The sequence below is a fragment of the Cannabis sativa genome, chromosome X (assembly GCF_029168945.1).
Source record: "Cannabis sativa cultivar Pink pepper isolate KNU-18-1 chromosome X, ASM2916894v1, whole genome shotgun sequence".
Taxonomy (NCBI): domain Eukaryota; kingdom Viridiplantae; phylum Streptophyta; class Magnoliopsida; order Rosales; family Cannabaceae; genus Cannabis; species Cannabis sativa.
In genome coordinates, this window is record NC_083610.1 from 20,258,197 (window position 1) to 20,322,799 (window position 64,603).

Sequence of the window (64,603 nt, forward strand, 5' to 3'; positions counted from 1 at the left end):
ACAGATGCCAAAACAAAGAGGAAGGCTTCATTCTCAAGACCCACTGTCAGAACCACCAGAGCAACACTAAAACAGCCAAAAAACAACTATTAATTCAATCAGATTCAAGGCAAGGTTAGTTGCCAAAGGGTTCACTCAGAAGGAAGGCGTCGATTACAATAAAAATTTCTCTCCAATGGTCAAGCAAGCTTCAATTAGAGCCATGATGGCAAAGGCAGCAAGCATGGACGTAGAGATTGAACAGATGGATGTAAGGATAACTTTCGAACATGGGGAATTAGAAGAGGAAATCTATATGCAACAGCCTGAGGGCTTTGGCAATGGGAACCTAGAAGAGGTATGCCTACTCAAAAAGTCTATTTATAGCCTCAAGCAGGCACCTACGCAATGGAACTTGAGGTTTGACACCTACATGCAGAATATTAGATACACTAAAAGCAAGTATGACTCATGTGTATATTTTAATAATTAAACCTACTTGCTACTCTATGTTGATGGCATACTGATCTTTAGCAAAGCAAGGTCAGAGATTGACAAGCTGAAAAGGAAACTCAATGATGAGTTTAAGATGAAAGATCTGGGCAAAGCAAAGAGAATTCTTGGGATAGACATAAAGAGACCTAAGCCTCGCATGATAATACTTTCTCAAGTTGCCTACCTACAGAAAGTATTGAACAAGTTTGGCATGGTCAAGTGCAAACCAGTTGAAACACCACTTGCTTAACACTTTAAGTTGTCTGCATCTCAGTCACCAAAAATAGATGCAGAAAGAGCCAAGATGAGCAAGGTTCCCTATGCAAGTTGTGTTGGGAGTCTCATGTACTCCATGGTGTGTTCTAAATCTGACTTAGCTCATGCTATGAGTGTGGTCAGCAGGTACATTTCAGACCCTAGCACTATATATTGGGAAGCACTGAAATTGACAATGAGGTACCTGAAAGGTACTGTGGACACCAGTATTATGTTCAGTAAAGAGAACCAGTTCAATGAAGAAATCACTGGTTTTGTGGACTCAAATTTTGTAGCAAACCTAGACATTAGAAGGAGCCTAACAGGGTTTGTGTTCACCGCTCTTGCGGGCTGCATCAGCTATAAATCTAACCTACAAAATGTAGTAGCCTTGTCATCAACAGAAACTGAATACATGATTGCTACAAAAGCCATCAGAGAGGTTATATGTAGGTTGACAGAGAAGTTAGGTTTCAAATCTGAGAATATCATAGTTTACTGTGACAATCAAAGTGCTTTGCATCTCATGAAAAATCTAATGTTTCATGTGAGGTCAAGCAGGTGGAAGTGAAGAAAATAATCACATATGATAACCCTACAGATATTTTCACTAAAAGTGTAACTAGAGACAAGTTTAGGCATTGTCTAAACTTATTGAGTATTCAAGACATAAACTGTCCTCACTCATTTCTTTTGGATAAGAGATCAAGTGGGTTTAACCAGGTAGAATTGTTGGGAATAAATCCACTTAATCTGTCAAACTCAGTAGGTCTATCTATTCACTCATCAGATGAATTTGAAGAAAGTTGCTATTAGTTTTAACAATTAGCTTTAATACAAAAGGGGAACCCACTAATAACTATAAATAGGAATATCTCTACTCTTTCAAGAGAATTCTGATCTCCAATCTCCCAAACTCATACTTTAGATTCAGAGACAAGTTTAGAGAGAGAGTCCAAGATCATAGTGGGTGTGTGTGGAGGGATGTAATAGGAGTATCACTCTTGAAGTGATTTTCCTCAATATGAGATATTTCTTTGTATTCATTCACTGTGTTGAGTTTTATTCGTGGACATAGTCTATTGTGTACTAGTGACTAATCAAGCAATAAAGATCCACGATTCATTCATTTTGAAGCTAAGTTTATTCTTATCTAATTCAATTAAGTTCTAGTTTTAATTTTATAATTTGTTCTAGTTTGAATTGCATTTTCTTAAACATTGTTAATGCTGTAACATTCATATTTTGAGGGTGATCATGCACCACAAATAATAATTAAAAAAAAAATACATCTTTTAATGAATAATTCCTAGAATATATTTAATCCGAGAGTGTAACAAGGATTGCGGCAATCAAGAAAACTTTTGTAATAATTTATAAAGCATGGGATGAAGTGAACCACAAAATGATTGACTATGTTATGATAGAGTAGAAATAGATAGATATGCATTATCCATGGCATGTTTGTCTCCTATTCTCATTCATTCCAAGTATTTACTTATTCAACTACACTCACCATGCTTGATGCTCAAATCAATGTGACTCAATTGCAAATATATCACTCTTTTTTTCTTTATTATTATTTTTTCTAAAATTCTAGTAGACTAATGCAATGTGACGCCAAAAAAAAAAAAAAAAAAAAAAAAAACTCTTTCTACAATTCTACGTACTTTGTCCCTTTTTTCTAATCTTTTTCTTCTTTTTTGTGCATGGGGTCAAATATGTATTCAAATATCTAAATGCTTTCCAAAAAAGGGACCCAAAAAAAAATTAAAAAAAAAATTGGAAAGGTGTAACTGTGTTGATTTTCCTTTAGTTTTTGGCCAATTGTTTGTGCTGCAGAAATGAAAACTTTATCTTAGTGAATAGTTTATCATAATTTCTTTACAAAAAAAAAATAGTAATTTAATTATGAAAGGCTACTTACATGAAACTGAGAGACGCAAACGACTACATTTACTATGGACCTCAACAAGCCCACAATTTATCCGGATTCCAAGTTTAGGCCCAACAACTAAGCCCAACAACAAATGTTCTTTGGGTTTCAGTTTCTTTTTTCAATTTTTATTTTTGATACTTATTTGAGGAAATTTCAATTTTTTAGGGTTTTTATTCAATCTTTTCAAAAATATGCTTTTTTTTTCAAAAAATTATTATATAGGGAAAATTTTAGAGAAAGTTTAAAAATATGTGGAAAATAGATTAAAGTAACCTAAGGGGGTAACGTAACCAGGAAATTATACTGTTTTCTCATATTTTTTAACTTTTGTTTTAAAAAAAAAATCCACCCAATAACTTCTTTGAAAAAAGTTATATTTTTGCAAACTTTTACCTTAAAATCCATAAAATAAAAAGAATTTTTAGCAGTTTACCCTCTAAACTCAAATTTTGGTGGATAAAATATTTAAATGTCGTTTGAGAACACTTTTATTTCTTAATTTTTTAATCACAAAATAAAAATAAATTTTTGTTTATTTGTTTGGTTTGCATACCACTAGAGAGAAAATGAGGAAGTGGAGAGGATATATGGCTATGAAGTAGGAAAGATGGAGATGGTGAAAGGAGAAAAGAAAGAAAAGGAAGAGAGTGGAAAGTGAGAATGGGATTAAATAACCTCATCTTCTCAACTAAGTAAGTAGTGGTAGTAGAACTAGTGCTTCTCTGCTTGGTTGGCGCACTACTCATTTAGATTTGTAAGTCAAACGTTGACTGACTGGTGTGGAGCTCAATGGCCTTTACTTACTCTTCTTCCTATGCTACTAATCACAAATAGTGGAAGTTATACTTATACATAGTGGTTAATGGTTATGCTATTACACAAGAGTTTCTCAATTCACATTTTAAGCTATTTTAGTTACATTTTTGGGATTTCTTTTCTTCATACTAATTACTAGCTACGAAAAGTTTTATACTAGGGGTACTATTTGAAACAAATCTTTACTTTTTTGTGTTTGAAGAAATTATATCTTGAACAATTTTATGTCTATATTATAATTATAAGATACAATCTACCAATTTTTAGAAATTTTGAATAATGGATAATGTCAAAAATATACTTCAAGTATCAATGCACTTATGCATATCATTTTTGTTAACCCCTAAAATTGATTATTTTAAACATTATTTTCGAAATCACGATTGATTTAGAATTTTTGAAAAACAAATAGAATGTGTGCTATAATTATAACTAGAGTTGAAAGTTAGGCAGGTTTGCCGAATTTTAGGTTGAAGTGTTTAAAAAATAGTATCCCACCCATTACGAGTTTGCAAATTCGCAGGTTGACCTGGTCAACCCGATCAACTCTTCTTTTCTTAACCCAAATTTTATATGCTTATTTTTTTTTCCGTTTTATTTATTTATGAAATTGAACACATAACACCTTAGTCTATATTCTTTAGAGAAAAATAAAATATTAATTCCAAATCCAAAGTACAAAAGGCAATCCAAAACCAAATAAGTCATTTATTAAACTTTATATTTATGATAGTAAAAACTAAAAAGTTTTAAAATAAAATGTGAACAAAAATTCAAAATCTATAATCCATAGTCTATACTACATATATAATGTAATATATATCTATATATATATATATATATATAATTTCACTGAGTTTGCGGGCAGGCCTGAATCCAACCGGAAACCCCATCACCTAAAAATCAAATACAAAACCCGCCCGAAAGGTCTACTAGGTTGAACTCGACCCGTTTGCACTTAACAGGTTTTTTAATTTTTGTGTTGGGTTAGGTCCATGCGAGTTGGTCGAATCCAGGTCAAACCTGGTACAAGTGTTCAGTCCTAATTACATTGTAAAATGCAGAGAGAGAGAGAGAGAGAGAGAGAGAGAGAGAGAGAGAGAGAGAGAGAGAGAGAGAGAGAGAGAGAGAGAGAGAGAGAGAGAGAGAGAGAGAGAGAGAGAGACTACACTATGTTTGGTAGGAGGGAGAGATGGGTGAATCAAGAGGGGTGGATGAAGAGTAATGTAAAGAGAGAATGAGTCTCTGTCTGGCAAGAGGGAGAGAAGAGATGGAAGAAGCATTCTCCCTCCAAATTTTAAAGCTTTTAATTTCTCCAATTTTAGGAGGATTGTAGACAAAGACAAATTTTATTTATTAAATACAATAATATCTTTTTAAAAATAATAAATACTCATGTTTAAAAGGGCAAGATTGTAATTTTACTCTCTATTCATCCTTCTAACTTCACACCTAACTATTCTCTCCATCTCTTCTACTCTGCATCCTTCCCACTCTCCACAACAAAAATAAAAGGGCCCTATTATTATAGATAAAAAGTGATACTTCCACAATAATTGTTATTAACTAAGAAGTAATTAGAATAGAGTTAAAGGCTCAATAATAACATTTTTCTTCTTCAAGAAAGGGACAAAAAAATACAGTTCGATTTTACTTGTTTTTAAAATAGGTATGAGGAGAAAGGTGAAAAGAGCTGTAAAAGTTGGTACAAAACTTTTCAGAAAAAGATAAGATGCCAAAGAAGTTCCATACCTAGCTTTAATTTCTATTTTTAGTTTTGTTAAAAGAAAGAACCAAATGGACAATTTACTCAACTTGTAATTGCCCTCTAACAAGGCATGGTATTTGGGTTTGGCTAAACCAAAAGTCAAGGTCAAGCTAGCCCCACACCATTAAATGTGTTATGGATAAAATGCCACAAGGGAAGAGGTCCACATCCACCATGTGTAATAAGTCCAATGACCCACCAAACCATTTTTTTCTAACTCTTTAATTTGCTAATGTAACAAACATGTCTTTGTGTAGCACACATTGTCAAATAGGAGGAGGCTCACTCCTTACCTAAACCAATAAAAAAAAGAAGAAGAGAGGACTGCTATAGTCAATCCCACAATATTATCCATCCATTTATTAGACCCCACTTAGATTCTTTCACAGGATTATAGCATTAGCCAATCTGATTTAGTCAAATATGCCGTTAAGAGTTGGTTCCAAATATTTTCAAATGTTTACATATAACGAATACTATTGTGCAACAAAAATAAAAAATACACATTACATAAACTTTTAAGTATGGACACATTATATTTGAGCTATGATAAGTATTAGTACGTATATGAAGAATTATTGGATTAGGAAGGTAGTAGAGTTATAATAGCTTTTCAAATATCAGTATTTAACAAGAAATGAACAAAAGATAATAATGCAATAATTATGCATTTCATTTCTAGGGCCTGCTAGAAAATAATTGCAGCCACTTCTTCACAAAGGATTAGCTAAACTAGCTTTGTGCCCCTTCAGTGCAACTAGGGTCAATCTACTTCATTCCAAACGATCAAGGACTATAATTCATTTCCCATTTTGTTACTTCTAACCATACTCAGGTCATTTACTGGTATAGCTAGATGTTTGACAAGATAAAAGAAAATAGGAACAAAACTATGATTTCACAGATGAAATATGTATAAAATGAACTTAACTAGCAAAAATAAATCTGGGAAGAAAAGCTCATTTTTACCTCTAAATATCATAAACCCTTTTCAGCAAAAGCATTACTAGCTAGCTTGAATTACTACGATGATGTGTTAGTTCTTCAATCAGCTTATTTAGATCCAAACAAGAAGAACCACCTTCTTCAACAGCTCTTTTAGCCAACTCTGCAAATCCCTTGACTCTGTTTCTCATTAGCTCTGACTCTTCTCCTTCCATAACCCTCCTAACAGCTCTTTCTATAGATTCTCTCTTGACAATGTCCCCAACCCTTCTCACAACTTTCTTTGCACTAACTTCTACTCCAACTCTGAGTACTTCAGTCACCAACTTTTCATTGTAAAACTGTTCTGCCGCAATAGGCCATGTGGCCATTGGTACCCCTGCAGAGACAGCTTCCAGAGTCGAATTCCAACCACAATGTGTCATGAATCCACCAACTGCTACATGTTCCAAAATCGAAACTTGTGGTGCCCATCCTCTTACTATGAGTCCCTTTCCATTCATTCTTCCCTCAAATCCTTCTCCCAACCACTCTTCTTTAACCCCTTCTTTCTTCTCCCTCTTCACAACCCAAATGAACAATTTCCCAGAAGCCTCAAGCCCAGTTGCAATCTCCATAAGCTGTTCATCGTTGAAGTTAGCAACACTTCCAAAACTCATATAAATGACCGAGTTGGGTGTCTTGGAATCGAGCCATTTCAAGCACTCGTGTCTATCAACAGAGTTTTCAGCCTCCTCACGAGCCCTTTTGTTGTACAAACAAAGGGGTCCTATTTGCCATGACTTAACCCCCAAAACCTTCCTGTAATGATCAACATAACCAGATTCAAGCTCGTAAAAGCTGTTAACAAGAACCCCATAACTACCCCCTATTTCCATTTTTCTAGTAGCTTTATACAAACTAGAAAACTCATTCTCAACAACACCTTCTCTCAAAAAGTCAACGGGTAGTCTGTCTCTGTTGACCTCGATCTGATCCGGTAGATTAGGAATGGTACTAAAAGGCTCGGAATCAGAAGCCACCTTCGTTTGGGGTCCGTACAAAAACACACAAAGAGAAGCACACAAAGAGAAATAGCCTGTGGAATGGAATATAAGAGTTGGGATCCCAGATTCAGCAGCAACGTTTGGGGCCCAAGGGAAGAAAGTATCGGCAACAAGACAATCAGGACGGTGTCGTTTAAGGAGTTGGTCGAGTTGGGTTCGAAGCTTACCGCAAGCTTCAAAGAATTTGAGTCTATTTTCGGGTGAAGAGACCATGTGAACACTCTCGATTCCTTCAGGTAATCCAACATCGCTACAAGGGATTTTGATTGTAAGGACTTCGACTTGTGTGCCTAAAAAGGCTCTGCTTTTCTCGATTGTTTTAGAAAAGTTTTGTGCGTAGTAAGAGGTTGTAACAATGGTGGCTTTTAGCCCTCTTGAAGCGAAGAGCTTGGCCATGTCCATGGTTGGCATTGTGTGGCCTTGAGCCATGAAAGGGAAGAAGAAGACATGAAGTTGATGAGCTTTGGTTTCTTCCATTTTTTTTTTCTTTTGAGAAGAAATGGTAAGGTTTTTGGCTAAATGGTATTAATGTTTTACAACTACAAATGAGTTAAGTGTTTTGTTTTCTAAATTAGGAGATGTCATTTTCTCATTTTTTATTTTTTTTTTATTTTTCAAATAATAAAATTTGTTTTTAATTAATTATAATAAATTAATATGTGGAGTTTCTTATAAGGTGTTGTAATATTTGGTACAAGTTGGCATTAATTTACGGTATTATCCTATTATTTGTCGGTTGCTTCGATGTAGATCATAACAACAGCGAATTCAAAGTGATAGGAATGACACGTTAAAGTGAGTTTTATATTCAACCATCAAACCCCATTTTTACACCTATATCTCTAAATTATCAAACCTATGCCATAATTACAAATAAAATAAAAATTAGTATATTGTTTTTTGGTTTAACATTGTCAAAATACTTAAAATGTTGACTTAAAACGGAGTTTATTCATATTTTATAAGAAAGATACTTACTTTGTCTATTCAGTTTTACAAGGCACTATGGGTGGGTGAGCTTGATTTTTTTATAGAAAAATAACTTTTTCGGGTGTTCATCAAATAGCTTATACTGCACAAATTATTAACACTAAATTATATAGTATAAAAAATACAATTACAACTCATATCACTTGCACCAAGAATACTCCTACTTTCTTGACCTTTCTTGGTCAATCAAGCTCTCTTTTATTGGTTTGAAGCCACGATTTACAAGTACATTTAAGAAAGAAATACAATTAAAAACTGAAAAACTAAAGATAATTTTATTTAAATATAACATTAATAATAGGGCTCGTTTCACGAGTAATTAATATTAGGTAAATTAGACATGTATATATAATAATAATAATAAAGTAAATTAATAATTTTTGTCTTAACTTTGATATCTACTAAATTATGTACTTTTTTAACGTTAAAAATTATTCCTAAACTATTAAGATCGTCAAATTTAAAGATTTTTATTTAATTTTAGTAAAAAAAAATTCTAACATAGATGAAAGTTCAGGGGTATTATTTAGTACATGATTTAGTAGATATCAAAGTTTAGGGAACATGGTTTAATCACTGAAACAGTAAAATTAAATAAAATTAGACAAAAATCCTTAAATCTAACAATCTAAATAGTTCAGCAAAATTTTTAACGATAAAAAAAATTCAGGAAACATGATTTGGTATATGTCAAAGTTCGAGAAAAAAAATTGTTAATTAGCTTAATAATAGTAGGCATTTTTTTTTTTTTAGGAAGTTGGTTGTTATGAATTCTTTAATGAATAATAATAGTAGGGATTTAATTTAGGAGTTGTTTCCATTAAAAAGAAAAGAGTTAGTTGCTGCACTTGTTGTACTGTTGCACTTTTGCACCAGCTCATTATTATAAAAAAGAAGGATTGTTTAATAGAAAGAATTCAGGTCCCCATGTGTTTTTTACGTTGTAATTTATTTTATTTTTCTTTTATCATGGATAACACGTGACAATGATTTACATCACTGCCAACTGCCACCTGTTATACTGTTTGGGCTCTTGTGTAGGGGTACAACACAACGGTACATTTAAGGATAAATGTGGCATAGATTCAGTTTTTACCTTAATAAATAATCGATAGTAATCTAATAATTTTTATAAACTTAAGATTTTAGAAAGTTATGCCACGAGTATTTAATTATTTAAGATAAATTATATACAATGATAATATAAACAAAAACTACACATCAGATGGGCTTACAAAGCTAACATATCGGTTATGTGAACACTTTGATAGCTGATATTGTATTGACACATTATTAACATAGAGAAATATTAAATAATATTAACAGAAATAATCGAGAGAAATATCATAAATATCAGTCGAGTTGTGACTTGGATTTCTCACTTGATGTAAAATTCACCATTAATAGTACAGATCTGAGATCGTTCTTCAAGGCGAGCTCAAAAGAGGACATACTCTTGGATTTAGGGCGAACCTCTATAACTCTTGTGTTTGTTTTTCTCATCTCTCTTTACTGTTTTACTTTTGATCTTGTGTATGTATGTGTTTGTACTTATTTCTGGGGAAATCGATCTGGTTTGATCGAGAAGGAGATTTGGTTCTAGGGTTTGAGAACCAGAGAGAGAGAGAGAGAGAGAGAGAGAGAGAGAGAGAGAGAGAGAGAGAGAGAGAGAGAGAGAGAGAGAGAGAGAGAGAGAGAGAGAGAGAGAGAGAGAGAGAGAGAGAGAGAGAGAGAGAGAGAGAGTTTGGTTCAAACTCTCGAAGGTTCTTTGGCAATTCTGAGCTAGGGTTAGCTCATTTTTTGCCTGATTTTGTTCAGGGCAGAACGATAAATCGTTTCGGTTAAATGATTTGTCGTGTAGGAGGAAACAACTTGGTTTCTTGGTCGTTTAGTTTAATTCTGTGTTTAATTTTTCTTGGACAGATTTGTCCATGTCGTTTTGATTGACATTGAGTTGGTGTAGGGAGTATTCTTGGAAGACAAGAAAATCCTACACAATGATAATATAAACAAAAACTACACATGAGATGGGCTTACAAAGCTAACACAGTGTTTATGTGAACACTTTGATAGCTGATATTGTATTGACACATTATTAACATAGAGAAATATTAAACAGTGTCACTATAATAAGATGTAGTATCACTATTAATACAATTAAATATCAAATTCTATATACTTTACTATAATAAAAATTATAAAAAACCACTAAAACATTTAAGCAACTGTCATAATAGCAAAAACCATAACCATTTATCATCACAAGAGTAAAGAAGAACAAAAATAACAAGAGCTTCTAAAGAAGAACAAGAGTAATTTTTATTTTTATTTTTGGCAAAGCGAAGAGCAAGAGTAATTTTAAATTGAATAGTGTCATTTTTAATGGATGGAAACTCTCCTATTACATACCGATGACACAACTAAAGAAAGATAAGGTATAAAACTCTTATAACGAAGGTGATTTTTAAGATTGTCTAAATTACTAAAAGAGTGGAGAAGAAAACTACACAAGATATAATTTTAAATTGAAACTCATATACATATATATATATATCACTCTTTTCTAGTGGCACTGGCATTTTTCAAATCATGAAACAAAGCATCTAAATCCAAGACAGATGAGCCTCCATCCAAGATAGCATTCCTTGCCTTGTCTGCAAGTTCCTTCACTCTGCTTCTCATTTCCTCAGCTTCATCTCCCTTCATAAGCCGAGTCACAGCTCTTTCTATGGCATCCCTCTTCACAAAATCACCCACCAGTACTTTCCATTTCTTAGCTCCAACTTCAATCCCAACTCTCAGAATTTCACTAACCAACTTCTCATTACAAAATTGCTCTGCCGAAACAGGCCAAGTCACCATCGGAACACCAGCACAGATGCTTTCCAAAGTAGAGTTCCAACCACAATGAGTCAAAAATCCCCCAATTGCTTCGTGCTCAAGGATTGGAATTTGAGGTGCCCATCCTCTTACTATGACACCCTTTCCTTCCATTCTCTCTTCAAATCCTTCTGGAAGCCATTCTTCACTAACCCCTTCTTTCTTTTCTCTTCTCACAACCCAAATGAATTGTTGCCCAGAAGCCTCGAGCCCAGTAGCAATCTCCATAAGCTGTTCATCGTTGAAATTTGCTACACTTCCAAAACTTACATAAACTACAGAATTCGGTTTCTTGCAATGGAGCCACTTCAAGCATTCATGTTCTTCCAAATTTAGCCCTTTATCGTATAAGAAAAGAGGACCTATTTGCCAAGTCTTTATTCCCTGAATAACCTTTGGGTAATGATCAGCATAAGCTGGTTCAAGTTCATAGAAGCTGTTCACCAAAATGCCATAGCTTCTCAATTCAACTTCTTTCATTACCTTATACATTTTTGTGAAGTGATCAGTTTCAGTTTCAGAATCTTCTTTAATGAAATCAGCTACTCTGCTGGCAGTAAACTCGATCTTGTCTGGTAAATTAGGAATAACAAAGGGTTCGTATTCAGACGAGACATGTTTATAAGGCTTAGATCGAAACACTGATAGATTACAACACATAGCAAAATTAGAACTACCATGGAAAATAAGCCTGGGAATTCCATATTTGGCAGCTACATCTGTTGCCCAAGGGAAGAATATATCAGCAACTAGGCAATCGGGTCGGTATAGTTCTAAAAGCTCATCGATTTGTGGCTCAAATAAGCCACTAGCTTCAAAAAATTTGCCTTGTACTTGAGGCGTAGGAGCCATGTCTAAACTCTCGATCCCTTTGGGAAATCCAGCCTCAGAACTGGGAATCTTAATCGTGAGAATGTCAACTGGGGTATGTAAATTTCTGTTCTTTTCAAGTGATTTGGTGAGAAAAGGTGTGAAGTAAGGAGTTGTGATGATGGTGGATCTCTGGCCACGCAAAGCAAAAAGCTTGGCCATGTCTATAGCTGGGATTAGATGTCCTTGAGCCATGAAAGGGAAGAAGAATACATGAAGCTGGTTTTGTGTTTTGGTTGCCATGTCTGATTTTTGGGTGAGATCAGAGGTTTTGCAAATATAACTTGGAGTGTTACCACTATTTAGTGAGCAATTTGATTCTTGAAAATGTCAACAATGTGTTGTGACAAATGTCTTTCTATTCAAAAAAGGTAGGCAAACATAGTCTACTCTATGATGTATTGTACAATGGTTTCTCTTGTCTTACCACGAATAAGTAATAAAATTAGTAAACTAATGTAACAAAACTAGTCAATTTTTCTATTTGTTTAAATTTAATCCACAGTCAAATTTCAAATGCCAATACGTCATTATAGCAGGTAGCATTTTGAGACTAAAGGTAAAAATATCATTTATAAGGGCTCGTTTGGAACGCCGTATTAGGTCGTATTGTATTGTATTATATTGAATTGTATTTTATGCAATATTTTTATGTAAAACTATATCTGACATTAACTTTTATGGATACCTAAATATATAATATTTTAGTATAACTTAAAGTTTGACATAGTATTATATAAAAATATAATGTATAATCCAATTCAATATAATACAATACAATACGATCTAATACGGCATTCCAAACGAGTTCTAAGTCTCTAATTCCATTTATTTTATTTTATTAACAGCAGTATCCAATTCCAATTCCAATTCATATTTACATATTATCACATAAATTCTGATTAATTATACGTCTACTTCTTTTCATTTTTTTTAGAGAAAAACAATATTAATGGTATTAATTCAAAAGGATGAGTTGAAGTTGAGAGTGTGATGGGAACAATTTGAAGTTGATGTGGTGGGTAACTTAGTGGAAGAAAGAAAAATGATTGATGATCCTTTGAAGTTAGAGTTTAATTCTTACGGGCATTGAAGAGGAAATATTTAGAAAAGCTAAGGCCATTGCCTTCAATTGAGAAGCCATCGAAGCTAGAGTTAAAAATACTTCATGACCATTTGAGGTATGAATTTGTGGGTGAGAACAAACACTTTCGGTTATAGTTTTGGCTTCACTTCTGGTAGGGCGGAGTATAAAATCTAAAAAAATTGAAAAAACTATTCAACCCGACTTACGGAATACTGTTAAAACTGAAAAAACCACCATTGAATAATCGGTTTTATTTTGGTAACAAACTGACCAAAAAACCGAAACCTACCATTACTTTTTATATATGTATTTGATTTTTATATTATATATATCTCATCAATTTAAAGTTATATATATTTTATACTACAAATTAAATATATACTATTGCTATTCTCTTTGCCTTTTTTTTCAATCTTAATCTAGCAACTCACAATATATCAAGATAATATCTTACTTCTTCAGAAAATTTAAGTATTATCTCCACTTTCCTCCATCACTCAATCTTAGTAAATATTTCTCTCTCGATATTCATTATCTTTCCTCATAAAATATCAAATTTATCTCTCACACATTTTTTTCTTTAATTCTTGCGGAACATAAACTAGAAGAGATGCAAGAGAAGAAATTGACAACAAACAAAAAAAAAACCCTTATTTTATAGATTCAAAAAAAAAAAAAAACAAAGTTCGGTTTAGACAGATTTAACCGATCAAACCGCGGTTTACATCAGTCGGTTCTAAGGAAGTTTTTGGATTGGTCGATCAATTTTTGGATTGCACCAATTCAAGCCGAGAACCAGAATTTAAATTTTTGTATGGAAAAAAAAAATCGATCAAACCGATCGATGCTCAGCCTTATTTTCTGATGTGGAGACTGAAAATTGTTAAGAGTTTTAAGAGCACACATAAAGGACATTGGGTGGACACTGGCCAACATTAAGGGGATCGTCCCCTTAACAGTTATGCTCCAAATTTTAATGGAGGATGGAGTCAAAACAACCATTGATGCTCAAAGAAGACTCAATCCGTCAATGAAGAAAGTAGTAAGAAAGGAAGTGGTAAAGTAGCTTGATGCGGGAGCGCCTTACCCAATTTTTGAAAATAAGTGGGTGAGCCCGATTCAAGTTGTGCCTAAAAAGGGAGGAATGACGGTGGTGAAAAATACTAAAAATGAGTTAATTCCAACTAGAACTTTCAATGGTTGGAGAATATGCATTGATTACAGCAAGCTCAAGAAGGCAACGAGAAAATACCATTTTTCCCTTTCATTCATTGATTAGATGCTAAATAGATTGGCGGGTCAGGAGTATTACTATTTTTTGGATGGTTACTTAGGGTATCACCAAATAGCTATTGCACTAGAAGATCAGGAGAAAATGACATTGACATGTCCCTATGGCACATTTATTTTTCGAAGAATGCCATTTGGACTATGTAATGCACCAACAACGTTCCAACAGTGTATGATGGCTATCTTCTTTGACTTGGTTAAGAATTGTATAGAAATTTTAATGCAGTTTGAAATCTTTTACGGTGCGGTTGTGATTTGTATTTTTGTCAAACTGTGTGGTACGGTGCGGTTTGCGATTTTAAATTTTATAGTTGTGGTTCAAACCGCACCGCACTATATATTATAAAGTCACCAATTTTTATAATATGATTTTTATTCTTTTTTCATATAAGAACAAATATATGTAATATATGTGTATATTACTTTATTTTTTTTTTAAAAACAATTCAATATAATGAGTTGATGATTATTATAATGTTAAAACTTTAATAATTTTTTTTTGTTTTATATTATTAAAGCTTTAATAGTTTGATTTTTAAATTTTTATTATAATGTTTGATAATTATAATAGTGTAAACTGCTCAAATTGCAGCACATTTTTGCGGTGTGGTTTTTACGGTTTTAAAATCTCGCGGTGTGATTGTGGTTTGAGAAATTTTAAGAACCACATATACGGTTTGGTTTGAAAAAATGGCTACAACCCGCACCGCAAACACCCCAACATATAAGCCTTATTTTTTATTTATTTCTCTTAAAAAAAAACAAGAAGCAAAATTGGACAAATTACTAACACTTCATTCATGATATTTAGAAAGTTACAGAAAGATTCTTCTAAGTTGATATTGAACAATTGTCAATTTGAGCTGACCTCAAATCATGAAACAAAGCATTTAGATCCAAAACAGATGACCCTCCTTCCACCACAGCATTCCTTGCCTTGTCCGCAAGTTCCTTCACTCTGCTTCTCATTTCCTCACCTTCATCTCCTTCCATAACCCGACTCACAGCTCTCTCTATGGCATCCCTCTTCACAAAATCACCAACCATTAGTTTCCATTTCTTAGCTCCAACTTCAATCCCAACCCTCAGAACTTCACTAATCAACTTCTCATTATAAAATTGCTCTGCCGATACTGGCCAAGTCACCATGGGAACCCCAGCACAGATGCTTTCCAAACTCGAGTTCCAACCACAGTGTGTCACAAATCCCCCGATTGCTTTGTGCTCAAGGATTGGAATTTGGGGTGCCCATCCTTGTAATATCAAACCCTTTTCTTCCATTCTCTCCTCAAATCCTTGGGGAAGCCACTCTTCTTTATTTTCCTTCTTCACCACCCAAATAAATTGCTGCCCTGAGGCCTCCAACCCTGTTGCAATCTCCATAAGCTGTTCTTCATCAAAACTAGCTATGCTTCCAAAACTCACATAAATAACTGAATTTGGTCTCTTGGTATCAAGCCACTTCAAACAGTCATGCTCTTCAGGATTAGAATCTTGATCGTATAAGAACAAAGGGCCTACTTGCCAAGCTTTTGTTCCCAAGAGTTTTGGGTAATAGTCAGCATAAGTTGGTTCTAGCTCATAAAAGCTATTAACCAAAATTCCATAAGTTTTAAACTCAGCCTCTCTTAACGATTTGAACAACTTCCAAAACTGACCCCCTTCTTCCTGTTTCAAATATTCAGGTAATTTGTGTCGAGTAATCTCGATCTTGTCGGGGAAATTAGGAATAAAAAAGGGCTCTGAATCAGACAACACCTTCTTCTCAGGCTCATGCAAAAAAATGCTGGTCGTAGCACACAAAGAAAAATAAGAAGTGCCATGAAAGAGAAGTGTTGGAATACCAAGTGAAGATATTTACACACAGTGAGAAAAGTAAATCTCAGCTCAAAATGAGACTGAGGCCAATGATTGAATTTATACACCCAATGATTACAACGGTTTTGCCAGGTGGCAGAGTACAGCAGGAGGCAGAGAGAATGAAAAGGTGAAAAGCCATAACAGAAAGATACACGACAAAATAGCATACCAGCAATTGGAAAGTTCTAGGACTAAATACTCTGCTAATTACTCTGTTATCACATTACACTAATTAATCTATCTTAACACTACCCCTCAAACGCAGGGGTGAGTTGATCACACCCAGTTTGTCAATGAAGTCTTTGAATTTGGAGTGTGTGAGCCCCTTTGTGAAGCAGTCAGCTACTTGTTCCTGTGATGGAATATATCGAACTTCCACTTTCTTTTGAAGCACACGGTCTCGAACAAAATGAACATCAAGCTCTATGTGTTTGGTGCGAGCATGAAACACGGGATTGGATGCCAAGGCCTTGGCACTCATATTATCACACCAGATAATTGAAGTAGATGGCAGCTTGAAGTTCATTTCTCCAAGAAGAGATTCTATCCAAACAATTTCAGCTGCAACTTGAGCTAATGCTCGATACTCGGACTCTGTGCTTGAGCGAGCAACCACCGATTGTTTCTTTGAGGACCATGCCACAAGAGACTCTCCAAAATAAACACAGTACCCTGCTATGGACTTCCTGTCATCGGGACAACATGCCCAATCCGCGTCACAATACCCCGTGATAGATAGATGATCACTATACTTTATATGAATTCCACAGTGAACAGTGCCCTTTAAGTAACGCAAAATTCTCTTGGCAGCACTCCAATGAGTGGTGGTAGGACACTTGAGGAATTGGCTAAGTTTGTTGACGGCGAAAGCGATGTCCGGTCTTGTGTGAGTAAGGTATTGGAGTGCCCCTATAACACTCCGATACTGTGTGCAATCAGTCAATGGTTCCCCATCTTGCAAAGACAAAGGTTTGCCCCCTGTCATGGGCGTCGAACAAGGCTTGATGCTGTTCAGATCAAGTCGAGAAAGAAGTTCCATGACATATTTGCCTTGAGAAAGATACATACCAGTTTCATCTCGGAAGACTTCAATGCCAAGGAAGTAATTTAGTGCTCCTAGATCTTTTAAAGCAAAGGTGGAGTGCAGCTTGTCAATGAACTTGTGGAGTTCTTGAGTGTTGTTGCCCGTAACTACTATGTCGTCAACATAGATGAGAACCATGATGACAAATTGTGGAGCTTTAAGCAGGAAGAGGGAAGTATCAGCACGTGAACTAACAAAGTTCCATTGGAGAAGAGTTTGTTTCAGCGAGTCATACCAAGCCCGAGGGGCTTGCTTCAAGCCATAGAGGGATTTAACCAACTTGCACACATGATCGGGTTTGTCTTTGTCCTCAAAACCTGGTGGTTGACACATATACACATCTTCCTCAAGTGTCCCATTCAAGAAAGCATTATTAATGTCGAGTTGACGAACATCCCATCCTTTGGTGACAGCAATCGTGAGCACAATTCGGATAGTTGAGGCCTTAACAACCGGGCTAAAAGTTTCACCAAAGTCTAAACCAGGTCTTTGGTGAAACCCCTTGGCCACAAGCCGAGCTTTAAAGCGCTGAAAAGTACCATCAGCATTATATTTCTCCTTGTACACCCATTTGTTTCCAACAATATTCATTCCTTTCTTTCTTGGCACTAGGATCCAAGTTTTATTTTTCTGTAAAGCCACATTTTCATCCGACATTGCTTTGTTCCATCCTTTGTGAGCAAGAGCTTCATGAAGTGATTTCGGTTCAGACGTGTTGCCTGGCCATTTTACTTGAGCAGAGTACACTTTGGGTTTAAATGTACCAACCTTTGAACGAGTGACCATAGGATGCTGAGATTGAGATTGAGTTTGCTGTTCAGAGACACGTGTATCTGCTGCTGGATCAGCTTGGAGAGAAACATGCTGTTGATCAGTAATAGGAGGTGTGCCAAGCTCTAAATCAACAAAGAGATTGTTGGTGAGATCAAACTGATGTTGCTGTTGTTGTGAGGGACCTGACATAACTGACTGTGATGCTCCAGAGTTAACTTCCTGCTGGTTTATATCAGTTGAAGCTACAGACTGAGGTGTATTTTGGTGAGAACTTTCTGATGTGATATTGGTAGTTTTCCCTGGTTTATGAGTACTGGTTTGTGAAGTGTTGAGTGGCTGTATAGGAAGGGAAAACCATGAGTTAGGTGTTTGGACAGTGACTTCGGGTTCAGTGTGATAGTTGTTCAAGAAACCTTGTTTAAATGGAAACTCACTTTCATTGAAAACAACATGCCTTGAGATATATAGTCTACCATTTGAACTTAAGCATTTGTAACCTTTATGAGACTCACTATACCCAAGATTGACACACTTAGTGGAATGGAATTGAAACTTGTGACTTTGATATGGTCTTAAACAAGGGTAACAAGCTGAACCAAAAACCTTTAGGAAAGTATAATCTGGTTGTTTGGTGAACAGAACCTCATAGGGTGATTTTCCCTTAAGTATAGGAGTAGGTAATCTATTGATCAAGTACACTGAGGTTTGGAAGGCATCACACCAAAATTTCAGAGGCATATTGGCTTGAGCAAGGAGTGTCAAACCCATTTCAACAATATGCCTGTGCTTTCGTTCAGCACGTCCATTTTGTTCAGAAGTGTGTGGACATGAGTGGTTGAAGAGAATTCCATTTTCAGCAACTAAGTTGCTAAAGGATTGGTATTCTCCTCCCCAATCGGTGTGTAATTCTTTGATTTTCCTATCGAACTGATTTTCAACCATGGCCTTAAATTGAGTAAAAGCCACAAGAGCATCAGATTTGGCCTTAAGAGGATAAAGCCAAGTGTAACGACTAAAATCATCTACAAAGTGTATGTAATACCTTAAGTTGGTGTTTGACATAACCGGAGCAGGACCCCAAAGGTCGGTATGAATTAAATCAAGAACATTAGCAGCTCTACTTAATGAGGATTTAAATGGTAATGCATGGGATTTGCCGAATTGGCATGCCTCACAAAAACTAGAATTCTCATTAGTAGAAATTTTTACATTAGTTAACTTCAACACTTGATCTAATACTTTGGATGAAGGGTGACCTAATTTTCTATGCCACTCATCCTTCTTGGAAACACACTCACGGTTAACAGAGGTAAAACATTGACTTCTAGACTCAACAACACCAGTAAAAGGACTTAATACAGACTCGGAAAGGGGCTGTGAACACTCATTTGCAGCTAACTCGACATTCTTGACAGTAGAGCCTTCCAACTGATATAAACCATCTTTAAGCTTCCCCTGTAGCACCACTGTCCTTGTTGCTATGTCCTTCACAAAACACACATCAGAGAAAAATTCAACAAACACTTTATTATCAGCAGTTAGCTTGGATATACTAATCAAATTTTTGGCAATTTTAGGTACAAGCAGAACATCATTTAATTTCAGATTGTAGCCACAATTAGAGTGCAAGTTTCCAGACCCAATATGAGTAATGGTAAGCTGATTACCATCACCAACAGTGAGCTTATCCTTACCACTGTAGTTCGATTTGTTGTTCATATTTTCTTGATCTGAAGTGAGATGATTGCTTGCACCCGAATCGGCATACCAGCCTTCATGGTCCACGACTTCAGGTGTGGCCACAAATGCACTAGGGTCTTTGGCATTTTGAGAAGGATTGTTAGCACCTGGTGTAAACCCCATATAAGACTCGTCATATCGGTTATAACAGTGAGCAGCCGAGTGACCATAACGCCCACATACTTGACATGTTGGCTTGACATTTCTTCCTCCTCGGCCACGACCACCCCTGTTTGAGCTTCCTCCTCCACGATTGTAGTTGGGTCCCCTGCCATTTCCTCTACCAGAGTTATGTTGATTATGATTGGAATATCCTCTGCCTCCAGAGTTGTGATGATTGGATTGTTTATTGGCAAGGGCAGCTGAAGGTCCTGCACCAGATGCAGCAGCAGGGTGTTTGTTGGTTGTGGTTAGAAGATGCAGCCGTTCCAACTTACTATCAAAACTCAGCAATGTTTCCTGCATCTCCTGCCATGTGAGACTAACTTTGGCTTGAGCTTCTAGCTGACACACTATGGTGAGATACTCTGCATCAAGACCACTCAACACATTAGAAATTAAATGGGCTTCAGGATAGGGATCACCAGCGAGGGCAAGACTGTCAGCCCAAGCACGCTTCTGTCGAAGATATTCAGGCATGGTAGTGCCTCCTTTGCGAGTAGTCTGAATTTTGGTTCGAGTGTCGTCCATTTTTGCTCGAGAATGAGCTCCATACAGATTTTCGAGAGCCACCCAAAGAGATCTAGCTGAGACACATCCCATGACTTCCGTTGCGATGTTCTCAGTCATAGACCCATACAACCAACCCATTAGGAGTTGGTCACACATGATCCATTGTTCATAATCGGGATTTGGTTGAACTCCAAACCCAGGTGTGTTGTCTCCACCTTCTCCAATGGCTGGAACGAATTCTGGTGGACACACTCTTGTTCCATTTACAAAGCTCTCGAGCCTATGGCCTCTGATTACAGTGGTAACAAGATTTCTCCAAAGCGTAAAATTATTTCTATCAAGTTTAATAGAGAAAGGATGGGTGAGAGTGTTACCAAACGGAGAGCTGTTGAAACCTCCAGATCCAAGATGAAAGCTCGATTGGGAGACTGCACTTGTGATCTGTGGGGAGCTGGGATTCTGGCCCTGTTGCTCAGTACCAGCACGGTGACCTCCTCCACGAGGGGTCTGACTTCCTCCCGTCGACATGGTAAGAGCAACCCTAGCTCTGATACCAAGTGAAGATATTTACACACAGTGAGAAAAGTAAATCTCAGCTCAAAATGAGACTGAGGCCAATGATTGAATTTATACACCCAATGATTACAACGGTTTTGCCAGGTGGCAGAGTACAGCAGGAGGCAGAGAGAATGAAAAGGTGAAAAGCCATAACAGAAAGATACACGACAAAATAGCATACCAGCAATTGGAAAGTTCTAGGACTAAATACTCTGCTAATTACTCTGTTATCACATTACACTAATTAATCTATCTTAACATACCAAACTTGGCAGCAACATCCGGAGCCCAAGGGAAGAACATATTGGCCACTAGACAATCGGGTCGATGTTGCTCTAAGATTTGGTCGAGTTGGGGGCCGAGCTTGCCGCAAGCTTCGAAGAACTTTTGCTGGGAATCAGAGGTACTTGTCATGTGAACGCTGCTAACACTTTCGGGCAATCCCACCTCCTCTGTAGGAACTCTGATATGGAGAATGTCGATTTGGGCACCAAAATCTTTGGCTTTTTCGATGGATTTTGACACGAAGGATGTGAAGTAAGGTGTGGTGATGATGGTGGCTTTTGACCCTTTTGATGCGAACAACTTGGCCAGGTTAATGGTTGGTCTCATGTGGCCTTGAGCCATAAATGGAAAGAAGAAAACATGAAGTTGGTGATCATTAGTTTTACTTTCCATGGTTGGTTTTCTGTGAGATGGGAATGATGAACTCAGAGAGGGAGTGAACTTTTGGCCTGGGGATTATTATAATGAAAACTATGTACTATATAATAATATAAGTGAACAAACGTCTTTAAATTGTCTTCCTAAATAAAATGCTATTAAAATCACTTTCCAACTTCAATATTTATATTATTATATTGAACTAGTAATTCCGTCGCAACCTGTTTATTAAACGGGTAAGACGAGTCAACCTAAACACGATCTAAATTTATTTAAAGCAAATTTAAACCCACTAACTTTTATGCAGATTTTGACACGTGTTATCATATTTGACCTGTATAAAGTTGTTTATAAAAATTTTAAATTATGTATCTCAATATTAATTGAACAATAAAATCATATCAAATAATTTTCAACATATCATTTTATATAATTTTTTTTTAAAAAAAAAATTGTTAAAAAAATGATAAATATCTATATAGAGAATCCTAGAAAATTTCATACAAAAAAAAAACGCAAAGAATATCTTCAAAATAATTGTTATCACCGTAGCTTACTTATACTCACTATCATATTTAAAATTTATGTAATCACCATATCTCACTTGTAGTCATTATTAATATTCTTTAGAGTAGATTAGCTAAGTACATAAAATAAATCAAATAATAAAATAAATCAAACAATGATTGATAAATATTCACTTTTATACATAAATAAATTATTCTATTATAAATTAATTAAGTGAATAATTAGTTATCATATATGCAGTTATATAGTTTATTTATTTTTAATTTTTAATTAAAGATCTCTAATTAAATAAAGTAAAATAAAAGAAATTAACTAATTAACGATCTCTAATTAAATAAATTAGAATAGAAAAATAGAAAAAATATAAATAAAAATTAAGGAGAAGATTTAAAAAAGAATAAAAAAATTAGAAAAAGAAAAGAAAACATTGAGGAGAGAATATATAAAAAGAATTTGAAACAATTTTACACTACTATGTCACTCCTTTATACAATAACTTTATACCGACTCCTCCAATCGTATGTAAACAATGTATTATTTTATTTATCTAGGAATATTTTATTTTCCATGCTTAGACAAAAAAATAAATACCTAAACTAAAGTTTGTCATCTTGTACCTTCCTTCTCCGCCTTATATTTTTCTTTCAAAGCATCCTAAATCTTCTTCGCTGATTTGGTATTGGTGTAGAGATCATATAGCCTATCGAACAAGGCCTTGAGAATATGACCTCTACATAAGAAATTGTTCTCTTCTCTCTTCCTTATGTTCTCCACAATCTCAGAGTGTCTTTCTCAGTTGGAGCGGGCAAGGGCTCTAAAGTAGACTCAAGAATATTGACAATCTTAAGTGTGGTCAAGAGAAACCTTACCTTGTCTTACCACCTAGTAAAGTTGGATTCATCAAATGTATCCAACTTTACTAGGTCTTGATTCATTATCTTGATGGTCTCACCTTCAATTGAAGCTAGGTACAAAGAATAAGTTTTTGATTGTTAGAAAAATGTGCTCCAATAGAAATATAAACCAACATAATTACTACTTAAGACAAAATATAATGACCAAAATAAGGAATTAAATTATGGTATAATTCTTGACAAAATATACACATAAAATATAGAATATGGAGATAAAAAGAGGAAGTAAAACTCAAAACTTTTTTAAAAAATAATACTTAGTAGTGTATATATATATATATATATATATATATAGATATGAGAATAATCTGAATACCACAAATGCCAAGTGACTAGTAGGGAAATCATTAAACTTGAACAAGGGTTTTTTACTTTTGTCCAAAAGCTTATTTCTCCTACCACAAGCACTTAGGGAAGAAAAAAGATGGAAATAACTTTCTAAATTTATCAAGTCTATATAATTTCTAGCAAGATGCTCCCTTTGATAGTAAATCACTATCTTTACAAAATAAATCTTTTAAGTCCCTATATAGTGTTTGAGAACCAAGATTAAATCTCTGTAATGGAGGCGAAAAATGTTAAAATTAAGTCTTGAAACATCCTATTAAAGAGGTAAATGGTTTACAATGTTTATACAAAAATAGGCTCCATGCGACGTATCGCCTGGTACCAAGCAACATGTCGCTTGGAGCAAAATATTTGATCTTGCATAAAAACGTCGAAAAACCTCAAATCCCTCTCATTTAAGTTTCAAAAGACATGTCACCCCATACCAAGTGAGATGTCACATGTAGTGTTTTTTTAGAAAAATCTTAAATAAGTTTTGTAACTCCTCTCCAAGCCAAATCTCTCCCAAACATTCCAATACATATTTGAATGAAATAAATGAGTTACAAATCAGTTTCTAACAACTAGAAACTTATCTCATTGATTTTATAATCTCCACGTGCAGTTACACTCTTAATTATATATTACCAAACATTATTTATGTTAAAATTTATTTCAAATTTGTAACTTCTCTTATGTTATAAAAATGTACGTTTTTTTTTTCTTTCGACAGAACAAAAATGTGTGTTTAATTATAGTATATCTCATTTAATATAACCTATATATAATATGTAACATGTCACACATTATATCTCATATAATATAATTTTATATCAATATGTAACATGTCACATTTTATTTTAATTAGTCTATATTATATTATATGTTAAACAAATAATATAACAATCAAGTCAATACAAAATAATTCGAACTTACAGATTGCTGAATTTAGGTGTTTCTTTTACAAGTTTCAATATTATCTTTATTGTAACTATAAAAAATCAGGAAAATAACTAAAATAACTAATCAAGAATCAAGTTGTTGTATCAGTTAGTTAAAGTGTCTAGTTTTACAATATCTGTTGTAACTTTCAGTTGTAAGGTCTCTCACCATTATCACACATATAAATTTCAAGGTCTATTCTCAGCTGAATCACTTGAGCATTTCATTTTCACTTCACTTTCCTTTCTTTCTTGCTCTCTCTGTTTTCTGCTCAAGTACTCTGTTCTTCAATGTTTTTATAGTCTTCTAATATATATTATCATTAATTATTGTTTACTGTTTCTTATGGTAAAATATAATTGTTTTTTTGTATATATACAATTAAATCTTGTGCTAAATATTAAATTTATCCATTATTTTATACTAAATTCAGTCCAATATTTAAATCATGGATGGTAACATATCTCATTTGACCTTGTATTTTAAAAAGTTTCAATAGTATTAACCATATCTGTATACATATTATATAGTCATTATCATAATAAAGAATAATATAGTCGCATCCAACCCAGCCACATAATTTTCAAACACCTTACGTTAAAAATAAATAAGGAACCTGATCATTTTTTTTTTTTTTTGACAAAGTGATTGGAATTACTCGTGAATTTACGACGCCCATGTCCACGTCCGCCACCGGCGCTGAAGCCTCCTCGAACCAAGATAGCTCATCGTCTAACCGTAAAGCATGCTTTGCCAAGCCATGGGTCGCTAAATCTCAGAGCGAGCCACATGGGACAAAACTGCTCCCGGAAATTTAGACAATAAAGCTATAACATCTTCAAACAACGCTCCTAACTTGTTGAAATACATCTCCCCGTTATTGATAGCCGTCACCAAAGCTAACGAATCTGAATAAACTGAAAACAAATCAGAAAACCAAAAAATTTTATTAGAAAATTATCAATCCAATCAAAACACTCAAAACTCAAAACCTGGAAAACTAGATCCTCATATAAAATACTATAACTAGCCAAAGGGGGAACCCTTTGGCTAGTATCAACTTAACTCTTGTATTTTACTTCATCATCATCGTAGGATTATTATCCCTTACTAAGACCCTAAAACCTACAAAAATTTTGATGTGTAATCTAGTAATAACAAAAAACCCTGCAATGCTCCCATCCTAGAATATCAAAAGTTTACTTTAAAAATTATCGCAATAATAAAGTAAGCAACGAATAATGTACTTCAATCACCTTGATTATCAATTATTAGTGTAATTCAATACAATGAAACAAAATAACCTTGATTATTAAGCATTAATGACCCATTTATTTCATAATCCTTCCCAAAATAGACAAAATCAACCATTTTAATTCATTATTAATGTCCCCATTTCTAAAATATTACAAATTTCTTTATTGTACTTATCCCAAAAAAACAATTTTTAAAGCTATTTATTTATGGTAAACTTGATTATAATCAATCTATATTGAATTGAAAATTACTTAAAATAATCCAATTCAGTTATTATCACATAATTATTCCTATTTTAATTTCCAAAAGACAAGTTGTAAAACTTTCAAAAATTGTATCCTTTTAAGTTAACATAAAAATATTTATAATGAAACCTTCCTATACGACATAGATTACAAACCAAATTTCGTAAAATTTGACTTCCCAAATATATCTGAACACAATAAATTAGTGTTCCCAGCTCCTTTTATTACAAAATCTTCGTATTTATTAATCTTCAAATTACTTGATTAAGTTTAAATAATAATATTAGAATGTGAATACTAAATTCCACCACTTTCCTTTTTTGCTAATAATTCCTAAAAATATGAACCAATCATAGCTAAGAGCTATTAGCTTTTAAACTTAATCCTCTTTATACCTTCTTTCACTTGAACATATTTTTAAAACATCACTTTAAAATTTTCTTTACATCATACCTTAACTTAAATAACTCTTATATTCTCACTAGTAAAATTTGTCTAGTGCATAACTTGTTTACTTTACAATTTTATTGTGCCAACATTTTGTTATACTTTCAATACAAGAAGTCGTGAAAATTTTAAACAAACTACCCTAAATAATTAGGGGCCAGCCCTATAATAGGCGCTATAGCCTTGTAAGGCGCCAAAGCCATAAAAATGGCGCAAATATAGAACAAACCAATAACAAAAAGATTACAATATATCCCATTATAACAACTCAACATTATAGAACAAAACCAAAAACAAACAACAAGATATATTCAACTAACCACCATTTCAGTATTCAACCCAACACCAAACCAGGGCCGGCCAGAGGGTGGGGCAGCCGGGGCATACGCCCCAGGCCCCATAATTTTCGAGGCCCCGAAAAAATTTAAATAATATATACATATATAAAAATATAATATATATAAATATTTAATTCCATAAATTGCATGAGAATCTTGTAGCACGACTGGTAATTGATGTTATTTATGAGTGGAGAGGTTGTAGGTTCGATTCTTCTCACCTTCATTTTTATATTTTAAAAAGTTATATATGTTATTCTTTCATTTCAAAGTCATAACAAAGAAAAAACTATAAAGATAATAAATAAATAATATTAATGTTTTAAAAAGAATTATACCCTAGTTCTTTTAGTTTTAAGATATTTACTTTTTTTAATAGTACTATAAATAAGAAATTTTTACATGAAAAATCCTTTTTACACACTTTATTACATAATTACCATCACACGCCTATTACTACATTTCTACTTACAAACTTATTTTTATTACACATTTACCACTTAGTCATCATTACATCCATCATCAATCAAATCCTACTCTCTTCCATCTCTTTTTTCATTTTCTATCAATCAATCCATCATTTCACTCTTTTTTTTTTCTTTTCTTTTTATTTTTAATTTTATTTCAGTTTTTAATTTTTTATTTTTAATTTTATTTTCAGTTTTTAATTTTTAATTTTTTTTTCTATAACAATTCTTCTTTTTTTTTTTTATTTTTAATTTTTAATTGTAAAGCTAATTTCTTATATATTGTTGCTTAGGTCTAGGATTGACTTCTATCAATCAATCCATCATTTCACTCTCTTTTTTTCTTCTTTTCTTTTTATTTTTAATTTTATTTCAGTTTTTAATTTTTAATTTTTAATTTTATTTCAGTTTTTAATTTTAAATTTTTTTACATAACAATTCTTCTTTTCTTTTTTTTTTAATTTTTAATTGTAAAGCTAGTTTCTTATATATTCTTACGAAGAAACGGACCTTGATAACATATGGAGCGACTGTGTAGAGAATAAAGCCAGAAAGAGTATAGAAATCATTGTGCTTCTTATGTATGTTTACTCAACAAATAATGCAGAAATTTCATTGTCAACGTTTCTGGGAAAAAAACTAATGTTGCTGCTGATGTTCGAACCGAGGTTTGTTTTCGGTTTCTTTTTGGTTTTCTCCCATATTTGAAATTTTACACCTTCTATATGTATTTTTTTAATATGTTTTTTATCTAGTTGTTTCCTGTCCATTTTTATATCATCAATGGGTAACAATGAGATTTATCATGGATGTTGATGTTCAAAGAGTTTTTACTGTATTTTAGTTTGTATACAGTTGTTTTGTAGTTTTATTATAGTTTTGCTACTTGCATATGTTATTTCACTATAAAATTAATATGCAACTATTTGCACAAAACTTACTATGTATAACTACTATTTTTTAGTCCCCATCAAATTAAATTCTTGCATAATATATAAACTATCATAAAACGATAATGCAACTATAAGGCAACTATTTGCACTTGCATACAGTTGTTTTGTAGTTTTATTATAGTTTTGCTACTGGCATATGTTATTTCACTATAAAATTAATATGCAACTATTTGCACAAAACTTACTATGTATAACTACTATTTCTTAGTCCCCATCAAATTAAATTCTTGCATAATATATAAACTATCATAAAACGATAATGCAACTATAAGACAACTATTTGCACTTGCATACAGTTGTTTTGTAGTTTTGTTATAGTTTTGCTACTTGCATATGTTATTTCACTATAAAATTAATATGCAACTATTTGCACAAAACTTACTATGTATAACTACTATTTCTTAGTCCCCATCAAATTAAATTCTTGCATAATATATAAACTATCATAAAACGATAATGCAACTATAAGGCAACCAAAACAAAAAATAAATCAAAATGCAACTGTATATAACGTAGATGTATTATTCATGAGGTTTTTTTTAAAATTTTTCACATCATACATTGTTTTGGATTTAGTGGGAGCTCCAGATCTGTTTGTTACAGATCTACATTTCATGAATATAGATTTCGATATTAGGGGGAGTTATTTTGATCGAATAAAATAGAAAACAAATGTGTAATTTCAGTTTCTTCACAGTTTTTCTGATTTTTTTTTCGTCATTTTCAGTTTAGATCATTGCAGGTATTCTTTTCTAATTGATTTTGCCAGAATTAATAGTTGTATTTTTCTCGTTTTGGTTTCATTTTGGTTGTTTTGCGGTTTTGAAACGAGCGCGTATTTTCATCTTCATGGTTCGCTCTGTACAGCTGAAGGCTTAGTGCATGTGGTATTTTTGTAAATATTTGTATGTGGACTGTATAAATGTTTAATGGGCCGGCCCAAAGTATTTTTGTAATTTTTTTTCCTTTTTTGTATTTTTTTGTTTTTTTCCCTATAAATAATGTATATTTATTATGTATTTTTTAAAAAATTTATAAATATGTAAAAAAATTATATAATTTTTGACATATTTTTTTTTTAAAAAAAAATGCTAAAAAATATAACTTTTCAATAGAGATGTTCGTAATAATTAATTAAATATTACTTTATCGAGAGTTTATGTGGCAAAAATTTATTTATTACATAAAATAATTAAAATTGATATTGTGTCAAAAATTTAATTAATATTTATCTTTAATTTTTATATAAAAAAAGGCCTATTTTTAAATTTTGCCCCAGGCCTCTTCACACCTTGAGACGGCCCTGCACCAAACTGAACGAAATCACCCACGATTAAACACTCAATCAAGAATTCGATCCAAACCAATAGAGGATTTGATATATCCTTCTTCTTGACCCACATCTGAATATCACCACCAACTTTATCAGCAGCCTTTCAATTCCAATGTAATATTTTTTCATGCAACAGGAACCTGATCATTTAAAAAAGCATATTTTAACATATCTTCTCACTATTACACATCCCTTATTTTAACATGACATATATAAATTTTTATTTATATAAAGTTTTTTATTTTTATATTTAAAAACAGTTTTTCTAACATTTAAACAGAAATTCACGTAAGTAACCCAAACCGTAAAATATGTTTTCAGTGCAAATTCTTTTAATGACGAGCGGACCTCAAATCATGAAACAAGACATGTAAATCCAACATGGATGATCCTCCTTCTTTGATAGCATTCCTCCCAATTTCACCAACACTCTTCACTCTGCTTCTCATTTCCTCTGCTTCTTCTCCTTCCATAATTTTACTCACTGCATTTCTAATGGCTTCACTCTTAACGAAATCCCCAACATTCATCTTCCATTTCATAGTTCCAACTTCAACTCCAATCCTCAGTATTTGACATACCAACTTCTCATTATAAAATTGTTCCGCCGCAATTGGCCAAGTAACCATTGGCACCCCAGCGCAGACACTTTCCAGTGTTGAATTCCACCCACAATGTGTTACAAATCCTCCAACTGCTTCGTGTTCCAGAATCGGAACTTGTGGTGCCCATCCTCTTATTATCAATCCTCTTTCTTTCATTCTTTCTTCAAATCCTTCAGGAAGCCACTCTTCTTCAACCCCTTTTACCTTTTCTTTCTTCACAACCCAAATGAATTGATGCCCAGAAGCCTCAAGCCCTGTTGCAATCTCCATAAGTTGTTCATCGTTGAAACTTGCCAAGCTTCCAAAACTCACATAAATAATTGAGTTGGGTTTCTTTGAGTTTAGCCATTTCAAGCACTCGTGCTGATTATTAGAATCAACCATTTTATTATTAGGTTCGGTTAAGAAAAGTGGGCCAATCTGCCAAGCTTTCCTTCCTAAAACCTTTCTGTAATGATCTGCATAGCCTTGTTCGAGCTCGTAAAAACTGTTGATTAGAACCCCATAACACCTACTCTCCACCTCTCTCATTGCTTTAAACACCTTTGTAAGTTCGTTCCCATCATCGTATCTCACAAACTCAGGAAGTTTACTTCTTGTTATCTCGATTTTGTCAGGAAAATCGGGAATAAAGAAGTGTTCCGAATCAGACGACACCTTCTTATGAGGCTCATGCAAAAACACACTTGTAGAAGCGCACAAAGCGAAACAACAAGTTCCATGGAAGAGGAGTGTGGGAATTCCAAACTTGGCAGCAACATCGTTGGCCCAAGGGAAGAACATATCAGCCACCAGACAATCTGGACGAATTTGGTCTAATATTTGCTCGAGTTGAGGGCCGAGTTGTCGACAACCCCGGAAGTACTTCTGTATCATATCGCCACTGGGGTTGGCCACCGCATGAGGGTTATCGACCCCTTCGGGCAATCCAACCTCGGCAGCTGGGAATTTGATGTTGATAATGTCAATCATGGAGGTATAGTTTTCAATAGATTTGGACAATAAGGGTATGAAGTAAGAAGTAGAGAGAATAATGGTGACTTTGGAGCCATTGGAAGCAAAAAGTTTGGCCATGTGAATGGTTGGTATGACATGGCCTTGAGCCATAAAGGGGAAGAAAATTGCATGGAGCTGATGATGATCGTTGGTTTGGCTTCCCATGGCTGACCAGAATATATCTATATCTATATCTATATATGTACTGGTAAAGTAATAGCTGTGGCAATGGAGTTGAGGGTTGTAGTATATATAGGAGTCTTTTACTGTTTGACAAATGAATGGTTGGGATCATTTTCTTCTCCTACTTTTGCACCAAGGCAAGATACATACAAAAGTTAAAAGACCTATTCTATTTTCTGTGATTTTATTATAAACAACATGTCTAGTCAAGAGTGCATATATATTTTTAAGAACAATATAGGACAGAGTCGTTGAAAGATACTATATTATTTGTTTTTGTCTTTCTGGAGAGGAAAGATACTTGGTTCTTTCTGATATTACAGAGTTTAACGTAAGCTCATATGTCATATTGTTACTCCATCTAATTTGATTGGTGTTCTTGGCGACAGTGGTTTGCTCAACTATATAACTAGTGATTTTTTTTTTTTCTTAATTCCCATTTACATTCCTTCTGGCCAAAGTAAATATATATTATTATTTTGATTCAAACTTTGCTTTTTTATTTATTGTTTATTAAAAAAAGTTTGGCCTTAAGCATAGTGGAAGAAACTTCAAAATAGAAAAGAGTCTCAAGACAATAACATTGATCAATAAGAGAGACACTGATATAACTGCTAAGCAACTGAACAAAATAATAATCCAGAGAAAGAACTAGTTTTGCCAATAAATGAGTAACACTAATAGCAATTTTGGAACATTAAACAAAAAAAAAATCATTAGAGTGGTTATAATAAGCTAACAACCTAAATAAGAAAGATCCAACGAATGATTTTTGAGACATTGATAACAAAGAGACGCAATCTGATTCCACCATAACATGAGCATAGCCAAGCCGAACGCAATGCCCAATACCATGTAAAATGACTATAGTTTCGACCATCTCAGGAGTCAACACACCACCAAAAGGCCAAGTGGTTGTGGCTAAAACACCACCAGTAGCTAGCTCTAGCATTTGGAATATCCAAACCAAGGCCATAATTCATTTCAATACCTGTGGGTAATAACTGACCTAAAGCCATCAGTAGCTATATGAGAATGCAAACTATTGGCATTGTGATACAGTTCAATGCACTGAAGACTCCACTCAAAAACAAGCTTATTGTGGATCACTTTCTTCTCATTAATAAGGATATTTAGCCTAAACCAAATTCTTCATAGGCAAACAAAAAATTTCTCAAGAGTTAAACATGAAAATTATTCCAAAGAGACAGGAAAAACTCATAAGAGTCCAAACTTGGGAAGAAAGTGTTGCAGAAATAATGCTACACAAGTGCACATATATTGCTTTAAGTAATCAAATATTGGTAAGACCAAGTATTGTCCCACAAAACTGATTATCAATTACCAATCAATCAATCTTTTGATTTTATTTGATCATATAATTTATTTTTTTAGGATTTTGAACAAGAAAAATAATAACAAATAACAATAAAAATATAAGAAAATAACAATAAAAATTTAATTAGGTCAATTATGATCATCAACTATTCTCTCTTTTACTTCCTAATGTAGTTTACCCAATTCCTCCTCTTCCTATTAAATTAACAAGTTGACTAAGGTTGTTTATAATCTGGTTAAGACTGATAAACTCAATCTAAATAATATTGACTTATATACCACCAATAGATCTATATTTTTTATCAATACTATTCTCACCATATTACATTCTCTACGAGCTACCAAAGGGTTCTCCGCAAGCTCATCCTTCGATATCTTATGTTGTTGGTTCAAACATGGTATAAACTCATATCATGTCAATCTTGTGAGCATTCACAATGAAAACTTTGAAGTGGTCATGCATGATGCTTATTATGGGCGTCAACCGCTCATTGATGTAGTATGTATTTGAGATAAGTTTTCTCTCTTTGTTTTTATGTCACATTGGGGACAATGTGAATCTTTAATTTAAGGGAGGGACGTATAGTTTTTAGTCAGTTATATTTGTGTTGCTTATTCGTTTGTGTTAGTATTTATTTTTAATTAGCAGTTGTTAAGCCATTATTTTTGTCTATGATTGCATTGCTTTACTTGTAAAAAAGAAAATTGTTAATAACCATGTACTTGGTTTAATTGTTTTAGAGTTTAATTAAAAAGTTCTGTGAGAAATTTTTAATATTGCAAATGCTATATCTTGAATTTTATTATATATGTTTGACTAGGGTTTGTGGTATAAGAGTTGGAATTTGATAAAAATTGCATTGTTTGACTTTCAAGGCAAAATCCTTGATGATCTATGCTTTGGAAAAAATATTGATACCACAAATGTTATTTTTGTGTGACGAACTTGTTACTGCGAGTTTTTAGTGTAACATTTTATTAATTATTATTGAAGATAAATAGAATTTTGCAAAGCACGGAATTTCAAAAATTCTTTGAATGTTTAGTTGGTTCCTAGTCTAATCAAAAATTTAATGTAGTATTGGTATATATATGTACATTTAAACACTTTTTCATTTATAATAACAAAAATCCACCTAAAGAGGAAATTTCCATGGAAGAAATTCAACGTACAACTATAACAATGAACATGCAAAGTGTTAAGAACTTTCCAAATCGAACAATATTCTTATAGTAAATTCTGCTGATGATGAGTTGAATCGGGGGCAATACGAGCAGACCTCAAATCATGAAACAAGGCATTCAAATCTAACATAGATGATCCTCCTTCTTTGATAGCATTCCTCCCCATTTCAGCAAGACTCTTCACTCTTCTTCTCATTTCCTCTGCATCTTCTCCTTCCATAATTTTACTCACTGCCTTTGTAATAGCTTCCCTCTTCACAAAATCACCCACCTGTCTCTTCCATTTCTTAGCTCCAACTTCCACTCCAATCCTCAGTATTTGACATACCAATTTCTCATTATAAAATTGTTCGGCGGCAACTGGCCAAGTAACCATTGGCACCCCGACACAGATGCTTTCCAGCGTTGAGTTCCAACCACAATGCGTCACGAATCCTCCAACTGCTTCGTGTTCGAGAATCGAAACTTGTGGTGCCCATCCTCTTATTATCAATCCTGTTTCTTTCATTCTTTCTTCAAATCCTTCCGGAAGCCACTCATCTTTAATCCCTTCTTTCTTTTCTTTCTTCACCACCCAAATGAATTGTTGCCCGGAAGCCTCAAGCCCTGTTGCAATCTCCATGAGTTGTTCATCGTTGAAACTTGCCATGCTTCCAAAACTCACATAAATAACTGAGTTGGGATTCTTTGAGTCGAGCCATTTCAAGCACTCGTGCTGATTATCATAATTAGATGTTTTACGTTCGGTTAAGAAAAGTGGGCCAATTTGCCAAGCTTTCCTTCCGACAACATTTCTGTAATGCTCTGCATAACATGGTTCGAGCTCGTAAAAGCTGTTGACTATAACCCCATAGCACCTACTCTCCACCCAGGGCCGGCCCTGAAAATATATGGGCAGAAGAGTGTTATGGGATTTGAACTCATGACCTTGGACTTTATGCCATCCACCTCAACCAACTAAGCTATAAATATTTATTGCTTATAATACACTTAAATTTTACTTAAATAAAAGCCTAATAATTTTTTTTTATTTTATTTCGGGCCCCGGAAAGTGTGGGCCCTAGGCACGGGCCTAGCCCGCCTATGCCTAGGGCCGGCCCTGTCTCCACCTTTCTTGCAGTGACAAACAGCTTTGTAATTTCACTCTCATCATCGTAATTTAGAGGGTCAGGAATTTGACTCGCTGTTAACTCAATCTTGTCTGGGAAATCAGGAATAAAGAAGTGTTCCGAATCAGATGATATTTTCTTATGAGGCTCATGCAAAAACACACTTGCAAGAGCGCACAAAGCAAAATAACAAGTTCCGTGGAAGAGGAGCATAGGAATTCCAAACTTGGTAGCAACATCATTAGCCCAAGGGAAGAACATATCAGCCACTAGACAATTCGGACGATGTTTTTCCAATATTTGGTCGAGTTGAGGGGCGAGTTTTCCACAACCTTGGAAGAACTTTTGTACCATTTCGGGATCTATTGTGTGAAGGCTATTGACATTTTCTGGCAATCCAACCTCAGCAGCTGGAAATTTGATGTTGATTATGTCGATTTGGGAAGTGTTGTTTTCGATTGATTTGGATATGAAAGGTATGAAGTGAGAAGTAGAGAGAATGGTCACTTTGGTGCCTTTGGAAGCAAAAAGTTTGGCCATGTGAATGGTGGGTATGACATGGCCTTGCGCCATAAAAGGGAAGAAGACTACATGAAGCTGATGATCATGGTTTTTGCTTCCCATATTAATTGGTTTTCTCTACAAGTTAGCTGAATACATAGGATGAAGCAGCAAAATTCTCATTTGCAACGAGGAAGGAATAGACTTGAAATGACTTGGCCAATTTAATTGATGGTTGTGATACTTAAATGACGTTGTTCAGTGTGTTAACAGTATCGACATAGACATATTGGGCAAGAAAAAAACACCTAATGAGTTGTCATGGTTTAAAGGACATATATATATAATTGAAGTTAAGCGTTCAAAATAAATTGAAAAAAATTAGACGGAATTGCTGAAAGCAATATTCAAATTAAACGTAATCTCTTACGTCATTCACTATGTTTAGTAGGAGAAATAGAAGGATGGAAATTAGAGGTGGGAGCAGATGAGAAATTCCTTTGTTTGTCTAGAGGAATTGAAGGAGAGAGAAGAGAATTCACTCAAACCTCCAATTTTGAAGGGAAATTTGAAGTTATATATATACATTTTCTACATATTAAATTTGAGTACAAATTTACTATAATTAAAAAAAAAAAAGCACACTTTATATTAATACCCATAATGTCTTTTTCTTTTCTCTTTTCTTTTAACTTTATTATCCATACTTCTCATTCATATCCACACTGATAGTGGTCTAATGGAAGTCCGATGGTAGCTCGGTGCTACCTATTTTTTATATTTTTGTACATAAAAAAATAGTAACTTTAGGCCACTATTAGACCACCATCAAGCCATATTCTACAATTATATATGTTAAGCTCTATTCATTAAGCTTGTGAGAAAAGCATCGTGCCACCATCAGACTATCATCGGATTACCATCAAATCATATCCTACATTTATAGGTAGCATCGAGCCACCATTAGACCACCATCGGACTACCACTAGACCTTCTTCTTCTTCAACCTTTACCCTTTTTAACAACAGGAAGGCATCGGACCACTATCGGGCCTGGCAAAAAAACTAGTTTTCTGCTCAAAACTCATATTTGACAATTTTTCGACTCTAAATTTAACATCAACTCACATATAACAAACATTAATCATACAAATTATTCCTAAACCAATAAACCTATAAATCAAATCATACATTCCATCAACCCTAAATCACACAAAAACACAATAAAATGAAATGAAAAACTTACATTCATTTTGCGGTGGTCGTGATTCAGAGATCTTAGGTCTTTGGTTGGTAGTCATTGGTGAGTTGGTGGTCTTCGGTTTGAGGCACGGTGGTTGGTAGTCGTGGGTTGCTAGGGTCTTCGTGTGGGTGAGAAGAATAGGGGGAGAGAGACAAAGAGAATAGAGGACTAGAGAGAAAGGAGAGATGAGTTATGAGAGGGGTATTTTTGGATTCAATGAAAAAGTTGCCTATCTAACTAATTTTAATATACTTAGGTTTAGTGTACCAATTTTGCTCAAATGCATAAAATTAATTCAAATTTTGCCCAAATGAAAAAGCTCTGTGTCAAACATACCCTTGCTCATCATGAAATTACTAATATTCTTACTAAGGCTCTCTTAAACTAGATTCGCCTTATTACGAGACAAACTGAACATAACAGTTTGAGAGGGGTGTTAGGCTTTGTTTGTATATCTGTTAGTTCAGATAAGTTAGTTATATATTTTCGGTTCATAACACTATTGTGTACTGTTCACCTATAACTAATTCTGCTAGCTTCTTGTCCTAACTACCTAACTAAACTTTGTATATATAGAGCCTTGGTGCTCATAGTTCACTAATGAATATACAATTGAATACTTTCTCTCTCTCGTTTTCCACTTCTCAACAGGTTACTACTTTAGACAACAGTGTTATCAAAAATTCAAACACTTGCAACTATTCAAAGTTGCCAAAAATTTCTCCACCTCAATAAGTACATACAAAGTCACAAAATTCAACTTAATAATAAATATAAATATAAACAAACTATCCCATTATGTAAAATCAGTTTATTATTGAATGAAAGTTTCTGAAGAGTTTCTTTCCTTAGTCAAATTCTCAAATTAAACATGGGTACACATAAACATTTTATTTATAATAGAGAAAATCATCCATCACTACAAGAGAAAGTTATGGAAAATTCTAATATCTTTTAGTGCACATTCTCTTGACGATGAGTTGAATCTCGAGCAATACGAGCAGACCTCAAATCATGAAACAAAGCATTAAAGTCTAACATGGATGATCCTGCTTCTTTGATAGCACTCCTCCCCATTTCAGCAAGACTCTTCACTCTTCTTCTCATTTCCTCTGCTTCTTCTCCTTCCATAATTCTACTCACTGCGTTTCTAATGCGTTCCCTCTTCACAAAATCACCCACCATTCTCACCCATTTCCTTGCTCCAACCTCCACTCCAATATTCAGTACTTGACTCACCAATTTCTCATTAAAAAACTGTCCGGCGGCTACAGGCCACGTAACCATTGGCACCCCAGCGCAGACGCTTTCCAGTATTGAATTCCACCCACAATGTGTTACAAATCCTCCAACTGCTTCGTGTTCGAGAATCGGAACTTGTGGTGCCCATCCTCTTACTATCAACCCTCTTTCTTTCATTCTTTCCTCAAATCCTTCTGGAAGCCACTCTTCTTCAACCCCTTCTACCTTTTCTTTCTTCACAACCCAAATGAATTGCTGCCCAGAAGCCTCAAGCCCTGTTGCAATCTCCATCAGTTGTTCATCGTTGAAATTAGCCACGCTTCCGAAACTCGCATAGATAACCGAACTTGGTTTCTTTGTGTCGAGCCACTTCATGCACTCGAGTTGGTTATTTGAATTAGACATATTATAATCAGACAAGAAAAGTGGGCCAATTTGCCAAGTCTTAATACCGCTAACCTTTTTGTAAAGATCAGCATAAGCTGGTTCGAGCTCATAAAAGCTGTTGACTATTGAAAGCTTTGAAGCAGAGTAACAAACAGAGAGAAGAAAGCCTCAGAACCAAGATAACAGAACCTTGGTTAAAACTGAGGAGTACACCTTTTATATATACACAAAGATATTACAAAATTAATAATCTGTTAATAACAGATTCTGTTACAAAGAAAACAGAAAATAACAAACAAAACTAAACCAACAAACACGTGCGTTTATTGGTTATCATCCCCCCTCAAACGAAAAGGTGTACAAAGAACTTTGAGTTTGCTTTTAAGATAAAGAAATCTTTCTTTAGGGAGAGACTTTGTAAGGATATCAGCTAACTGATCAACACTAGGGACATGGCGAACTGATATTTCTTTCCTCAGAATTTGCTCTCTAACAAAATGTAAATCGATCTCGATATGTTTGCATCTAGCATGGAAAATAGGATTGGCTGCAAGAGCAGCTGCACCCTGATTATCCACCCAGATTATGGGAACATCAGGTGAGGAAATGTGTAGCTCAGACAGCAATGAACATAGCCATTTGATTTCTGCTGCTGCATTAGCCAATGCTCTGAATTCAGATTCAGTAGAGGATCGGGCAACGACTTGTTGCTTTTTGGCTGACCAAGAGATCAAATTTGGTCCAAGAAAGGCTGCATAACCACCTGTGGAACGCCTGTCATCAATGGAACTTGCCCAGTCAGCATCGGAGTATACTTGCAGAGATAGCCGAGATGCTGGTTGCAGAATTAATCCCTCATTAATGGTCCCTTTCAAATATCGAAGTAGCCTTTTACATGCATCCCAGTGCACAGTAGTTGGTGCATGAATAAATTGAGACAATTTATTGATGATAAAAGCCACATCCGGTCGAGTAAGGGTAAGGTATTGCAAAGCACCCAATGTGCTTCTGTATAAAGTCTGATCTTCAAGAGCAGTACCTTCATAGAGAGAGAGCTTGTGAGCAGTACTAGTGGGATTGGAACATGGCTTAGCCCCATCTAGATTAACTTTAACAAGTAAATCTGAGATGTATTTGCTTTGAGACAAATAAAAGCCTTCTTTGGTTCTACAAACTTCAACACCAAGAAAATAGTGAATAGGACCGAGGTCTTTGAGTTCAAAACACTGATTTAGATCAGCTATTAACTTGGTTATTAAAGTAGTATTGGGACCAGTAATAAGTATATCATCCACATATACTAGAAAAATTATTAAGCTCTTACCCGAACCATATACAAACAATGCTGAATCTGCTCGAGAAGCTGTGAATCCCCAAGCAAGAAGAGTAGTCTTGAGTTTGTCATTCCAAGCCCGAGGGGCTTGCTTAAGACCATATATGGCTTTATGTAAATGGCAAACATGATTAGGCTTAGTTGGATCTTCAAAGCCTTTTGGTTGAACCATGTAAACTGTCTCTTCAAGTATACCATTTAGAAAAGCATTTGAAACATCCAATTGTTTTACCTCCCATTGAAATGACACAACAAGAGTAAGCACCATTCGAATTGTTACAGGCTTCACCACGGGACTGAAAGTTTCAGCATAGTCAATCCCTGGTGCTTGTAAATAACCCCGAGCCACTAGTCTAGATTTGTACCTGTCAACACTCCCATCTGAGTTTAATTTGATTCGATGAACCCACTTATTGTCAATAAGATGCATATGACTTTGATATGGTACTAAAGTCCAAGTACCATTCTTTTTAAGGGCAGCAACTTCATTAGTCATAGCAGCATTCCAAGCAGAATTTTGAAGAGCAGACTTGAGAGACTTAGGTTCGCGAGGCATTAATGATTCTGGCAGTTTGTGTTTGGTAGCCAAGTATGCCTTAGGTTTGAAAATGCCATGTTGAGATCGAGTTTGCATTGGATGAGTTCTGATGGGGGCAGAACTGGTAGGTATATCTGCAGAAGGAACTGAGACAGTGGGAATGGGCAATTGTGATTCAGTGGGAGCTGACATATGCTGAGTTGGGGTTGTAGACAGGCTACTGGAAGAAGGTGCAGAGTGCACAGCAGCAGCAGCAATTTGAGGAGAGTCATGAGGCTCAGCAACAATAACAGATGGAACAGATGCAACATTAGTTTGATTAAAAAACTGGGCAGATTGAGTGGAAAATGTAGCTGTAGGAAAAGTTGCAGCAGAATGTACCTGTTGTAAGTTGTTGATGTTGAAGGCAGGAAAGTGAGATTCATTGAAAATCACATTTCGAGCAATGAAAATGCGGCCTTCTTTATTTTCACACATATACCCTTTATGCTTTGGAGAGTAGCCAAGAAAAATACATTCTTGAGATCTGAATTCTATTTTGTGATGAGAGTATGGCCTTAAATGAGGGAAACATGAGCAGCCAAAAGTCTTTTGAATCTTGTAGTCAGGTGTTTGATGGAACAAACATTCAAAGGGACTGATATTTCCAAGGACTGCAGTAGGCATTCGGTTAATGGCATACACAGCACATTGAAATGCATGCCACCAATAAGACATGTCAAGACCTGAGTGAGCTAACAAGGTTAGCCCAGTTTCAGTAACATGACGATGTTTCCTTTCCACTCTTCCATTTTGCTCATGAGTATGAGGGCAAGACAATTGAAACTTGATACCTTGATCACTTAGAAACTTTTCAAATGGTCTATATTCGCCTCCTTCATCTGTTTGGACAGCCTTTATAGGCAAGTTAAATTGTTTTTCCACTAAACTCTTGAATCTGATGAAAACTTCAAATGCCTGAGATTTAAGAGTTAATGGAAAAATCCAAGAAAAGCGACTGTAATCATCAATAAAAATGATATAGTACTTGTAGTTATCTTTGGACACAATGTGAGAGGGACCCCAAAGGTCAGTGTGCACTAATTCTAGTGGCTGAGATGCTCTACTAGTGGACAAAGGAAAGGGAAGTCAATGACTTTTGCCTAATTGACAGGATTTACAAAATTGTAATTTTGTAATAGAGTGAGGAATGTTTGATGTTTTTAGTATTCTGCTTAAAACCTCAGGAGCAGGATGCCCCAATTTGTTGTGCCACATATTTACATCATTATGCAAAGTAGAGGTATAAACAGTAGGAGATGAAAAAGAATCAGTTTTATTCATAGAAGAGTTATTACAAGGTAAAACTGTTGCAGAAGATGAATTACAAGATTCAACAGTAGTGTTATTACAGTGAGAGGAACTAGAAATCGAATTGACAAGATTGCATTGAAGAGAACTGTTGGACAGAGGTGATTGGCCATCTCCTAACAGATACAAATCATTCTTGAGAATTCCTTTGAGAAGGACAGCCCCCGAGTGTTTGTCCTTGACAAAACAACAAGACTTGTGAAACTCAAGAAAGACATCATTATCTTTAGTTAATTTGGAAACACTAACTAAATTTTTGGTAATTGAAGGAACATGCAAAACAGAATGAAGTTGAAGAGGATTAGAATGAGAAGAGGGAAGAGTGGTTTTACCAATATGAGAAATAAGTAATTTCTTACCATCTCCAACAGCAACTGATTCTTGACCATGGTAAGGGGTAGCAGTGTCCAAAGATTCCATAGCAAAGGCTACGTGATTTGTCGCACCAGTGTCGACATACCAGCCAATATCATCTCCAAAGTCAGGGAGAGTTTGAGTGTGATGATCAGGAATAAGGTGCTGTTCAGTGAGATGAACATGAGGCTGAGAAGGAGGATTCTTGGGGGTGATCCAATTCTTGTCAAACCTGTAGTGACAAGTAGTGGCTGTATGACCATATTTCATACACAATTGGCATAAAGGTCGATTATTTGAGGGAGGGCGACTGTAATTTCGATTTGGCACTTTGGAATGTTGATCACCAGTAGACATTCGGCCAGAGTGAAAGGGATGTCGATAAGGACCTGGTTTGGAGCCAAATGTAAGGTTTGCAGCCATTTTCGTAGGAAGATCCATCATGGAGGAATGTCTTTCAAGCCTAGTCTCATGAGACATGAGAAGAGCTTGAACCTCCTCGAGAGTGAGAGAATCATTTCTTGATGTAATACCCGAGACCACAGGATCAAACTCCGGGCCAAGACCATTAAGCAAGTGGAGAATAAGATCAAGATCAGTGATAGAGTGACCAGCTATAGCTAAAGAATCACATATTGACTTGATTTTATCAACATAATCAGAGATGCTGAGATTACCTTTGTAAAGATTAGTCAATTGTCCCTTCAATTGAAGTAAACGAGCTCTAGATTGGCCTGCAAACTTCTGTTCAAGAGCAACCCACACAGCATTAGAAGAGGTGTAATTCGAGACAGTCCCAAGGATGGCTTCAGACATAGAAGACCGAAGCCATGAAAGAAGTAGTTGGTCTTTCTTTCGCCATTGAAGATACAGAGGATTTGGAGCACCATTGATTAGAGCAGACGGAGGAGAGTTGTTGGTAAACAAAATTTCATCAAGGTCATGTCCAATGACCGTAGGAACAACCTGGGATTTCCAGGCAAGATAATTGGCTCGATCGAGCTTGATGGTGAGAGACGAGGTTAGCGAGTTTGAGAAGGGATTCCAGTGCGCAGGGACAGCAGCTGAGGAAGGCGGCTGAGGACGAGGATCTGTAGTACCAACACCTGAGGAAGGCACCTGAGGCCGAGGATCTGTAACACCGACTGGGGACGAGTTGTCGCCGGAAGAAGCCATGGACGTGAGTCAAGAAGCTCCGATACCATGAAAGCTTTGAAGCAGAGTAACAAACAGAGAGAAGAAAGCCTCAGAACCAAGATAACAGAACCTTGGTTAAAACTGAGGAGTACACCTTTTATATATACACAAAGATATTACAAAATTAATAATCTGTTAATAACAGATTCTGTTACAAAGAAAACAGAAAATAACAAACAAAACTAAACCAACAAACACGTGCGTTTATTGGTTATCAACTATAATCCCATAATTCCTACGCTCAACCTCTCTTATAGCTATATACAGCTTCCCTAGTTCAGTACTCTCATCATGGTGTTTCATAAAATAAGGAAGTTTACTTGCTGTTAACTCGATTTGGTCTGGTAAATCAGGAATAAGAAAGTGTTCTGAATCAGAAGATACCTTCTTATATGGCTCATGCAAAAATAAACTTGCAACAACGCACATAGCAAAATTACAAGTTCCATTGAAAAGAAGTGTGGGAATCCCAAACTTCTCAGCAACATCTGTGGCCCAAGGGAACAGCGCGTCGCACACGAGACAATCGGGAAGATGTTGTTCTAAGATTTGGTCGAGTTGAGGGGCGAGTTTTCCGCATGCTTGCACGAACTTTTCAAACATTTCTGGGGTACGTGCAGCGGGAGAGCTGTCTACCTCTTCAGGCAATCCGACCTCAGTAGCTGGAAATTTGATGTTGAGAATATTGATCTGGGAAGTGTTGTTTTCAATGGATTTTGCCAAGAAGGGTGTGAAGTGAGAAGTGGTGAGAATGGTTACTTTAGTGCCTTTGGAAGCAAAAAGCTTGGCCATGTGGGTATGAGATGGCCTTGCGCCATATAAGGGAAGAAGATTACATGGAGCTGATGTTCATGGCTTTCGCTTCTCATGTTGGAGAGAATTTGTTAATGTATTCGAATGGTTTTCAAGAACTTTGTAGCACGAACCAAAAAGTGAATTGAATTTGTACTATATAAGATAAATTTTTTAAATTGAAATATACATAGAAAAATTACATAATTCCAACACACACTTTGAAATTTTATCTTATTCTACCTAACTAGTTACGACCAAGGAGATTGAAGTGGACTATTTGACGAAACACATGTGACTTTTCTAGTAATGTTAAGTAGATTTCTTGGACTAATCAGTATTTTGTGAGATGATTAAATTAAGTTTTGGGTCTGTATAATTTAGAGAAATTTTAAAAGGCAGTATTTAATATGTGCTAATATTATTATTAGCTCAATTAAATATCGGGTTTTATATAATTTAATATCATAATTTTTAGAGAGTATCGTTAGTTAATCACAAGATCACACATCTGGAAAGTGTTAGGTACTATTAGTGTCCAATAACAATACTCTATATATAATTTAATGTAATAATTTTTAAGAGTATCACTAACCAAATACAAAATGACACATCTAGGGCTCGTTTGGTATGCCGTATAAGGGTCGTATTGTATTAAATAATAAATAATATTATGTTTGAATAAAACAATGTATTGTACTAATTATTATGACCAAAATTTTTAATACAATGTATGTTGTATTATTTACATAATAAATGGTTTGTATTGTATTATAATTTTTACAAATAATTCGGGGTCAACACCAATCTCCGACATGGACCCGGGATTCAGACCCGAACTCGATCCCAAACCTGGGACTCGGGACCTAGACCTGGGACCCGGGACCCGGACCCAAACCCAAACCAATTTCTTGATGAATTTTTCAGTGATTTTTCCAACGACAATGCCAATTTCGACGATTTTTTCGGCGCCAGCAGTAATTCCGACGAATTTTTCTGACACCGGCAGCTACTTTGGCAACTTTTCTAACGCCGACAGTAACTCTGACAATTTTTTCGACACCCATGACAAATAAAACTGGCTAAACACAAATAAAAACATTAAATATGAGCTTTCAAAACTTAATTTACATATATATGACATATCAAATACCATAAAAATACCTTAAATTAAAAAAAAAATATATCATATAAATTGATCAAACCTAAAAGTACTAGTTTCTTGTTTATTTTTTCTCAGCTTGAAACAGAGTTTTTCAAAAGATCATTGAAAGAAACTACTTTTAGCTTATATAAAGAGGTACTGAAATAGTCATAGACCATGGGAAGGACTATGGATGGAATGGTCATAGACCATGGGAAAAACTATAGAGAAAATGTTAAGATGTTTATACATGTATGTGATTTTGGATTTTATTCTGCACATCACACATCAAATTCCATTTAAGCAGTATTTGAGGGTGAAAAGAAATCCAGTATTTGATTAAAAATTTAAAGAAAAAAGAAAAAAACTTGAATGGGGAACATTTAATAAAATAACACGTGGACAATATTTTTATCTGTACATAGAGATGTTTTTTCTAATCCACCCAAGTACTATCCAATACTTTATTAATATAATAGCCATGCAAAACAATGCAAAGAATCAAGTCTCACAAATCACAATATTATTCAAACCAAACCAGATACACAAGAACAGTTCTCAAACAAAATACATTTCAAATATTATGAACATATAGAAAAATGACATATTTCCAACATGTACTTTGGAACTTCATCTCATTCTACCTAATTAACTACAATTGACACACTTCTACGACTTTTCTAGTAACTGAGACTTAGTCAAAAGCAGGCTTTTACAACTTTTCTAGCAAAAAATAAACAACAGAACAGAGAAATGAAACTAGCAACACTTTGAAATTTCACGAGAGAGTAGAGCCAATCTCAGCTCATCAAAAAAGGCCTCCAAATCCATATAAGAGGAGCCACCTTCTTCTATTGCTCTTTTGGCCATTTGAGCTAATCCTTTTGCTTTACTTCTCATTTCTTCGGCTTCTTCTCCCTTCATAACCCTTCTCAACGCATTCTCTAACTTTTCCCTCTTGACAAAATCGCCCCCACATCTCGACCATTTATTAACACCAACTCCAACCCCGATCCCAAGAATTTGAGTCACCAACTTCTCGTTGTAGAACTGCTCTGCTGAAACAGGCCATGCCACCATCGGCAGCCCTGCACACACTCCTTCAAGAATCGAGTTCCAACCACAATGAGTTACAAATCCTCCAACCGCTTCATGACCAAGAATCAAAACTTGTGGTGCCCATCCTCTTATTATAAGTCCTTTTCCTTCCATTCTTTCCTCAAATCCTTCTGGTAACCACTCTTCTTTAATCCCTTCTTGTTTTTCTTTTCTCACAACCCAAATGAATTCCTGCCCTGAACCCTCTAAAGCCATTGCTATCTCCATGAGTTGTTTGTCTTCGAACGTTGTCAAACTCCCAAAACATACGTAAATAACTGAATTGGGTTTCTTGGAATCAAGCCACTTTAACCAAACTTGTTTATCAATGGAGGATTCCATTCCTCTATTCCCTGTTTCCCCAGGATTCATTCCTTTACTGTTTAAGAACAAGGGACCAATGTGCCATGACTTGATGCCTAAAACGTTGTTATAATGATCTGCATAAGCAGGTTCTAGCTCATAGAAGCTATTAACAAGAACCCCATTGCACCTCATTTCATCTTCATGTATATCCTTAAAGAGCTTTATGAATTCGGGTTCCACATCTTCTTTATAAAAATCAGCTACCCTGCTTGCTGTGAATTCGATCTTATCTGGCAAATTCGGAATAATGAATGTTTCGTATTCAGAGGATACTTTGGTATGAGGCTCATACCGTATCATACTAGTACAAGCACAAAGAGAAAAATAACAAGTCCCATGAAACATAAACCTTGGAATACCAAACTTTGCAGCAACATCAGTAGCCCAAGGAAATAACATATCAGCTATTAGCCCATCTGGACGGTGTCGTTTTATAAGTTGTTCTATTTGTGGTCCAAGCATTGGAAGAGCTTGAAAAAACTTTGAAACCATCTCAGGTGTTGTAGCCATGTGTAAGCTTTCGATTCCTTCTGGGAGTCCAACCTCATAAGTTGGAATGTTAATGGTGAGAACATCAATTTGGGTGGCTGAATCAGTGTTTTGATTTATTGATTTGGAGAGAAAAGGTAGGAAGTGTGGTGTTATGATAATGGTTGATCTTTGACCACGAGAAGCAAAAAGCTTAGCCATGTCAATGGCTGGTATTAGATGACCTTGAGCCATTAAGGGGAGGAAAAATACATGAAGTTGGTGGTGGTGGTGTTGATGTGTTTGAATGTCCTCCATTGATAGACCACAAGATTTTTACTACAAACTGATAGATTTTTCTTTTTATGGTTTGTACGATGAACATTGGAGAGGAGTATTTAAGTGTGAGTGTCGGTCTTAGAAAATAGCAGAGTCACGTGGCACTGTAGTTTTGGACATTTTGCACCTCACCCACCACCAATAAAAACTTCATATCCAACCTCAATAATTAAATATCTTTAACAATTGACATGTCTGTATACGTGAACGTGAGTCTCGTTTTCGTGAGCCAAATTTTTTTAGGGGGTTTTTGTAATTTTGGGTACATTTGTTAAAACATTTTTAATCAATTTTTTTTTTTTAATTAAAGAAGTGAAAATTAAAATTTTGAAAAAAAATTACTTTTAAACATTTTTTTTTAATTAATATTTTAAACTCCGACCTCAACCTGAATCATGGAATCCAGACTCCGGCCTCAGCCTCAGTCTCGAACACGAACTACAACTCTAGCCCCATACTTGAAACTCGACCTAAATAAAAATGAAAATGAAAGTTATAAAACACTTTTGTTTTCTATTTTTAAATTTAAAAAACAAAATTAGTTATAAAACACATTTTTATTTTTTAAAAACACAAATTTTACTTTCATTTTTATAATTAAAAAATAAAAGTGTTATCAAACACTCGCTTTGTTTTTTAATTTTTTAATCACCAAAATAAAAGTAAAATTTGTGTTTTTAAAATTTTAGTTTTAAAAAACAAAAATGTATTTTATAACCACTTTTATTTTTAATTTTATAAACATAAAATAAAAATGTGCTCATAACTTTCATTTTTATTTTTATTTTTTGATTTTATTTAAATCGAGTCTAAGTCCGAGTTTGGGGCGGGGGATGTGGTTCAAGTCTGGGTCTCAAGGTCCAGTTAGGGTTGAAATCTAAAATATTGATTAAGAAAAAAATAAACTATTTAAAAAAATTGTGAAAATAATTTTTTTTGTTTTCAAAATTTTAAAATTTTAATTCTCAATTAAAAAATTGAAAAGTAAAAAAAAATGTTATAGAACATGTTTAAAAAAAATATTTTCACTTTTTTAATAAAAAACAAAAATTGATTAAAAAAAGTTTTACCAAACGCACCATTAATTGCTACTGTTTGAGCATTCACAATAGCTTTTCTACAATATTCTTTAAAATACTTTAAAATTTCATCTTACACTTTTATATTACATCATACACAGTTACTCTATATTCTTCTCTTGCTACAGCACCTTTTAATATGTTTCTCAATTAAAATAAGTAATAATAAAGGGGTTTTTCATTTTAACACTCTAAAGTAGTTTTTTTTTTTTTTTTTTTCATTTTTACAGAAATTCAGATAACAACTAACAAAACAACTTAAATCGCAACCAAAATCCACATAGCAACCCACATAAAAACCATTGGAGCAACCTAAACCGTAAATTTAAAAAAAAAAATGTTAAAAAATAGTATATGCAGCAATTTCCGTAATAATAAATAATGATAAAGTAACAAATAATACTTTATTTGAAGAGAATATAATAAAAAGATATTTGCTAAAGGAATCATTGGTGTTTGGCACCCTCATCGGTCTCATACCGCTTATAATTAATTATCGGGTCTCATATAACTTAAAAAAATAATTTTTAGTGAACATCGTTAACCAATCGTAGGGTGCTACCTATAAAAAGTACTGGACACCACTAGTAAATAACAGTACTCTAATAGCAATAATATATTTTGGTTTCAATATTTGTTAAAATTAGATTTGCCTGTTTAGGACTCGATTTGCATACCAGTCCATAACGATCAAAATCAAATCATGAACCTAGTAATAAAACAAATTCAATAAAGTAACAACTGGTACCATAAAAAAGCGACCAAAAAATGGAGAGTCTCGTCCAATTTAAAAGGGCTTGATGTATTAAGATAATTGAATTTTGAGTTGTTCGATCAATTTAGGGAAACTTAATAATAAAATTTATAAATGTCTCAATCTTATTTTTCTTTTAATGTCATATGAATATTTAAGTGCGAAGACCATTTCAATGCTCATTTTCACCATTTATAAATTAAACCAATAATTAAGATAAGTATGAAAATTAAAATTTCTATAAATACAATACATCGAAACACTTGATCGCTTTTTTTGGAGTCGAAAGGTTTGTAATTAATGGAGAAAAGTTGCTCTAATGTATATTATTGAAGGCACTTTTTATATACTTGGGATGCAAGTGTTAGCAATAGTCAAAGTTCAAACCAAATATTGATTGTTTGAATATTTTTCTAGTTTAGATTAGATATTAGGAGCATCAATCACTTTCTTTATAAAACAATAAAATTTCATGTTTAGTTATGGGAGTTCTCTAATTATATTATATTTCTGTCACTATTTGAAATTTTCTTTTAAGTGAAGCGTATGACCATGATATGTTTTTAGATCGAAGATAAAGATATTCCATCTAAAACTAAAAGAATTCTAACTGAGTGATTATAACTCACTTGAAATATTAAATATAACAACAATAACAATAAACAATTTTTAATACTATATCATAATAAAATTATTATTAAATAAATATAATATTTACACATACATTATAATTTAAAATAAAAATATTAGTTCAACATAAATAAATTTACAAATTATATTTTTTAATATAAAACTTAAAAAATATATAATAGATTATAATTTTGAGGTTATTTTTATTTATAATTAGTTTAAATTATAACTTAATTTTTTTATAATAAATTAGAGTTTATATTTTGTTATTGTTGATGAAGTAATAGAGTTCAAATCTTGAATGATAGCAGTCAAATCAGAATAAGAGGATCCTTCTTCAACAGCATATTTTGCCATTTGGGCAAATTTTCTAGCTCTGCTTCTCATTTCCTCTGCTTCCTCACCTTCCATAACCCTTGTGGCTGCCCTCTCAAGGGCTCTTCTCTCAACACTATCCCCAACAAACTTAACCCATTTCTGAACTCCAACCTCAATCCCAATCTTCAATATTTGAGTCACAAGTTTCTCATTGAAAAACTGCTCAGCAGAGATTGGCCAAGTCACCATGGGCACCCCAGAAGACACTGCTTCCAGAATTGAGTTCCACCCACAATGAGTGACAAAACCACCCACAGCTTCATGATCAAGAATCAGCATTTGGGGTGCCCAGTCTCTTACAATCACTCCTTTTCCTTTCATTCTCTGCTCAAAACCTTTAGGTAACCACTCAACTTCTTCTTTGGTCTCTTCTTTGTTTCTTCTCACAACCCAAATGAATTGGTGCCCTGATGCTTCAAGCCCTGAAGCAATCTCAATGAGTTGTGAAGCTGTGAATCTAGCCTCACTTCCAAAACTTACATACAAAACCGAGTTCGGCTTCTTCGAATCGAGCCACTTCAAGCAATCAAACTCGTCTATGGAAGATTCCTTTCCTCTCTGGGATTTTTCTTTGGTGTCCTTATTGCATAGTGAGACTGGACCTATATACCATGCCTTTTTGATCCCTAAAGCCTTCTTGTAATACTCTGCATACTCATGTTCAAGCTCGTAGAAAGTGTTTACCACAACTCCATAGCTCTTCACCTCGGATTCTATCACTTCTTCTAGCAACTTTGTCATGTAATTTTTAGTATTTTCTCTCACAAATTCAGGCAATTGCATTCTTGTCAACTTTATCTCTCCCGGAAGATTAGGAATCAAGAAAGGCTCAAAATGAGAGGAAACTCTATTGTGAGGCTTGTGAAGCTTCAAACACTGCCAAGCACATAAGGACATGACACTTATTACGTGAAAAACTAGCCTTGGGATTCCGAACTTGGCTGCGGCTTCAGTCGCCCAAGGAAAGAACATATCGGCCACTAGACAACTCGGGCGGTGCTCCCCGAGCAGATGCTCGAGGGGCTCGCGGAGTTGAGAAGTAGTTTCGAAGAATGTCATGAACAAGTCTTGGGAGGGGACAGAGTCGAGGTTTTGGCACCATTGAGGTAGTTGGCCACCAGACTTTGAGTGAGGAAAATCGATGGTTTTGATACTGATTTCTCGTCCAAGAGGTTTGGTTCTTTTTATGGTTTTGGACAAGAATGGAGTGTTTATTGGGGTGGTGATTATGGTTGTCTTCACTCCACGCTCTGCGAATAACTTGGCCATGTCTGTAAGTGGTATCATGTGGCCATGAGACATGAATGGGAGGAAGAATATTTCCAGCTCTCGTTTCTCGTTTTGCATGTTTAAACAAAACTTTTTGATTTAGATATTTCAACTCAATTCATGTCATAATATATAGGAAGAAATTGGTTCAGTTTTACTATTTTAGTATATGCGTTTAGATTTATTTATTACATTGGAAATGGTTGGCTAATAAAGAGACATTATAATTTGGTGTACGTAACTTGCAACAAATTAAATGGTCGTAAAAACACTCGTAGTAAATACTTGGTGAATATATTCATGAAAGAAACGTTAATTTACTGTTTGAATTAGTACATTAAACACAAACAATAAAGATTTCAGGAGTTATAAATCAGATGAGATTTAACTGATCTATCAATTACAATTCAATCTAAGAAGTTAATCCCTCCTATCAAACCAACAAATTAACGTTCCTAATGGAAAAGTATAGGATAGGCAACTATATCATATAAGTAGTTGGCTTAAAATATAATTTAGCCTACCAAACGACCCTTAGCTTAAAAAAAAAATAATTGCAAACATGTTATCTACAAATTTTCGCCAGGAGCTTTTTTATTTTTACACTTCAAAATAGTTTTTTTTTTCATTCTTACGAAATTCTACATAGAAATCCCTATTGCAACTAGCGCTGCAACCTAAATTGCAACCACTTTAGAAACCCAAACCGTAAATTTGAAAAAAAAAAAAAAAGTTAAAAAATTAGTATATAAGGTAATTCTCCCAAAATATATTTGAGCTAACCAATAATTATGTCATATAAGAAGTCTGCGGTATATTTAGCATTAAAAGAGAGTAAACAGTAGGGGTGTTCATCAAACCGCTCAAACCGCCCGCACCGCACCACACTGCAAAAAAAATGCGGTTTGAAATTTTTTGTGGTGCGGTCGCGGTTTGAATTTTTCCTAAACCGCGCGGTGCGGTTTGCAGTTTGCGGTTTTGAATTGTTAATATGCAGTTCAAACCGCACCGCACCGCACATTATAAAAATACCAATTTTTATATTTATTTAGGTCCAATATATGAATGTTCAACTCAAAGTCCACTAATTATTATATTGTTGACATTTAATTTTTTTTTTCATATTTGTATTCAAGCCTTATGGTATTTTGACAAGTTTTACTCAATGTTTGTTGTATTTGTAATAATTTAATTAATTAGTGATAGTCCAAACCGCATAAACCACAAAAACCGCACCGCACCGCACTATTTTTTGCGGTGCGGTTTTTGCGGGTTTTTAGTTTCGCGGTGCGGGTGCGGTTTGGGAAATTGAAAAAACTGCATGTGCGGGTTGGTTTAGAAAAATGGTCAAAAACCGCACCACCCGCACCGCGAACACCCCGTAGTAAACAGTTCAATCACGAATAACTTATTATTAGTTCAAAATTTTTGCAAATGATTGCTCTACACAGAAGCCAATGGTAATAAATGTTGCTAAAATATACAAGCCTAACTATAACCAATAGCTACATGAGCAAACTTGAAATAGAGCTGAGCAGAGAACTATAACATAAATAGAAACAAAGTCAAATACCCGTTTAAGAAAATAATTATCTTCATAATAAATAAATATGAATGGCATCCGAGCGACCTCTCAGTGTGACTATGTACGTACGTATGAATAGGAGCTATAATTCCAAGCTCATTCTCATTTTCAGAACTATGCTCGTTTTTTGTTACCACGCTTTATCTGGAGAGCAGCTCTAACAACACCTCCCCTTGTAATGATTCCAACCTTTTGAAATTTAAGATGAAATCAGAAACCAAATCAGAGATGATAATTGGTCATTGCAATGCTTCCAACAATTACAGATATGATAGTAAGAAGAAAAAGATACACTTACCAGCCGGCCATCACCATCTACAACGGGCAATCGACGATATTTTGTTTCGAGTAGCAACCTGAGAAATGAAACAAACAAAATGATTTGAATGACTTATTGTCAAAGATAAGATGAACTTTCATTCACATGATCTGAATAGAAAGTCATTGGTGGTAACTGTTGTTGAAAAGCTAGAAAGAATGTTAGACATTAACAAATAACTTCTAAACAAAAGCACAACATAGACACAAAAACAAAAGGCTAGAACTTAGAAAGTAGGAAATCAATAAAGACTTCTCAAATCTACTAAATAGTTAATAAGGAAAACCATTACCTTGCAGCATCTTCAAGGTTGGTCGTTTCGTGAACAACGAGTGGAGCAGAAGTCATCAAGTCACCAACAACTTTCCCATTAGTCTTGCTAAGCAGCCCTTGTAGCTCCTTGAACGTCTGCCAAATGATCCAGAATTAGAATGTGATGACTCGACAAGACTTAACATATTGTTATCCTTTTCCTAACTTAAGCATCTATCTAGTTAAGATTTTTGGTCATTTTACAGTTTGATAAAAGGTATTGTTCATCCTTGAAATGGAAATCGTTATATGCCTAATTGTAAGTCCTCGACTTAATCAGTCATAGGATAGGGCAAGTTTTGGTATTATGAAGAAAAAACGAGTAATGATGTGTTCACAGACAAACTTGATACATATTTAGCAAAACAAATTCAACCAAATATATTCATTTAAGATATATGCACATATTATTACTCAATTTATATATATAAAAACATTAAAGACAGAAGGAAATTTTCAAATAATTGGAAACTTGAACTGCCTTGGACCGACAGTTTTTGTCAACAAATTATTTAGTAAAAGCATGTTTGGTACGCGGCATTATATTGCATTGTACTGTATGGTATTTTATTAATTAAATTGTATTATTTGGCATACTTTTATATAATAATATACACTACTATAATTTGGCATACCAAAGTGTTTTTCAGCTTAATCAAATTGGCCCTTACAATCTCATCTTATCATATGCTATGCCAAGAAAGTAAACTCAATCAATCCTCATGATGTTATCTCTGTGACTGATATACTTCAACTGCTTGAAAATTTCATTTTATTTTAAGTTTTGGTGGGTGGTTTTGAAAAGCAACCTCATATGGTTTCTTAATAACTTATTTCCTTGCAAAATTGAAAAATTGAAGTGCCGGTTATAAAATGAATGTAAACAGTGAAAAGGAGCAGCTAACTTACTTTCCAAGAACTATCAACATTGGGGAACAGCGAATTCGTGTCACAATTACAACCACCTAAATAAAAAGTATAAGAAAATAAAATCACAATGAGTTTCATAACTGAGAACATAGCTCCACACAACATAAAAAGAGCATATATAGAGTAGCAACATGGATATGGAATCAACTCGAACCATGCTATTATAACACATTAAAGAGCTTCCCGATTATTATTTTCTTCATTACCTGATATGGAATCTAGTGCTAATAAGTCATAATCCGAAACAACACCGACCTGAATTTAAAACAAAGCCACAATTTAATGCACTCATTCAAGCAAATGAAGAAATACACAAATAAAAATTGACTGTATTATCTAATAATAAATACGAGTAGATTGTTATCATATCAATCAGCCCAGATCAAACAATGGCTGAATAGTCAAATTTGAGCATGTGAGTCATAAATATAACCCATTCTAGATCTCTCCACCATTTTCTAAAACTACTAATGATTCACAAGAATGTAATGGAACCATAAAGTCAAGCACTTCTTTTTCCAACTCTGTTTCTAGACCATTGGTATTATGTGGAGCATATTACAGCAATAAAAAATAATTTGAAAAATAATCTCTCCCAATTATTTGAAATTAAGTAAAAGTTACCAGTTTCCAATCATCGTCAATAACAGGAAATCCAGTAATCCTCTTCTGCACAAGCATTTCTAGAGCTGTGATCACATAACTTAGTCAGATCTTTTGAAAATACCAAAAAGAAAAGACATCAAACTCACTTAATTACAGTATTTCCATTTGTTACCTTCATCAACAGTTGTCGTTGGCTTGACCACCAATAAATTCTCCTTTCGAGTCATAAAATCACCAACAGTATACACCTTACTCATTGACTAAATCCAAAAAAAAAAACTAATCAAAAAAAGAAAACTACGAAAACAATTAAAGGTGAAGAAGGCGAGGACATACCGGGGAAGAATTGACGGCATGAGCACCGAAGGAAACAGCCATCGGCGGGAGAAAAGGACGATGTGAGGCATTGAAACGACGTCGTGTGACTGTGAAGAGATTAGTTTTGAAAGGTGAAGGTAACAATGGTTGAGATTGAGAATGAGAGTGAAGAAGAAGCGGAGTGTGGTTAGTGAGAAAGTAGATGGCGTTGGAGTTGGAAGCCATAACCTCCATAATATCAATGGTATTATTATTATTATTTTAATAGATCAAAGACGAAATCAGTGTCTGTGATCTGAGACTCTGTTTATATTATTAAAATAAAGAGAGAGAAAGAGAATATATATTAAGAATGAATCTGTGGAAGAATATATTGAATTAATAATTAATAAATAATATATAAATAGAAACAGAGGGAAGAACGTGAAAGTGTTACTTTTATTGTTTTTTAATTGATGAGTTGGCTAATTGGGTAACTTGGGTTACTTGAACTCCGCAACTGTAGGAGGTGAGGAGAGAGAAAGAAAGAGAGAAACGCAATTGGGTTTGTTGTTTGTTGGTGGTGTGGTGGACTGGACTTTTTCAATATTCCTCACGCGCCGCTTCAAACTTCTTGCTTTACAATTTTATATTGCTTTTTCTTTCTTTATGCAAATTCCATGTAATTCCCTAATTTAATTTCTTCTTAAAATGAATTCCAAATTCTAGAAGGAATTTAATTTTGTTATAAATTTTGGCTCGTACTAATGGTTGTGTACATTAGTCGATTTAGTCAGTTTTTTTGAAAGAAAATGGTTCGTGCATGGATAAAAGTTAGACATCACAGTTATTACACAAAATGTTTACTGAGATAAAGGATACGAATAAGCAGTCATACTGATTGTGGGTAAAGGCCCAATTTGCTATATTATGGACAACAAAATTACATGATCGACCCATAAAATAAGGAGAAAGACTATTACAAAATAAAGAGTAATTCTCAACTTCCCATCGAGTCTCCTTCCCATTGAAAGAATTTATCACTGCCCTTGAGTCGCTCTCCACAATAATGAACATGCATCCTTTTTCTTTAGCCTTGTCTAGGGCCAAACAACACGCAGTCACCTCTCCACAAACGGCATCAGAAAAGTCCAACTTTGTCTTGCTTACCCAAGCCACCTAGCCTTCATGGTTTCTAACTACTACCGCAATACTCATGCTTTTCAAACCCGCTTTTACATCACATTTCAGGTTAATACAATCATGAGGGGGAGGACGACAGGCTTCCACCAAAATTGGAGTAGGAGTAGGAAGGAGGGAAGCTCTATAATCTGCAAAAGAGTGATGAATATAGTCGATACAGCGCTTTACATTATCTAGATTATTATTGTGTACCTTATCATTGTGGACCCTCCAAATAGTATCAACAACAATCGAAGCATACAAAAAGACCTCATCCGCATTTACTCCTTTAGAATTTAGATTTCAGATAAATTTGACACTGTCCCACGTGCGGATACATGTACCTGAAACAGGGAAAATACCCCACAGCAAGGATCGCCACAGATGGAAAGCCAAATCACACTTGAGGAACAAATATTCTATAGATTCTTCCTCAACCCAACAAATAGGGTAACTCACATCATCAATATAAAACTTTTTGTGAATAACAGATTGAATTGGGAGGGCATTAATGCTCCACCAAAGGACCTTATGGCGTTCCATAATTTTACTATTCCAGAGCTTATTCCAAAACGACGGAGCAACTTCACACTGAGGGGCCCTATGCAAAGCTTGCAAAAGATAGACCGATTTGCAAGAGAAACGCCCACTACTCTCTTTAGTCCAGACCCATTTATCCTCTCCATGACCAGCAGGTCTTCCGCTTTTCAAGATGGTAGAGATGGTATCTTTTTCAAATAGGCAGTTCAACTTTTGGGTGTCCCAATCCCCATCTTCTACTAATAGTTCAGCTACTTTAGTAAAACCAAAAGTTGAGGATCCATTAGATTTTGGGAGAAAATCCTTCCCATGGGCCACCCAAGGATCCTCTCAAATACTAGTATCTTCACCGTCTGACACCACTTCACAGGCACTTTTTCTTAAGATCACATTTTTCCAGAACCAAGAATCTAAATCCTTGTATCGGCACTTTAGGATTCCCTTCCCTTTCAAATACTTGGCTTCTAAAATCCTACAACAAAGAGACTGACTTCCTGTTAATAAATTCTAACCCCATTTAGCCAAGAAGGCTAGGTTCATCTCTCTAGTTTTCCAAAAGCCCAGACCTCCACGAGATTTGGGCAGATACAATTTATCCCAAGCTTTCAGGTGCAACCCATGATTGCCTTTCTCAAAACCCCACCAGAAGTCACGAACCATTTCATCAATTCTTGAGCCCAATCTATTTGATAGCTTTGTAGTTTGCATGGCATAAATGGACAGGGAGAGACCCATTGATTTGATAAGGGTGGCCCTCCCTACCTTTGAGAGAGATTTCGCTTTCCACCCTTGCAATTTAGAAGTGAGGTTATCATAAAATTGAAATCATCATCCTTTCGTTAAGATCTGAACAAAGGGAGACTCAAATATTTGATGTTACCTTCTGGTACTCCAATTCCCAACAATTCTCTAATCTCCTTTTTCCTCACCTCAGCAGTGTTCTTGCTAAAGAAAATAGAAGTTTTGAGTTTATTGACTTGTTGTCTAGACCAATCACAAAGCCTCTCAAGGCGTTGCCAGTAGCCTTTTGCTTCTTCCAAGATCGCCCTACCCACTAAGATTAAATCATCTGGGAAAAAAATGTGGGAGAGAATAGGACTTCTCCGACTCAGTCGGATGCCCTTGATATCACCATCCCCCATTGCCTCCTTTAAAGGCCCAGACAGAATTTCTACAGCCCAAATAAAAAGGTAAAGGGACAGGGGGTTTCCCTGACGAATACCACAAGACGGAGTGGGGGTGGAAATACACTAGTCAACCCACTTGCGAAAAATTGTCAAAGCCCCATAACAAGATAGCACGTGATCAATAAATTTCCAACTAAGCTTACGTAAGCTTTCACGAGATCAATCTTAATGGCGAAGAACCCCTCCTTACCCTTTTTCCTATTGAAAAAGTGGATAATTTCTTGAACAATCACATTATTATCTTGGATATTTCTACCAGGCACAAGGCAGCTTATGTTGGGCAGATGAGCCTTGGTAAGAAAGGTTGAACTCTGTAGGCAATGATCTTGGATATGACTTTGTACGTCACATTGCACAAGGATATAGGCATGTAATGTTGTGGTCTCTTAGGGTTTTGGATCTTAGGAATGAGAATGAGGTTCGTAGCATTAATAGCTTTGTGCATAGAGCCAGAGTTAAAAAAAATCAATAATTGCATCACAAATATTTTTTTTAAAAAAATGTTTACATTGATTAAGAAAGACATATTGTCTTTAGTACACTTGTTCTTTTATTAAAAAACTTTACCTTTGGATGAAAAGTAACTGTATAATTATTAGGTAGTGTAATTAGTAGTTACACAGTATAGTAATTACACTTTATTTTAAAATACAAGGTGTGATAGTGGGAATCTCGTGATCTATAAGGAAAAAAATTGAGTAAGTTGTACAATTCCACATCGTTTGGGAAGGTTAAGTGTGATGATTCTAAGATATGTAGGAATGGGACTACACAGTTAAAAAAGGCTTGAATTAATTAAATATTTGCAACCCAATATTTATATAGGGTTGGTAAAAATATACTAAACCGACCGATGTATACCCCTAATTTATTGTTCAAAGTCAAAGATACCCACCAACTTAATCTGAAAATGATATGCAGCAGAATGCCTCTGGTTTACATTTGAGCCTCATCACCCATATACTCATAAACCATCTTAATCATCTTATTTATTGTATACTTGCAAACCTTCCAATTTGATTATTCTCCCTCCTCATTTGCAATTTTTCTTTAGACCATTTGAATTATTTTCTATGAAAATCAGATTTGACTATTTGGATCATTTTGTATAGAAAGTAATCTCATAATCCTGCAACAACCCTCACACAATATCTAACATGATTCTTAGTTAAAATCGTTTGAGACATTTATCCCATCATGTCATTGCCTTAGCAATAAAATATATACCCTTCCATAAAAAAATATATACGTATACCTTTTTAAAATAAATAAATGAATAAAGTCATACGTGCACACAACTTACTGCAATTGATATTAAATTTCCCTTATTTAACCCAAATAAATTATAATTGTTCACTTGGGTCTTGAAATATCACCCATTATAAAATTTAGGATAAATTGAATTTTATTTTCTTAATATAAGACATTCGTGGCATGAGTTTCCCAATTTGTGTTAAATATGTCACTAACGGCTGAAGTCATTCATTAAAAATTCTCTCTCTTGTCCTTGTTTTGTCGAGGTCCACTTTAGTTGGAGCTTACTGGTTTTTCATATGTTTAAGGTCATTATGTGTCATTTTTGTTACATTTTGTTTATTTTTTAAACAATTTATTTAGACCACTCTCAATATTTTATAGGAGATTTATTTTGTATACTAGTTTTAATTTTTTTAAAAAAATTTACGGTTTAAGTTGCTACAGTAATTTTTATGTGAATTTTGATTGCGATTTAGGTTGTTCCGTTAATTGCTATATGTGTTGCTGTGTCAATTTCCGTAAAAATACAAATAAAAATTGCTTTAAAATGTAAAAATGAAAAAAAAAAAATCTATTTTATATCTAACTTATATATTACACCATATAATAATTTTTCTATTTTTATTCTCTATATTATTTAAATATTATATTTTTATTCATTTTCAATACTTCTCTCATTTTTAATAATATTTAAATTTCCTTGTTCAACAAATAATATCCACAGAATCAGTTTACCATTTGGGAATTTGGTTTACCGGTTTTAGCTGTTTTGGTTTTTCATGTTTTATCGATATAAGCTATCTATTGATAGAGACTTCTATTTTTAAATTTAAGTTCCCGAAAAGTGATTTAGCATATCATTTATCAGTTTTATGTATGTTGAGAATCATGGGATTCCATCTCAAAACCAATTGGCAATGAGTGGAGTAGCCCATTTTCTTATATATGGCTCAATACTTTTACATTTAATCCATGTGGGACAATGTTCTCCAATATCCCCTCAAGATTGTGGCTATTTTTGCTCACCAATCTTGAATCACCTTATCACAGGTCCTGCCATTTGCTCGCTTATTTTTTGTTCGGATTTCAGGCGTCTTTACACCATTTGGATCTCGTGCGGCTGGCTAACCATCTGGATAGGTGTGGATCGAAAGCCTGTTGCTAAATTTATAATCAATACGCAAGTATACGCAATCAAGTAGTAAACTCACACAGGTGAGGTCGAACCACAGGGAATTGGACTAATTACTACTAAATTATACTATTGATTCTATCTGGTAAAAGAATACTTTTTATGAATTAAATAAGACAATTCAGAAAATTAAAAATAACAAAGGAAGATTAATCAAGATAAGAAAATAGGGAGACGAATCCTGTTGTTAAGTTACCAATGTTAATGTCTAAATGCTATCCTTCTCTTGAAGTGAATGACAGATTATGAATTAACCTAGCTCTTTTCAGATCTTCTAGGTTCTAAATCTCATGCTCTTTAATTAATCTCTTAATTAAACTAACATGAAATCAGCATTAAGCAATAATCTAAATGTCACAAAGGCTATGTAAATACTTTCGTTTCACATCAAAACCTAGACTATCCAATTTTAGCATTCTCAATTCTCACTTTTCAGATTTCGAATTGAGATCATAAAACATGTAAAAGGTGATCAATCTTGCACATGGAAATTAAACACAAATATGAATAGTGTTCACAATCAAGATGGAGGAATGGCAATTATTCATTAACTAGGAAAAACTTAAACAACATTCATCATTCTCCCTAAATAGGAGTTTAGTTCAAAACATCCATAATCAAATCCATAATTAACATTGAAATAGAAAAGAACATAGAAAAATTAAAGAGAAGAGAAAGAACTAGTTGAAGCAATCGATTCGGGTCGCCACAAGCCGCTCTTCTAGCCTCCTCCTTTGTTTCTAGGGTTCCAATTCTGAATAATCCCTAATTTTCACGAACCCTCACTATTTAAACCAATTCTCATCTTTAAAATTCGTGAAATTACGAAACTGCCCAAAAATCCCGTCACTGGGTGCCCGTCGCGACTGGCAAAGCCCCCGTCGCGACGGGAGTTCAGCATCGAATTTTTGAAACTTTCTGTCAGTTCCCGTCGCGACTGGCAAATTCCCCGTCGCGACGGGAATAGGCAGCAACACCAATTTTGGTTTTTCTTCTCGATTCTTTCACCGTTTTTCCTCAATTCTTGTACATACTTTCTTTAAATGCCCGAGGACCTGAAACAAAAGAATCAAGCGTAATATAGCCCTAAAACTAGAAATAAAGAGTGAAAACTACCCGAAATATGACCCGAATCTTAGACTAATTTTAGCCTAACAAATTCCCCCAAACTAGATTCTTACTCGCCCTCGAGTAAGATAAATGCTACTAACTACTAACTACGCTATCAGATAATCATAACACTACTGCTTCATGTGTTGTTCTCTTCTATTGCGCAAACTAGAATTTCAATTCTACCAACTCTAACAATTAATTTAAATGCTCAGTTTATAACACTATGTACAACTACAAAAATTTATTCACATGCGAAACATTGTTATAAAAGCTTTACTCTTTCCAACAGTTCCACAGCCCGATAACTCATAAGCTTGCATGCTTACCTTTCTCCACTAATATTGACAGTATTCTTTGGAATCATTAGGTCTTTTCAAGGCTTTAGGTAGTATGGCTCAGATATTCAGGGATAGGCAAAAGACAATTTTGGCTCAAGATATCATAAGCACACAAACAGAACCCACAAGCTTCTTACTTTTCTTTTTTCTAAGATCCCATAATATTCCCAAATTTACCAAGATTGATAGAAGACGTCTCTATTATTTTTCAACATCACTGAATTTTTTTTTCATCATATTCCATTTTTTTTTCAGTGACATTGAATTACACAATTTTCCTCTTCTCAATCTTACAAGTTTTTTTCTCCCTCTCACTATTTCCTCACACTAAATGTTTCTCCTCCCCCAAACTAATTATGTAGCTTATGATATCATGGATAACATGGTGAAGAAAAATTAATAGTGTGGTTGCAATTTTTTTTTTAAAATCGATGGGTGAAAAACATAATAGGTTTAGGCTCAAAAGGTTAACTATGGATACATCTTATTACGGTAGGCTTGAAAGGCTCAAACTATCCAACAAATGCCTAAATCATATTCCAATTGAACACTATCAAGGATTTCGCCTCAAAAGAATAAACATGCAAGTTCTAAGCTATCCTGTCAATCTTACCACAAACCATAGTAAAACAATTATAACAATTTTCACAGATTGAATATTTGCAGATAAACACAGGTTCCTAAGCATCCAAACTAATCCAAAGAGTTAACAGAATCAAGCACACAATTATTTTACAATTTCAGATCACATCACACTAATCAGCAGTATACAATTATCGTCAAGCTTATTGCCATTCCTTAACTAAAACAAAAAAACTAAAACAGATAATTAAAATGCAGAAATTAAAGTGCAGAATTTAAAAATTTTAAGTCGCTCCCCCCAAACTAAATATGACATTGTCCCCAATGTGCTATTATACTCAAGGTGAGAAGGACTTACCTGAACCCCTATAAGAAGGGGTTGGGCGAACCCTTTTCATCCAAAAGAGCCCTCGTACTAAATGAAGAAAATTTACCACCAATCGTGTTGATTTCAGAGTTTCGCACAAGAGTAAGCTCACCTTCAGAACTACCACACATCAATCTTTTCCAATGACGCCGAATCGTTCGAAGTCGCTCTTTAGGCTTTGCTTTCTTCTTATCAGCTTTAACAAAAGAACCCTTCACCATCTCAATCTTGCAACAGGTAGGAATGTCGGTTGGGGCAAAAACATTAAAATTGACCTCTTCATCTTGCACTCTCAACTTTAACTCTCCCTTTTGAACATCTATTAATGCTCGGCCTGTGGCTAAGAATGGTCTTCCCAAAATAATGGGAATAGTTGAATCTTCCTCCATATCAAGAATTAGGAAATCAGCAGGGAAGATAAACTTACCAACCTTCACCAGTACATCTTCAATTATCCCACGAGGATGAGTCAAAGAACGATCCGCTAGTTGTAAAGTCACTGTTGTGGGCTTTGCTTTTCCCAATCCTAGCCTTTTGAAGACAGACAAGGGCATTAGATTAATGCTTGCTCCCAGATCACATAGAGCTTTAGTTTCCACCGAACCCCCTATAGAGCATGGAATATTGAAACTACCCGGATCTTTAAGCTTGGGCGGTAGTTTCTTTTGCAAAATGGCGCTACACTCCTCAGTTAATGCCACTGTTTCATAGTCCTCCAATTTTCTCTTCTTAGACAATATCTCCTTCATGAACTTCACATAACGGGGCATTTGTTCCAAGGCTTCAGCAAAAGGAATGTTGATGTGTAATCTTTTGAAGACCTCTAGAAATTTTGTGAACTGCTTGTCTAGATTGGTCTTTCGGAGTCTTTGAGGATAGGGTATTTTCACATGATGATCAATATTGATTGGTGGAGAGCTATTTGTGGTGGTGCTGGACTATCAGTAATCTTCTTATCTGATGATGCTTGAGTTGGTGCTGTTTGATCTTTAATCTCTTCATCCACTGGTTGTATCATCTCAGGCCCATCATATTTCTTTCCACTCCTTAAGGAAATTGCTTTACATTGTTCTCTTCCTTTTGCATCATTAGTGCTAGGCGAATTTCCTTGAGCTTGTTTTTCCACTTGAGTAGCCAATTGTTCCATTTTAGTTTCTAGAGTTTTAATAGAGGCTCTAGTTTCCATCATGAATTGGAGCAATAAATCAGCTTGGATAGTGGAGCCTCCACTAGAACTTTGTTGTTGCAGCTGTTGTTGGTTTTGTTGGGGCTGGTTTCTCTGCTGGTAGAACCCCTGTTGGTTGTGCCCATAATTATTGTTTTGGGAATAGTTTCCAATGGCTTTTGCTTGATCCATTGGCAAATCATCCACATCTGCCTGACACTCAGAAAAGTGATGGGGACCTCCACATATCTCACAAACCACTTGAGCTTGTTTGGCTTGCACTGCGATCAGC

The 64,603-nt window shown here is 34.7% G+C and overlaps 9 protein-coding genes and 1 pseudogene across 9 annotated transcripts; all 10 read right to left on the reverse strand.

The window, feature by feature from the left end:
• Window positions 1-5,847: 5,847 nt before the first annotated feature.
• On the reverse strand, window positions 5,848-7,969 carry LOC115702958 (UDP-glucose flavonoid 3-O-glucosyltransferase 7-like). The gene has a single exon (XM_030630435.2). It carries the CDS (start codon window positions 7,718-7,720, stop codon window positions 6,263-6,265), a length of 1,458 nt encoding a protein of 485 aa, XP_030486295.2. The 5' UTR covers window positions 7,721-7,969; the 3' UTR covers window positions 5,848-6,262.
• Window positions 7,970-10,527: 2,558 nt separating this feature from the next.
• LOC115702978 (UDP-glucose flavonoid 3-O-glucosyltransferase 7-like) lies at window positions 10,528-12,445 on the reverse strand. Its single transcript, XM_061106846.1, has one exon. The coding sequence runs from the start codon at window positions 12,224-12,226 to the stop codon at window positions 10,787-10,789; it is 1,440 nt and encodes a 479-aa protein (XP_060962829.1). The 5' UTR covers window positions 12,227-12,445; the 3' UTR covers window positions 10,528-10,786.
• Window positions 12,446-15,134: 2,689 nt separating this feature from the next.
• Window positions 15,135-21,831, reverse strand: LOC115704783 (UDP-glucose flavonoid 3-O-glucosyltransferase 7). Its single transcript, XM_061106847.1, has 2 exons — window positions 21,308-21,831; window positions 15,135-16,200 (listed from the first exon to the last, which is right to left on the reverse strand). Exons 1-2 carry the CDS (start codon window positions 21,724-21,726, stop codon window positions 15,192-15,194), a joined length of 1,428 nt encoding a protein of 475 aa, XP_060962830.1. The 5' UTR covers window positions 21,727-21,831; the 3' UTR covers window positions 15,135-15,191.
• A 3,080-nt stretch (window positions 21,832-24,911) lies between these two features.
• On the reverse strand, window positions 24,912-31,432 carry LOC115701173 (UDP-glucose flavonoid 3-O-glucosyltransferase 7-like). The gene is made up of 2 exons (XM_061106989.1): window positions 29,603-31,432; window positions 24,912-25,038 (listed from the first exon to the last, which is right to left on the reverse strand). The coding sequence occupies exon 1, from the start codon at window positions 31,226-31,228 to the stop codon at window positions 29,795-29,797; it is 1,434 nt and encodes a 477-aa protein (XP_060962972.1). The 5' UTR covers window positions 31,229-31,432; the 3' UTR covers window positions 24,912-25,038; window positions 29,603-29,794.
• Window positions 31,433-33,679: 2,247 nt separating this feature from the next.
• LOC115703032 (UDP-glucose flavonoid 3-O-glucosyltransferase 7) lies at window positions 33,680-35,512 on the reverse strand. Its single transcript, XM_061106990.1, has 2 exons — window positions 34,879-35,512; window positions 33,680-34,649 (listed from the first exon to the last, which is right to left on the reverse strand). The coding sequence occupies exons 1-2, from the start codon at window positions 35,500-35,502 to the stop codon at window positions 33,813-33,815; spliced, it is 1,461 nt and encodes a 486-aa protein (XP_060962973.1). The 5' UTR covers window positions 35,503-35,512; the 3' UTR covers window positions 33,680-33,812.
• A 1,905-nt stretch (window positions 35,513-37,417) lies between these two features.
• LOC115706392 (UDP-glucose flavonoid 3-O-glucosyltransferase 7-like) lies at window positions 37,418-44,226 on the reverse strand (annotated as a pseudogene).
• Window positions 44,227-45,500: 1,274 nt separating this feature from the next.
• LOC115704110 (UDP-glucose flavonoid 3-O-glucosyltransferase 7) lies at window positions 45,501-47,305 on the reverse strand. The gene has a single exon (XM_030631332.2). It carries the CDS (start codon window positions 47,206-47,208, stop codon window positions 45,718-45,720), a length of 1,491 nt encoding a protein of 496 aa, XP_030487192.2. The 5' UTR covers window positions 47,209-47,305; the 3' UTR covers window positions 45,501-45,717.
• Window positions 47,306-49,649: 2,344 nt separating this feature from the next.
• LOC115700455 (probable UDP-glucosyl transferase 73B6) lies at window positions 49,650-51,470 on the reverse strand. Its single transcript, XM_030628030.2, has one exon. It carries the CDS (start codon window positions 51,415-51,417, stop codon window positions 49,942-49,944), a length of 1,476 nt encoding a protein of 491 aa, XP_030483890.2. The 5' UTR covers window positions 51,418-51,470; the 3' UTR covers window positions 49,650-49,941.
• Window positions 51,471-52,724: 1,254 nt separating this feature from the next.
• LOC115702953 (CBS domain-containing protein CBSX1, chloroplastic) lies at window positions 52,725-55,866 on the reverse strand. Its single transcript, XM_030630431.2, has 8 exons — window positions 55,428-55,866; window positions 55,264-55,351; window positions 55,110-55,174; window positions 54,692-54,740; window positions 54,465-54,520; window positions 53,536-53,651; window positions 53,223-53,280; window positions 52,725-53,113 (listed from the first exon to the last, which is right to left on the reverse strand). The coding sequence occupies exons 1-8, from the start codon at window positions 55,641-55,643 to the stop codon at window positions 53,039-53,041; spliced, it is 723 nt and encodes a 240-aa protein (XP_030486291.2). The 5' UTR covers window positions 55,644-55,866; the 3' UTR covers window positions 52,725-53,038.
• Window positions 55,867-56,567: 701 nt separating this feature from the next.
• Window positions 56,568-58,742, reverse strand: LOC133032088 (uncharacterized). The gene is made up of 7 exons (XM_061105918.1): window positions 58,642-58,742; window positions 58,441-58,495; window positions 57,991-58,321; window positions 57,700-57,898; window positions 57,449-57,582; window positions 56,915-57,361; window positions 56,568-56,857 (listed from the first exon to the last, which is right to left on the reverse strand). Exons 1-7 carry the CDS (start codon window positions 58,740-58,742, stop codon window positions 56,568-56,570), a joined length of 1,557 nt encoding a protein of 518 aa, XP_060961901.1.
• Between the last annotated feature and the right edge of the window lie 5,861 nt (window positions 58,743-64,603).

Excerpts from the sequence above, each read along its gene's own strand:
- LOC115704783 (XM_061106847.1), bottom strand. The coding sequence starts at position 21,726 with ATGGAAAGTAAAACTAATGATCACCAACTTCATGTTTTCTTCTTTCCA. Across the intron at positions 16,201-21,307 it reads GTTGCTGCCAAGTTTGGTAT|TCCAACACTTCTCTTTCATG; the intron begins GTTAAGATAGAT and ends TTCACTTGGTAT.
- LOC115702978 (XM_061106846.1), bottom strand. The coding sequence starts at position 12,226 with ATGGCAACCAAAACACAAAACCAGCTTCATGTATTCTTCTTCCCTTTC.
- LOC115701173 (XM_061106989.1), bottom strand. The coding sequence starts at position 31,228 with ATGGGAAGCCAAACCAACGATCATCATCAGCTCCATGCAATTTTCTTC.
- LOC115702953 (XM_030630431.2), bottom strand. The coding sequence starts at position 55,643 with ATGGAGGTTATGGCTTCCAACTCCAACGCCATCTACTTTCTCACTAAC. Across the intron at positions 55,352-55,427 it reads ATGCCGTCAATTCTTCCCCG|TCAATGAGTAAGGTGTATAC; the intron begins GTATGTCCTCGC and ends TTTTGGATTTAG. Across the intron at positions 55,175-55,263 it reads AACGACAACTGTTGATGAAG|CTCTAGAAATGCTTGTGCAG; the intron begins GTAACAAATGGA and ends ATGTGATCACAG.
- LOC115700455 (XM_030628030.2), bottom strand. The coding sequence starts at position 51,417 with ATGCAAAACGAGAAACGAGAGCTGGAAATATTCTTCCTCCCATTCATG.
- LOC115702958 (XM_030630435.2), bottom strand. The coding sequence starts at position 7,720 with ATGGAAGAAACCAAAGCTCATCAACTTCATGTCTTCTTCTTCCCTTTC.
- LOC115704110 (XM_030631332.2), bottom strand. The coding sequence starts at position 47,208 with ATGGAGGACATTCAAACACATCAACACCACCACCACCAACTTCATGTA.
- LOC133032088 (XM_061105918.1), bottom strand. The coding sequence starts at position 58,742 with ATGCACAAAGCTATTAATGCTACGAACCTCATTCTCATTCCTAAGATC. Across the intron at positions 57,583-57,699 it reads CTGAAAGCTTGGGATAAATT|GATTTTAGAAGCCAAGTATT; the intron begins GTATCTGCCCAA and ends TCTTTGTTGTAG. Across the intron at positions 57,362-57,448 it reads GTCAGACGGTGAAGATACTA|CTGAACTATTAGTAGAAGAT; the intron begins GTATTTGAGAGG and ends TTACTAAAGTAG.
- LOC115703032 (XM_061106990.1), bottom strand. The coding sequence starts at position 35,502 with ATGGGAAGCAAAAACCATGATCATCAGCTTCATGTAGTCTTCTTCCCT. Across the intron at positions 34,650-34,878 it reads TGTTTGTCACTGCAAGAAAG|GGCCGGCCCTGGGTGGAGAG; the intron begins GTGGAGACAGGG and ends ATATATTTTCAG.